The following is a 72,089-nucleotide window of genomic DNA, read 5'->3' as shown; positions in this document are numbered from 1 at the left end:
ATTGTACGTAAGTCCTTGAGTCTCACAGAAGCTTCTTAATTTGATATAATCCCATTTGTTTATCTTTGTTTCTGTTTGCTTGACCCATGGCTCTGAAACATTGAAGATATCTTTAGCTCTAGTGTTATGGAGTGTTTTATCTATTTTTCTTCAATACAACTAACAAATTCAGGATTAATATTGAGATCTTTAATTCATTTTGATTTGATTTTTGGTGCTAGAAAAAGGTCTAAATTTTTTAATATAACCAATCAATATCCCAACACTTACTGAAGAGCTTTTCCTTGATACTTTTTCCTCCTTTTTATTTATTTATTTATTTTTATCAAAGTGAATTACATATCTTTCATAGTAATATTTTAGGTACATATTAACATTGAAGCAGGGGAATTCCCACCACCGAAGTTGACCTCCCTCTCCCCCCCCCCCCCATTTACAGCATGCATCTGATACCTCCCTCCCTTACCCCCCCCCCCGGGCTGCTAGTATAAGTGATCCCCTCTGTATCTAGCTTGTTGTAGATTGGATATCAGTTCTGTTGTTGTTGGCTTTGAATTTGGTGATTATGTCTGATCATTTTTATGACTATTTAATGATCATACAGTTATTTGGACTTGGTACCCTCTGTTATTTCCTTCTCAATTTGAGGGCAGAGTAAGATGGTTCCAGTTATGTGGTACTGTTTGAAAAGAAAGAAAGAAAGAAAGAAAGAAAGAAAGAAAGAAAGAAAGAAAGAAAGAAAGAAAGAAAGAAAGAAAGAAAGAAAGAAAGAAAGAAAGAAAGAAAGAAAGAAAGAAAGAAAGAAAGAAAGAAAGAAAGAAAGAAAGAAAGAAAAGAAAGAAAGAAAGAAGGAAGGAAAGAAAGAAAGAAAGAAAGAAAGAAAGAAAGAAAGAAAGAAAGAAAGAAAGAAAGAAAGAAAGAAAGGAAAAGAAAGAAAGAAAGAGAAGAAAGAAAGAAAGAAAGAAAGAAAGAAAGAAAGAAAAGAAGGAAAGAAAGAGAAAGAAAGAAAGGAAGGAAGGAAGGAAGGAAGGAAGGAAGGAAGGAAGGAAGGAAGGAAGGAAGGAAGGAAGGACGGAAGGAAGGAAGGAAGGAAGGAAGGAAGGAAGGAAAGAAAAGAAGAAAGAAAGAAAGAAAGAAAGAAAGAAAGAAAGAAAGAAAGAAAGAAAGAAAGAAAGAAAGAAAGAAAGAAAGAAAGAAAGAAAGAAAGAAAGAAAGAAAGAAAGAAAGAAAGAAAGAAAGAAAGAAAGAAAGAAAGAAAGAAAGAAAGAAAGAAAGAAAGAAAGAAAGAAAGAAAGTCATGCACAAGCAAATGAACATGATATAGTTAGGATATGTATCCCTCACATTAAAAGGCCCCTCACTGCTGGCAGAAGGGAAGGAGGAATGAGAGTGGGCATGTAAAACACAGAAAATAAGAGCAGCCTGCTAGGAACTGACAGACTGGTCAACTCCATCCTGGGCTCCTAACAGCCACCTTTTTTTTTTTTTTTTTCAGTTTGTTTGTTTTTCAAGAGCATTCTGCACTCTTAGACTTGCACAAGGGGATCCACAGAGGCCAGGAACAGCACTACCCACTGCCCTGCTCCCACTCTCTGCATCTGCTCCAGCAGCCAAGCAGCCACTGGCAGTGTGAGCCTCAGGGTTGGCACAGTGGGCATAGCAGGGCACCACAGGCTGGCTGCCTTATCGCACCGGACAGAACAAACAACGTGAGGCCTGACACGGGCCCTCCCGTGGCCGCAGCAGGGCAGCCAGCTTTTTCTCCAGACCATCTTTGAGCTCAAGATCAGACACAGGGAAAGATTAAAACAAATATGAATTTAATCAAGGGATTCTGCTGTCCTGGGGTGGAAACAGGAGCCTGCTGACAGAGAGAGGCTGCAGCGCTAGGGAGCCAGAGTGGAATCAAAGCGGCTTGCTTACCACTAACTGCTCAGATGATCCATATCATAACAACAAAAAAGAAAAACAATTATTTATTCTTTTTGATGTTGCGGCTCAGCAGCAACTTGCTTTTTGAAGAGAGCAAGGTCAAAACCAAGTTATTGTTTTTGCCTGAAACTTTGACAGGGACTCCGAGTTCTTCCGCGTGACCTACTTAGATGAGATGAGGGGAAGTTGGAGATGTTCATTTCTTCGGGGCCATGGATTAGAGCAGCCTTTCTTCTCCTTTCTCCCTCCTCTCTGGCTGCTCTTTCTTCCCTGGGAGGAACAGAATGACACATGACACCCCACAGGCAGCACAGAGCCAGGCTCTGACCCTGTGTGGGGCTGGCAGCCCAGGTTACTCCTCCACTCACCAGGCAGCTGAGCCCAGGCTGGTGCAAACTGCAAAGGGATCCCGTGGGGACCTGCAAGAGGAGAGTTTATTTTGCACATGAGAGATATGATCAAAGAATGATTTTCACTTGGGGAGAACCACAGAGTGAAAGAGGCATTGGTTTCCCTGATGTAGCATTTCAGAGAAACCTGAAAGATTTGGGGTTGGGGTTGGGGTTGTCCAGGAGGGAGGAAAGAGTGTTGGGGACACCTTGCTAAAGTGTATATACAGATGACAGTACAGAAATTGGAGACACTTTTGGTTGGGCATGGGGAGAGGATCATGGGAAAAAGGAACTGGACGTGAAGGGACCAGTCTAGATTTTGTCTCCACAAGGATGGAGAGCTTCAGCACCTCCAAACCCGTACCCTTGCCACGGGAATGCAGGGAGGCAAAACTGAAGGTGAGGTGGTCGATACAAGCATGGAGCAGTGGAGAGAAGGAAGACCTTGGGGAGAAGCAGTAAAGCACACACTAGACCAGCATGGCCCTGGAGAGAGACTGGCTGGTGCCTTAACTATTTGAGATCCACAATAAGTGGAAGCTCATGAGCAGCAGGAAGGCATAGCATTGGGAAGCACAAGATACCTTCTAGCTTGGTCTCCAGATGCAAATATCTAGGGATTAGTAAATGGGGACCTGGAAATTAAGTTGGGATAGGAAGAACACAGATTCCACCATTCCTGTCTTCTCTTCAGCCTTTAGCTGGACCTCCCAGCCTTTGGCTTCTCCTGATCTTGGATTCATACCCCAGTGTTGAAATCCTGGTGATACTATGCCATGGGGTGAAGAGACATCCAAAACACCTCTGAAACTGCTTAACCCTGGTAGACAAGTCTAGGTCAGATGCCAATATGGGCTCTTACTGGGTCCCAGACTGGGTTCCTCCAAAGCAGCCCTGGTCCAGAAATAGAGAGAAAAGGATACAAGGCCAATACAGATGAGAAACGGGTGGAAATGCACTCCTGACTGAACAAGCTCCCACCAATCCCACAGCCTCCAGGGCTACTGAACCCAGTGACTTTCAGCCAAGTCTGACTGACTTTTCCAGCACTGATACCATGATCTAACGTGGCCAGTTCAACCACCAAAAGATATTTCCCATTTATACTCAGTCTTTACCCACATTTCCTGAGTCCCAAATTCCCAGCCCTTGGCACTTGCTCTATGTGGAGAGTCATAAAGGGTCTCTAGTTATATAAATGGCATGACCTTTGGATTATCCTCCAGGAAAATTGGCAGTGATCAGAGGGTTGGGACTTTTAGTCTTGTCCTGTCCTGTTCAATTGAAACGATGTGACACGTGCCTTGTAGTAAGTTCTTTCAATTATCAGTGTGACAAGATCCACTTTTCAAGTGAGTAAACTGAGATACTAGAGACTGAAGGACTTGCCATATGGTCATCCACTTAAGCCAGAATCAACCAATGAGCCACTAACACCCACCTCAATAGTCTCTTTTTCAGCTTAATTGCCAGAACTCTTATGCTTACTATGCTTCTTACCTCTCTACCTGACAATGTGTTGATGATAGAGCACCCATCATGACCAGTGTGTTCATGTGGCAGTCCCCTGTAAAGAAGTCTCTGTACAAATTCCAAGGAAGGGTTTGGATAGATGGTGAGTTGGTGAGCAAACAGGGATTTGGACTTGCCTGGAGCCTAGAGTTGGTCTTAAGCCAGGAAACTTCAGGGCTAGGGTCTCTTTGTATTTAGGCCAAGGTTATTTCTTTCCATGCCCCTCATATTTTGGTGGGCCTATGCAAACAACGTTTGCCACTCTAACACCGTTTTTACTGTGCTCCTTTGACTCTAATCCTTAAAAAAAAAAAAAACACTTAAAATTTGAGGTTAACTTAAGCTAATATGCATGTACATGGAAATGTAAAAAATACTATGCCTCTAATGTTTAAGGAGTTACATAAGTTTTATGGCTTTAGATTGCCTTGTGTGCTGTTAAGAAATATTATAATGTGTTACAATCTGGGGACTTGAGGGACAAAATAATTGCACATGGATTCTGTTTTATTTTATCTTAACTTTCTTTGGCTGAAAGTTCAAAGTTAAGGTATCAGCAAGGGGACTTCTTCTGAGAATTATGTTATGGGTGATTGTCCTTCCACTGTAACTTTACCTTGCCCTCTTTCTTTGCATCTTTGTTCTCATAATTAAAAATAAAAAAAATAAAAAAAAAAACAGGGATTTGGAAAGATGATGCCATGGAAAGGGCCTGGAAGTGGCTTGCCTTTTTCCCATTCTTCGCTCTGGCATCTTTTCTATGTAGCACTTCCTAAATTATAGCCTTTTATGACAAACCAGTAATCTAGTACTGTTTCTCTGTAAGCAACTCTAGAAAACTAATCTAAACTGGAGAGAGGATCCCAGGAACCTCTGATGTATATAACCAATCATAGCACTATCAGTAACAACCTGAGCTTGCAGTTGTCATATGTAATCTTAGGAAGGGGTCATGAGAAGCCACCACCTACAGCTGCTGGTCAGAAGCAAAAGCTGGAGCCTGGACTTGCAACTGCGTTGAAAGGAGATAGTGGTACCTGTGGAATCCACTGTTTTTTCTGGGTTAATAGTATTAGAACTGAGTTTATTAGGGAGAAACTCTACATGCTTCCAGGTAGGAATTGCTCCTAGAACCCACTCAAGTTCCTTTACCAGTTCCCTAGCTCCTGTGTCACCTGCAGATATCTGCTAAAATGGACTCAGAACAGCTTCAGATAATCTATGAATCTCAGTCTGCCTCCTTATGCTATTGCAGTAGTTTAAAATTAACTATGGCAGGGACCAGCGAGAGAGCACAGCGGTAGGGCATTTGCCTTGCAAGCGGCCAACCTAGGACTGAAGGTGGTTCGAATCCCGGCATCCCATATGGTCCCCCATGCCTGCCAGGAGTGATTTCTGAGCACAGAGACAGGAGTAACCCCTAAGTGCCACCAGGTGTAGCCCAAAAACAAACAAACAAAAAACTAACCATGGCAAGAATGGTTATATTACAAAAATAAGCAGCCATTAAAAATCAGAACTTTTGGGCCCGGAGAGATAGCACAGCGGCGTTTGCCTTGCAAGCAGCCGATCCAGGACCAAAGGTGGTTGGTTCGAATCCCGGTGTCCCATATGGTCCCCCGTGCCTGCCAGGAGCTATTTCTGAGCAGACAGCCAGGAGTAACCCCTGAGCACTGCCGAGTGTGACCCAAAAACCAAAAAAAAAAAAAAAAAAAAAAAAAACGGAACTTTTATTTCCTTTATTAGCATATATTGCTCTATTTTCTTCTTCCTTATCAGTGATTGTTATTCTCAAATATTTGCACTTACTCTCAAACCCTTATTCAAGTGTCTGCAATTGTGAAAACAAAAAATGAAGACAGTCTAAGGCCAAGCACAGACACCTAACTCACAGCTAAAACACTTTTCTATTATGTCCTTACTGCTGCCTCTTCTGCTGCCCCTCCTTACAGTTTCCATTCTCCCCACACTCCACCCTGTACATACCTGCCACAGTCACATCTATTCCTTTCCTCTAAACACTCTCAGTGGACATCTCTTATTTAAATATGCCTTAGTATGTATCACTGTCTGTAATTAACAGAACTCTGATTTCCTTTACAGAAGGTAGAGTTTGTTTATTGTGGAGAATATTTTGGGAGGACTCAGGGGCCTGTGCTCAGGGGCTAATTCTGGTTCTGTTGTCAGGTGACAATTTTGTCAGTATTCACAAAACTATATGTGGTGTTGGGGTCAGCAGGATTCAAGGCAAGTGCCTTACTCCTGTACTATCTCTGCCCCTAGGGAAAGTATAGTTTGTAGGGGGTGAAAGAAGGTTGGCAGTGCTCGGGGTTTACTCCTGGTTCTGTGTTCAGAGTTTCTCTTGGCAGGTCTTGGAGGACAAAATGCACTCGTTGCCTAGGATCAAACCCAATAAACCTCATGCAAAGCAAGCACCATAACTATTACACTATCTCTCCCATCCAAGAAGACATAGTTTTAATGGTCTCAGTTTATTTCCTCTCTCCACATCTAAATCCCTCAGCACTCAAGTTTACAGATTCTCTCACTAAGGAAACAAATATTTTGTTCTCATGCCTGGAATCTGGGCTTTAGTCAATAAAGGCAGCAGTGATATCGTTTCGGTGTTACATGGCCACCACTTTCTTGTTGTGGTTTTGATGTACTGTACATACTGAGAGAGACCTATAAGATAACCATACTGCGCCCAGAGAAGGAAAAGAACTAGTAGTGCTGACTATCCTAGCAAATTGTCTCAGACAAGCCCAGCCCAGAACACAGCCTCCAGCCAAAGTACAGATGTGTGATAGTCAACACATCCCATTGCAATTTGTGCTTGTGTGCTGTGATGATAAATGGAACTATCCTCATCCATTGTCAGTGCAATGCCTGTTAGCTGGCTGCCCCAGGTGGCTCTCGAGATGACATGTTCAATTAGTATACCCTGCATCCTGGCACCTCAGCCCTCACTACTTCACAAACAGAGACGTGATCCAAGTTGGGCTACTAAGATTCAGCCCTGGGACAGTCCTAGAATTCCATGGGAAAAGAAACTTTCTTCCCTCTAGGGTTACATTGGTAATACAAGATCAGCCAATTGATAAGAGAATTGATTCTCTTCCAACAACAACAACAACAACAAAAACCAAGCCATTTTTAAAAGTCTGAATTTTATAGCTTTTGCCAATTTCCTTGATATAAATATTTAACCATGGCCAATTTCTTGCTATCAATGATTTAACTACACTCCCCCAAATCCCTGAAAGTTTTATAGTTGGCTCAAGCATACCCTTAAAATGGAACTTATACCATGGAAAACAGAGCAAAGAGAGATGATATCTTGGTGATATCTTGGTGTTTTTTTGAGTCCCCTAGATATAACCAATTCTAAAATCCATTAATAATCCTAAACTTTACTCTTATGTGTCCAACAACTTCCTTTTTTTTCTTAAACCAATCTGATTTGGGTTTCTTTTATTAAAATTGCAAGAGATCTAAAATAAATAGACCTCCTTTATTCTTCCATGACTTGAGAAATAATAATAATAATAATCTAAAAATAATAACAACAGTAAATGAACTGTTTATTGTAAGTTTTTTAATTTAATATTTATGTTATTATTTACATGCAGGTGCCTTATTCTTTCAATAATCTTCAGTATCTTCAGTTCTTTCAGTAATTCTGAAATTCTCTCAGAATTTCAATTCTTTCAGTAATCTTCATATCAGTGTGATAAGATCCACTTTTCAAGTGATTAAACTGAGACACTAGAGATTGAAAGACTTGCGGTTAGGTCATCCACTTGAGCTAGAAAGGACCAATGAACAGCTAGGCTCTCACTATGGCTCTCTCTTCAGTGAACTGCCAGCACATGCTTATGTTTACAATGCTTCTTGTCTTTCTACTTGGAATGTCTGGTTCATCTTTCAAGCAACTCAGTGATTTTTATCAAGATCCTGAAGAGGAGAAAGTAGAAAAAAAGCCAAGACATAATACTGGTCTTTACAACAGAGATGAGGACCAGGAGGACCAGTCCATGGTAGCAAGTTTGTCACAAGGAGTGGGGGGAGTGCAGTTAGGGCAAAGAAGGGAGCATTATGACAATAATAGTTGGAAATTATCACTCTGGACAAGAATTGGGTTCTGAAAGGAGGTAAAGTGAGATACATGATAGCCCTTCCGTAACAATACTGCAAACCACCGTGTGTAAAAGTTAAAAAGGAAGAGAGAGAAGGAAAATGTCTGACACAGAGGCAGGTATGGAACAGAGGGAGGGGAATACTGGGAGGGTGGGAGGGAAATGGACATTGGTGGTTAGAGATGTGCACTGATGAAGGAATGGTTGTTGGGCCATGGCTGAAACTCAATTATGAATAACTTTTTTTTTTTTTAGTTTTTATCAGTCACACCCAGTGATGCTCAGGGGTTACTCCTGGCTATGCACTCAGAAATTACTCCTGGCTTGGGGGACCACATGGGTTGCCGGGAGATTGAACAGCAGTTCATCCTAGGCTAGCGTGCACAAGGTAAATGCCTTATGGCCTGCGCCACCACTCTAGCCCCATGAATAACTTTATAACTACATGTCTCATGGTAGTTCAATTAAGAAATTTATTTGATTTTTTAAAAGAAAAAAAGACTGGTCTACCCAATTCTTCGTTGTTGTTGTTGTTGTTGTTGTTGTTTAGAAAAGAAAATGGAACTTCTGGGGCTGGAGCACTAGCACAGGGGGTATCAAACCGACCCAGGTTTGATCTCCAGCATCTCATATAGTCCCCCAAGTGCAGAGCCAGGCATAATTACTGAGCACCACCAGGTGTGACTCAAAAACCTAAAAAAAAAATGGAGCTTCTGGTTTGTATAACTTCCCATGAAACTGTGATAATAAAACTAAAACATTGCATTGTTTTCTTTGATAAAATAAACACTGATGAGAAGTCAGTGAGAAATGAGCCATTGAGTAAAAGCACCTCCAGTCCAGGGTGGGTACCACTCTGGCCAACTCCTCCAAGATCACATGTTTCCTTTCTCCTAGCAATGGAGTCATGTTTGGCAATTACTGGCCATGCTGCACCTTTTCAAAAAAAATATATTACACCTTCTCCCATAGTGCCAGTACTAGAGTTATACCTCCAATCTCTTGGGTACTGAGTATATTTTACTCCTTTCCTTTCCTCAGATACACACACTGCTAGTTAATCATGTATGCCTTTCACTGCACCTACATCAGTCTCGGGATTCTTTTTTCCAATTTACAGGAACTTAACTCAGATTCCTTGTCTCAGGTGTCTGAACCATCCAGTGTGAGTTCTCATTCATGGATTCCACTGATTATAACAGGACTGAGTCTTCCATTCTACATTTACCATTCTCCTTTCTTCTCTATGACCTCATTCTGCCTCCCAGGAGTTCCTAGAGCTTCAGACTTACCTGCTGTCAGGCATAACTCTATTGAAGAGTTAAATCCCCTTTCTCTAATTCATCCTATAAAAATAGGATGCTTGGGCTAGAGAGATAGCGCAGTGGTAGGGCGTTTGCCTTGCAAGCGGACAACCCAGGACCAATGGTGGTTCGAATCCTGGCATCCCATATGGTCCCCTGTGCCTGCCAGAAGTGATTTCTGAGTGCAAAGTCAGGAGTAACCCCTGAGCTCTGCTGGGTGTGACCCCCCCACAAAGAAAAAACAAAAAATAGGATTCTTATTGGTCCTAATTTAGATTCTTGGCCCTTCTTGAGCCTGTGTGTGCACATATGTGATCAACTGGATACACAGCTTGGCTGATCTCATAATATGTGCTAGATCAGATATTGAGGTCACTCCCATCCACTCTATGGACTGAATTTGAGGGAAGAAACTGGTTTTCCAAAGGAAACTGAAGAATTTCTTGCCAAAAAAAAATAAAATAAAAACAACCTTTAGATTATGTTTTTTTTTGGCAAGAAATTCTTCAGTTTTTTTTGGCACTGGTGAAGGGGGTGCTCTTTAAATGACTGAAATCATACAACTACAATCATATTTGTAATCATGGCATTTAAATAAAGATAATTTAAAAAAATAAAAAATAAAATAAATAAAAACAACCATGCATGTTGCACATAAAAAGAAACTCATGTTATCTATCTTTGTTTCTGAAGACCATCTTTAAACTGCCACTATTTCTCATCTGATCTACCCATTTCAGTCCCACATCTTTTTTTTTCATATCTTTATGTAAGCACCATGGTTACAAACATGTTTATAGTTGTGTTTCAGTCATAAAAAGTACACCCTTCTTCACCAGTTTAACCTTCCCACCACCAATGCCCCCATCTCCATCCTTCCCCAGCCCCTGCCAATGTTCATTGAAGCTCTATTTACACTAGCCAGAATCTGGAAACAACCCAGATGCCTGACAACAGATGAATGGCTAAAGAAAATAGGGCACATAGACACAATGGAATACTATACAGCTGTCAGGAAAATTAAGTCATGATATTTTTCTATACATGGATGGACATGGAAACTTTTGTGCTAAGTAAAATGAGTCAGAGGAAGAGATACAGACACTGAATAGTCTCACTCGTCTGTGGGATTTAAGTAAATAAAAGGCAGACACAATAGAGATGAGGTTTGGAAGAACCAGTTCCACATTTTAACCATGCTCCATAGCCCAGAATCTTCTAACTTCTGTTGGATTACTGGATCCCTTCCTATTTAGTATTCATTCTCCACCATAAAGTGTGGTCTGGTTCTTGCTAATAAAAACTCAGGAGTATTCATTCTCTGGTTTTTCTCTACTAAGCTGCCTTCCTTCTTAGGAGTGGAAGGCTTGTATGTTGGAATTCCTGGTTTGAGTGTTGAAATTCCTGATCCCATTCTTAACCCCTTTCGCTGTGTGGGGTATTTCCTACATTGATGTTTGCTTCCAGATCCCTTTTCTCCATGTCCCAGTTTTGGAGCCTGAAGTTTCATTCACAGATGGCACCTGGAACAGGGGCTCAGTCAACAATTGGTGAGGTAATGTCATGGCTTATTAAGTAGAATTCACCAGAATTACCTGGGATTGTAAGCTTGTGTCTATTTGGTTCAAAGAGGTGACAATGGTTTGGTTTTTGGTTGAAGAATCCTGGCTTTTCCTCACGCAAATTATATTGATGATGGTTTTCCTTTAAAAAAGGGGGGGGTAAAAATATGTCTGTACTTCAATGACTTCTTATTGTCCATCCCATAAAAGTAAGGTTTCTTTACTTGAACTCAAGACTTTCCTGCCTGGGCCTTGAGAAATTTCTCCAGTTTATTCCATTATCACTTTTCCTTTCTTCACTCACCCAAAATTCTAACTAATCTGGCTATTCTTCTAACATGCCTGTGTCTTCTCTCCTCTGTGTCTTTAGTTCTTGCAGTACCTTCACCTAGAATGTTTGTATAGACCCCTTCGTTTTTCTAAGACCCTGAAATCAAACCTAGCTTGATGTGCTCCCTGACCCAGAACTCATTCTTCTAATGAGTCCTTTGAATTGTAATTCTCCAGTCCTGTTCCCTACTATCTACCCTTCATCACTGCTCCTCCTCATTATTGTTGTCATATAGCTTCTTTAACTGAGGTCAGGAGCTCCTGTTAATAAAAGTAGCATGAACACAAGAACAGACCTCCTAGGCAACTGCCTACCTTTGTCTTTTGAGAATAAGGGTTCTCACAATGAGAGGGACAACTCAGTCCTCTTTCAGTTCAAGGGTACTGGCTCATTGATATTATAAACAGAAAGGGAGTAGCTTGCTCTCCGTGATCTCTCTTTATCTCCTCTCTACATATCTTATTTCTGCTTTTCCTGACATAATAAATTCACTGCCTCCTACTGTGATATTCTTCAAGTTACTAGAGAAGATGTCTTCTAGGGGGCGGAGAGATAGCATGGAGGTAAGGCATTTGTCTTGCATGTAGAAGGTCGGTGGTTCGAGTCCCAGCATCCCATATGGTCCCCTGAGCCTGCCAGGAGCGATTTCTGAGCATAGAGCCAGGAGTAACTCCTGAGCGCTGCTGGGTGTGATCCAAAAACAAACAAACAAACAGAAAAAAAATAAATAAAAGATGTCTTCTAACGGTTCCAACTTATATCATCTTCAGAATTTGGGGGATAGGTTTACTACCTATTTCGTACTAACTACCATCTCTTTTGTGGGTAAAGGGACACACTTGGTGTTCAGGGCTTACTCCTGGCTCTGTGCTAAGGGATCACTCCTGGTTGGGCTCAGGGGAGTATATAAGGTATCAGGGATTGAGCCTCAGTTGACTGCAGGCAAGGCAAGTGTCCTACCCTCTGCCTCTCTAGCACCTAGAATCTTTATGAACAGTTCTGGCAGCAAAATTCTGGGAGGTCTTCTGGAGGAGCAGGGTTGTCTTCCCTATACCCCATGACCTATGGAAAATAACTATCTTATTAGCCACATAACCATAACAGACTCTATCCTACCTTTATAACTACATGAAATAGGTTCCCCCATCACTGACTTTAAAAGAAACTTGTTGCCAGAAGACAGAAAGAGAAAGAGGGGGGGAGAGAGAGAGAAAAAGAGAGAGAAAGAGAGAGAGATAACAGTCATTTAGCCCACCACTGCCAGCATACTCATACCTAAGGACTAGTTCACAAGGTGGGCTGTCAACCTAGTTTCTGGCAATGTCAAAGAGAAGCAAATGTGCCAACAATAATTCAACATTTGTTGAAGATTTTCCAGGTACTGTTCTAAGCATTCACAAATATGAACTCATTTATTCCTCACAACAACCCTGTACACTGAGTACAGTTAAAAGAAAAGTGATGCAAAAGAAAGGGTAAATCATCTGCCCAAGCTGTACCTATAAGAAGAAAAAGAGCCAGGGCTCAAAAGACTGGTGTTCATGCTTTGCATGCAAAAGGTAGAAAATAGGTCCCTAGCAATGCACAGACCCCCGAGCACTGCTGAATAATGCCCAAACAATCAAGAAGTTTCTGAGCACTGCCAGGTATGACCCAACCCCTTCAAATTAAAGGAACCAGAATTCAAGTCTCAGTCCAGTGCCAGTACTGAGACTCCACATGCATGAGACCTGTGGGTGAATAGGACAACTGTCCCACACAGACTGCACCCCTTCCTGCAACCAGACACCCAGAAGCCTGTCCCAGGCAAAGCATGACAAAACATCCCAGTCCTTGCTTCTTATACCTACTCTTCACCCCCAGCTGGGCTGTCCCCAGGGGTCCCTCACTGGAGAGGACAGCCACCCAGGTGGGACGTTTGTGGAATTAAGCAGGGTAGAAGTAGGAGGCTCTCAGGCACCATAAGGCCCTTTTGCTGGGCTCAGAGCACAGGAGAAACTGCTTCCTGTCTTTTTTGGGGGGGTGAGGGGCCCACACCCGGCGGCACTCAAGGGTTATTCCTGGTTCTGTGCTCAGGCAGTACATGGGGGACCATAGGAGATGCCAGGATTGAAACCACCGTTGGTCCTGGGTCTGCTGCTTGGAAGGCAAATGGCCTACTACTGTGCTTTCTCTGGCCCTCTCTCTCACTTCAACTCTCTGGCTCACAGAGTTTCTAGAGGTGACGTGAAGATGAGGCAGGAGTTAAACTCGACACACCCCCAGTAGGCCTAAGGCATGGCCCCTGGGAACAGGGCAGCATGGCGGCCCTTGACCCCACGCATCTAGTTTCTAGTAGTCGCTTAGGCAGGGCACAAGTACTGGAGGTGGTGTCAGGGATGTTACAACCCCATCCTCAGTTGTATGCCCGCGTTTTTCCTTCCCCTCAAAGACCTGTCAGCTCCACTCTGGTGGTCTTTCCAGGGCTGGTCTCAGGATGCCCTGGACTCTGGCTGGTTTTCACTGATAGCCTTACAGGGCCAATCAACACCCTCCCTCTCTACCTAACTACCTGTCCTCCCTGAACACCCCCAACCATGCAGTTTTCTGCCTCTGCCTACCTGCCCAAACTCAGCAGCACTAAATAGCCTTCCTACCAACTACATGAAGTGAGGTGGGTAAAGTGGACTGAGGGAGTCTGCCAGAGAGTGGTCTGGCCTTTTAGTTGTTAGGGAAAAGGTGGAATTTAAGGTAGTGCCCGGACCACCCCTTACACACACACACACACACACACACACACACACACACACACACACACACACACACACACACACACACACACACGCATGGGTACTAAGCGTAGCCAGCCCAGCTGTCTGCTCTTCCAGGCTGGAGCGGCACCAAGGCCTCACGTGATGGACCAAGGACACAGACCCTCGGCCTGCTGCAAACGTCGCCCCCCACCCCTTTCTCGAGAAGAAGGCGGGAGCCTTCGTCATTAATAGTGCTGGCGGCAAGGTAAAGCTGCCCGCCCGCTCCGGGCATCCGCACCCGTAATTATGCCAGCCAGGCTTTCATCCCTGCGCACGCGGAAAGTTTATTGTTGTATTTCGGCCTTTTCTCAGTCTCCTCTGCCTTTTATGCAAGGGGAAAGGGGCTGAGGGGTCAGAACGTCCTCCCCCAGCTCCTCTCCCTGCTCAGTCCTTTTAGAAAAACACCCAAAGCCATAATTTGTCTTAGAATTTCTTTTGAAACAGCTACAAGAAAGACTAACGGCTGCTCTTTTCCTCTGTTTCTGATTCCAGCCATCCCTTTATCTGGCTTTCATTAGAGCCTCGGCCGCGCCTCTTTTGTGGGAGAGACTTGAGGGAGCCGAGGCAGTTTCCCAGCCGCTGTGATGTTGCTAAAGATTAAAAAGGAGCTTTGAAGCCGCACCAGTTCTCTCTGCGCCCCCTCGGTCCAGGACCTCAGAAAGACCCAAGCCATCTGGCAAACCTGACATAGACAAAATAAAGTGATTGAAACAGTCTCTTCAAAGCCACAATGGCACATTTGTTGATTTGGGCGTTATCTTTCATGCGAAGGCCCTCAGAAGTGACCAGAACACCTAGGTAATCTCAGGCCGGCCCCACTTGCGTGGATGGAACCTTCCAGGCCAGAAACTCTCAAAAAGGGGCCCGGCTGCTCTGGGAGGGTGCAGGACCGCCTGAGGCCCTAGGAGAAAATGGATCCTGCATTAGACCCTGGCAACAGCTCTCTTGGGGTCTGCTCACCCAGCCCGGCCTGTGTCCTGCTAGGGAGGGGCAGGACACTCCAGACAATCAGGACAGGAGCTGAGGGCAGGCGGAGCAGAAGCAGGAGATGAAAGGGCGCTGTCTGATTAGAACCAACAGCCCGTTAGCCACAGGGGCAGCATCTGTATCAGAACCTGCTTCTCCCAGCTCCTGACTGGGCCTTGCAGGGCCAAGCTGGGACAGAGAGCTGGCTGCTGGGGCCCTGGGAGGGCTCCTTTGGCCCACTGAACCAGTATGAGTGAAACTCTTGGAAGAATAGAATCAAAGCCTGTGCCAATTTAGTTCTGTATGGAGGCCCTCTGAGACCCCTCATCTGGGGCCAGTTCCTCTTAGCACCCTCAGTCTGCCTTCAGCACAGGGGTAGGCCTATCTCTCTGGAGAACCTCTTCTGCCTCTCAACCTGGTCTTAGGTCAGGAGCTCCCCTAGCTGGCGAGGCACCTGAAAGTTAGAGCACCAGAGACAGGACACAGAGAGTTTCATGCCAGGAATTTCTGGAGTGGCAGCTTCTCCTGGGACCCCCATAACCCTTAGGGTACACACTGGGGCTGGAGAGTACCAGAGCAGCTCCATGTTGGGAGAACTAGGCTAGCATGAACATTCTGAAAAAGTGACGATGCAATAAGAGGGTGTCAAGAAGACAGGCTTTAGGCTCCTAGCTGACAACTGCAGAGTTTCATGGACTGCAGGTGAATCCCCAAGTTTGGTTTAAGGCTCCACTAGCCAAGTATGTATGGAAATAAGGTGCTTCGGATTGTGGGGTCTCTGATACTTCCTTCTGGATCTTTGAGTCTGTGATTACTGTGAAGCCCAATGCACTCAACTAAGATAGAGATATCAAGGCCAGGGTCAGGGGAAGAAAACAGTAGACTAGCACATGTTTTGAGTACAGGATGCCTGGGTTTGATCCCTGGCACCACATGGTTCCTCCGGCATTACCAGGAGTGACCCTTGAGTACCAATTCAGGAGCAATCCCTGCCAGGGTCGTCCAAAGACAAACACAATAATTTTAAAGTCAAATGTCCTTCTTCCTGGTTTTATAAAACTGGTGAATTCTATTCCTAATTCCTACCCAGGAAGGCACATGATGGTGGTATATAATCAAATATCAAACCTACCTGGCCTGTGTACAATCCTTGGCACCACATGTGGTCCCCCCAAGTACATTTATTGGTAACTTCTTTACAAAGAACTAGGAATATCCTCTGGCAACCACCAGGCATGGCCCAAGCATGGCCCACCCCTCTTCCCCAACAACAACAACAACAACAACAACAACAAAAACAATTATCAGGCACATAAAAAAGAATACCTGTAAGGGATGGCCACCTTCACAGTAGACCCCAAGAAACCACCACCCTTCTTTCTTTTTTGTTGTTGTTGTTTTGGTTTGGATTTTTTTGTTTTGGGACCACATCCAGTGACGCTCAGGGGTTACTCCTGGCTATGCACTCAAAAATTGCTCCTGGATTGAGGGACCATACGGAATGCAGGGAGGATCGATCCTCTGTCCATCCTAGGTTAGCGCATGCAAGGCAAATGCCCTACCACTTGCGCCATTGCTCCACGCCCCCCCCCCCCACCTTCTTTCTAAGCCATAGAGAGAGGCCATTAGTTACAGGCCCACAGGATAATTGACCTCCCTTCTTCCTGTGCCTCCCCCTACAATCTATATTCGCTCTTCTCCATGAATCAGCCTTCTTTGCCAGCATCAGAGGAAGCTTTACCCCTGTGTTCCCGACCACCTTTCCTTCCTCCTAGCCAGAATCCTGCTCTTGCGGTGAGGCTCCCACAGGTTTTTAGGTGCTCTCTGGGACTGTGTCCAAAATTGGCTTCCCCCTAACATAGATCCCAAAGGTGAGGGACCAGCTCCCAGGGAGGCCTGCCTCAGTAGAATCAGCCTGACCCTCAAAGGACTCACTTCCTCTACCAGGACCTCCCCCCACTCTATTCAAATGGTCTCTTCTCCCTCCAGCACAACTTTCTCCACTTCTCTGCTTTTTTTCAGGACATGGTGAGCACGGCCAGTTTGGGAGCTCTAAAATTCAATGGCAAAGACTATCCTCAAAGGAGGACTGATCTGGACAAAGGATTCCAGTTCAAAGGATTCCAACTCCCTTCTACTCCCCAATTTGATGTGACTGCTTAGACAGGTCACTTTCCCTTTCTGAGCCAAATTTTTTTACCTGAATAGCAAAGAGAATAAACTCACCTTGCTTCCTTAGTAAAGATTCTCGAGGGCAAGAGCCCTTTTCTTAGTAAAAGATCTTTTAGTAAAGATTCTCAAGGTAGAGCAGGTAGGCCTTTCCTTCCACCCCTCTTCTTCCCTCCTTCCCACCTTCCTCCCTCCTTCCTTCTTTCATCCTTTCCTTCATTCCTTCCTTCATCCTTTCTAATAACCTACTGGAGAACATCTTCCTTCATGCGACTATTGTACAGCAAATCCTCACTGAATTTGAGGTTCATTCTTCAATAGGGAACTCTGAGGGGTCCACACATCAAATGACAAACAATACATGAACCCATCCATCTCCAGCTTGCCTTGCTCACCATGTGTCTCCAGCACTCCCTCCTATGTACACTTTGCCCTCCCTTTCCAGGAGAACTGGTCACAGGAAGGTTTTCAGGGTCCAAGCCAAGCATCACTGACCCCCATCGGGAACAGTAGCCACTCCCCTCTGCCCAAAGCATCCTCAGCAGGCAGGACTTACAGAATGTTCCAGGAGAGAGATGTGAGAAGCCAATCAGTCCCATTGAGGAGAGACCTTTGCCTCATCCCTGAGCCTTCAAGGATAAACAAGGGCTAGAGTGTTAGTACAGTAGGGAGGGTGCTTACTTTATACACTGCCCATTGGGGTTTGATTCCTAGCACACCATACAGTCTCCAGAGCACTAACAGGAGTGACCCCTGAGTATCACCAGGTACTCTCCCCACTCCCCAAATAAAGATTATTTAAAAAGAAACAGACATCATTTCCTTCCAGGAGAACTTTACCATCTATCCGTAATCTGGGGTAAGAGAGCAGTTCTAGTCTCATAACAGAGATTAGAGTCACATTTTCTGATTCTAAATTTGATTGTGAAACATACTTTTCCCTCATTGTTAGATTCCCAGTCTGATAAAGGCTAACTTTGACTCAGCATATCATAGGTGGAGGGTGGCATTGTTTCTTTCTCCGAGGACTTTTCAGATGGGAGCCACAGCCTGTGCCGTGCCCAGGGGTGGCTCAAGAGGCAGATAAAAAAACAACATGGATGGGGAAAAATAGGACCCAGCTCAAATCCCTTTGAGAGCCCGCTGTGCGAGTTGCTGTCTATTTGTGAACCCAGAAGTGATTTTCCTGGCTCTACAGACGGACTGTCCTAATCCACTGGCCTGGACACAAATGACACAGAACCATACGCCTTGTGCAGCCCGCCAAGTCCCCTCGCCAGAGAAGCCAAGCCAGAGCTGGCCTGAGGCCCTGTCGCTGGCATCTCATTGCCAGCCTTGCCAGGGGAGGCTTTCTCACGATCAGGGACATCTGGGCTGGCCTGGCTCCCAGAGGCCACCGACATGAAAAGCAAGGGGCTTGGCGGAAACACCATCTGCACATCATAAAGCCGCTTGGTGGTTCCCAGAGGCTGCTTCCAGCTGCGGCGGGGCTGCCCAGAAAAGCAGAGAAAGGCATTGAGAGGCCGGAGGTGGAGAGGCATGAGGACAGAGCAGGATTCTCCCAGCTCTGGGAAACACACCTGCCCTGGAGAGGCCACCCGGGACGGGCCGCCCCTGGAGGGGATTTGCTGGGTGGGCATTGAAGCAGTGAACAGTCATACACCCACATGCCAGAGCTGGACTGCTCGGGTTAAACTCCTGCATCTCAGGGGAGAGGCTGGACCTCAGAAAGCCCCGATCTCAGACTTGTGACAGGTATGACAGTAGCACCTTCATATCACTGAGTCACCATAAGAATTAAAATACATGGTAGCCTCTAGAGACGCATGAGGGAGAGCTGTACACCTGCTATACAGCTGTAAAGTGTGATTAAGAAAGTCTTGCGTGTCCCCTTTCAAGATAAGTTCAGTCACTATTGGCTCTGTTTATTACTATCATATTAACACCATCAACCAGCCATTTTCCTAAGGCACCTATTACAGTGAAGCTAAGCAGATATTTCAATGACTGACATTTCTAAGGCTCCGCCCCCAGTCCAGGGCCACAGCTGATTGGATAACAGGAAGATTAGGCAAAAAAGAAATTATTTCTTGATAGCTAATAGAGCCTGTCAAGTGTGTGGGTTAAGGCGCACTCTGGGCATTGTAGGGGAGAGAAGGAGCTGGACACAGAGAAGAAGCAAAAGCCAGATAATATAGTATAGGATCATTGTCATTCACATGATGGATCCTGGTTTTGGCTTTGGCACTGCATAAGGTCTCCAAGCCCTTCTGGTGTGATCCCTGAGCATAGAGCCAGGAGTAAACCCTGATCACCACAGGTTGTGACCCATAAAACAAAACCTGGCAGTGGAGCCTCTAACTTGAATCATGCACACAACTATATCCCAGCCACATCATATGCCATTATACCCACACATGGTCCTTCTCCTTTTCCTTTCCAATTTCTGGCCCACATCTGAATAATTTCCAGAACCGTGAATCCCAATGGAAACTTATCTTGTTGAGTGGGCAACTTTGTTAAACTAAGAGGGAGAGATGAATTGTTCCAGACAACAGAATTAGGGTTTTTTAGTTCTGTCCCCTCCTTCTTCCCTTCCCTCTGTTATCACAATAGGTTTACGTTGTGGGGGTGAGGGTCACACACAGGCCTGACTATGGTGCTCACCAAAGGTTGCACATCATCCCAGATTCTTGCACCAAGGACTACAAATAGTTTGTACCCTAGCTGTCTTCCTCTCCTCATTCCAGTCCTGGCTCTGGCAATTCCCTGGTGGCACCCTCTTCCCGACTACTGCATTCAGAAACTGAGTGGACTCCAGAGTCTAGAGAGCCCTCAGCAGGGCCACAAGGACTGGCAGCTAAACATTCACTCAATGTGAGTGGAAATGCCAAAAGCCAGATATGTCTGATCTGGATACAGACACTATTGCTACACCCTTGGATTCCAAGGGTTCTGATTGGGTCATATGTTCATCCCTGGACCAATCATTAAGTCTCAGTGATGTGCTATTCTAATTCATCTATGGGAAAGAAGAAAGGCAGGGTGTTAAGGGGTATTAAAGAGTAGAGAGAAAGTTTTTGTTCTCTCTGTAGATCAAAGTGAATAAAAGTGAGCTGCAGTACCTTTCAGGAATATAAGGGGAATGAAAAATATACTATGGTTCCTCCACTCTATGTTGGCAACTTAAGAGGTTGTGCTTTGGTTCCTTAAAAGTCTTTCCAATCAGACATTTTAGCTGGTCATTTTAGCTGCCTTTATCTTTATAATCTATAAAGTATTTGTTGAGCACTGACCAGGGCCAGACATTGTGCCCAGCTCTGAGAGATTGATGAAAAATGTTCGTTCTGTTCTCTGGGAGATCATAAGCAAATGGAAGTAAATGACAAAAGATTACTGGCTCAACTGCCATCTCATCCAGTATCTGCTAACACATGCAATGATTGAAGAAGCCACCATGAGAAATGAAAAGTCACTAATAAAATTTGTGACACTTGTGGATTATATAATTCATTCCAATTTCAGAAATGTTAAAAGTAGAACAAAAGTTTGTCCTTGAATTGATGGATTAGTGATGTTTTAATAGATTTTTAAGGGTTTTTTATAGATATGAACCTATTAGAGACTCACTACATATTCACAGCTCTTTTGTTTTCCATGAAACTGCTCAGTAGGATCAAGTGACTCAACTACTCAAGTTAACTCAACCCCTACCTAGTCAAAGTGGAACTCAGACCCAGGTCTACCTCATAGTAGTCATGTGTTGAGTTAATTGGGTTCCATCCTATTCAGGATATGCTTACTACTCATTGGTTGAAAGCACCTTTGGAATAATGCCTTAGACCACCAGTTCTCCACCCCAGGCTGTGATCTTGCACTTCATAATAAAGACCCCAGGTCTCAAGGAAAAACCACTTGTGGTGTCTGTTTTTCCACGACTGAGATACCTGCTTCCTGAATTTGTTTTATCCCCTTCACCATGTGTGGATTATTTTCTGTGTCAGCATTTGCTTCCAGACCCATATCTCTCCAATGTCCTGGAATTGGGGCATGAGGTTTCCGCTTCAGTCATGCCACCACACTTGGTGAACTTCATGGACTTTTGGAAACTTCTTAAACTCCTGATTCTTCTTTTCAAAACACGCAGAATTTCCCCACATTGTTTCCTTCTTATTTAAAATCAACAACTAGAACCATTTTTTCTCTACCCCCACTGCACATACAGCCAAGCTTAGCAAATGCACACTCCCTGGAGCATAATTCCTTTACAGGTAAAGTAGTTTCCCTCTTTTCCCAATACCAAAGATAAGACTCAGGGTCTCATAGATGCACATGTTCGTCACCACCCTCTCACTCTCAACTCCCTACAAGTACCGGCCCAAAAGTCTACTTAAACACACCACACACACACACACACACACACACACACACACACACACACACACACACGAAGCAGGCCCTTGCCCTTCAGAACATCTTAAATGAGAAGTGTTTGATAACAGCTAATATAACCCTTTCCTCACATAGCTGCCTAACAGCCCAATTTGAGAAGCAGGGCTGGATTTGAGAGTGAACCTTCTATACAGTTTCTTAGAGGCTTGCTTTCAGCTTAGGGCTCTGCTGTTGGCATCTTAAAATTCTTTGTTTTGAACAAAGGACCTGCGTTTCACTTTTCTCAAAACGCTGCAAGTTTCTTAGCTAGTCCTGATGCTGTTTTTAAATGGGTTAAGGAATCAAATCTTATTCTTTATTCACCTTATACTTAGAGCTCCCATAGTCAGGCTCCCATAGTCCAGGTGATATGTGTGTGCTTTGCAGTACAAGAAGAGCTCCTCACGTGATCTGAGCAAAGTGCATACTCAAAGAAGAAAATCATGTGTGCTGTAGATCACTGCAGATACTCAATGAAGAAAATCGTATGTGCTGTAGATCATTGGCATGGAGAGACAGAGAGAAAGAGAGAGAGATGTCTTTCTTAATCTTGGGGGACAAATCACAGAAACCCAACTCAAAGAAGTCACAACCCAGATGGGTAATTTATGGACTCATTGGGTTGGGAAGCTGAAGAGGCTGACATCTCTCAAACTCAATGTCACCAGTCTTTCACTACCACTGATTTTCTTTTCAAGCAATGTGTCCTCTCAATTATGAAAAGCTCCTCGGAAAAACTCCACTTAAAAACATTGGAAAAGGGCCCGGAGAGATAGCACAGCGGCGTTTGCCTTGCAAGCAGCCGATCCAGGACCAAAGGTGGTTGGTTCGAATCCCGGTGTCCCATATGGTCCCCCGCGCCTGCCAGGAGCTATTTCTGAGCAGACAGCCAGGAGTAACCCCTGAGCGCCGCTGGGTGTGCCCAAAAACAAAAAACAAAAACAAACAAACAAACAAACAAAAACATTGGAAAAATATTTTTCCAGAGTTCTATCTAAGTTACGTTTCAGTCCCTGACCCACCTGCACCAACCAATCAATCACTAAGACAGCAGTTGTGGTATTCTCATTGGCCAGAGCCAAATCACATGACCACTCCTCAGCCAATCCCTGGTCCTGGCATTATCAATTTTCTCTTGATCACATGCCCAATCCTGAACCAATCTCTATCTCTGGTAATGAGGAAGGCTGAAGTAAGTTTGAAAAAAAAAAAAAATTAGAACTGGGTGCCCTTGGGAGTATAATTAAACCGTGAACACTTAAGTTCTTCTCTGGTTCCCTCTGGACCTTTCCCTTCCTTCTGGGAAGCTTGAGAATCCTGATGAGTAGGAAGGGGAACCCTAGGAACTTGAGTAAAAAAAAAAAAAAAATGTCTGGGAAATATCATAGACCAGGCAAGCAAAGACTAAGACTGGATCAGCAGGATCAATCAGGACAGCATGGACATAGGCCAGGCTGTCGTGCTGCATAATTACCACCAGAGGGCAGCCTTCCCTGGAATGATGGTAAACAGAAGACTGGAGGGCCGAGGTGACTTTCTGCCCCTACCTGCAGAGAGTAAAAGCCGCCAGCTGTCATTGAGTCCCACCCTGTCCTAAGCACACTGCATGCATCCACTCACTGAATCATAACCAGGAAGGCTAGTACATTGGTCATCCCATTTTATAAGAGCAAAATCAAGGCTTTGAAGAACCTAAGTAATGGGTTGAAGTTATGCATGTCATTAAACTCAGCCTTCTGGGCCAGGCACTGCATTTCCCTCCTTTGTGATCTTTCCCTTCCTTTTGCTGCTGTAGCAATCAGCAAGGGAGATAGGGTGCATACATATTTGGTTCTGGCACTTGCCAAACTTACACACTTTAGTGGTTGTGAGTACATGTGCTCAAAGGTTGTGGCACTCCTGGACATAATGCTCACGTTTTTTCATTGTGTTATTTGTCAGGGTTCACACACGTTAGTTTCCATGTCCCCACACATCTGGATATGGTGTGCAAAAGATCACACACTCTGTGGTAGTGCCAGGAGTCCTAAACAGCAGAGTCTCTGGAAGCCGCAGACACCTGTGGGCAGTGTGCTGCTTCACATTTGCAAGGCCGGTTCTTTTGTTACTCTGTGAGCTGGGCCCTGTGTCTAGTCTTATCTGAGACCTTAACACAAGTACATTTGGTAAGCAGGAACCAGGAGACACAGCACTGATCTAAGTCAGATTAAGGATAGATAGATGAGGAGCCATCTCTTTAATGGGCCATGTAAAGAAAGGCTTTCTGAAAGCAGAACTGGCAGGCAGGAAGGAGAAGCCATGTTCCAAACTGTTTCCTTTTGAATAAAGGCGAAATCTTCATTTCTTCTTTTTCTGCACCAAACCCAAAGAGATAGATGTCTTTCATCAATAATACTTTCCAGGGGCCAGAGAGATAGCACAAAGGTAAGCCATTTGCCTTGCATGCAGAAGGATAGTGGTTCAAATCCTGGCATCCCATATGGTTACCTGAGCCTGCCAGGAGCGATTTCTGAGTGTAGAACCAGGAAGAACCCCTGAGCACTGCCAGGTGTGACCCAAAAACCAAAATAATAATAATAATAATAATAATAATAATAATAATAATAATAAATACTTTCCAAAACACATACATGTGGGGGAAAACAATCCCAACAAGCACTCAGCAGTTTCTGAAGCAGGCAATTCTGTGACATGGCAATGTCACATGTGGCTAGTTTCCAGCCCTCTGGTGGTCTCCAACTGGCTGGACCTCACCCGGGCTCTCCCAGCAACAGTGCCAGCAGTCCCAAGTCAAACCCCGCTGTCCTGGGAGAAACCTGCCCACACAAAGGGGAGTCAGGAGGGAAGCAAAGATCTCCCTGGCTGCCTGTCCTGAACCACTGGAGCAGAGTTGCCCAGTAGGTGGCAGGACAAGGTCAACAGGAAGGAAGGAGAGAAAAACTGCAATCAATGGGTTAGTAGGAAGAAGCCTTTCTGCAGACACTGACTGATGACACATGTAGCAAGAGGCAAGAGTTCCATATCTGAAGAATATTTGTTACCTACCTTAGTTAATTTTCCATTGGCAGTGTCTAGGAGCCAGGCTTGAGTAGCACTGTAGCTCAAACTTTGCTCCTTTTAGAACAGTTACTAGTCCTTCCCACTGACCACTTTCACCGCTCAGGCCACCTTCACAGTGGCCTCCTCAAAGCAACTAGAGACATTGAGTTTAGAGAAGGTTTTTACCATCTTTTAACCAAATAGGTAATGACATATTATTTACTCAGAAATACACTTAACTTTGGGCTCTAAACTAAGCTAAGGCTGGCTCTGTGCTCAGGGTTTTTCCTACAGGTGCTTGGAATACATACATGGCATGTATTGGGAATAGACTCAGGGCTAAGTGCTTTAACCCCTGTACTATCTTGTGGTCCTCCACATTTTGTTAATGTTGATTTCATTAAATCCTCAGAGGCCTTCACATATCAGCACATAAAAGTTTTTGTTAATTAGAATCCTTCCATTACCACTGTAATGGATTTGCAGTCTATGGCATCCAGTGCAGGCAAGATTCAATACATGTTTTGAAAGATAAAATAGAAGCAAAAGAAAGTGAGACAGAAGGGGAAAATCAGAGAAGGAAGATGAGTGGTCAAGAAAAACGATAAAGGATTAAAGGAGGGATAAAATAATGGAACAAAGAGGGTAAAAGAAGAAAAAAGAAGGGTCAAAGTTATAGTACAGTAGGTAAGGCCTTTGCAAGTGGCCAACCCAGGCTAGATCCCCTGCATCCCATATGGTCAACTGAGCTCTGAGTGCTCAGTGATTCTTGAGTGATGCTGAACCCCTGAGCTTAGCCAGGTGTGGGCCAAAAACAAAAGGAAGGAAGGAAGGAAGGAAGGAAGGAAGGAAGGAAGGAAGGAAGGAAGGAAGGAAGGAAGGAAGGAAGGAAGGAAGGAAGGAAGGAAAGGAGGGAGGGAAGGAAGGAAGGAAGGAAGGAAGGAAGGAAGGAAGGAAGGAAGGAAGGAAGGAAGGAAGGAAGGAAGGAAGGGAGGGAGGGAGGGAGGGAGGGAGAGAAGGGAGGGAGGGAGGGAAAGAAGGAAGGAAGGAAGGAAGGAAGGAAGGAAGGAAGGAAGGAAGGAAGGAAGGAAGGAAGGAAGGAAGGGAGGGAGGGAGGGAGGAAGGGAGGAGGGAGGGAGGGAGGGGAGGGAGGGGAGGGAAGGAAAGGAAAGGAAAGGAAAGGAAAGGAAAGGAAAGGAAAGGAAAGGAAAGGAAAGGAAAGGAAAGGAAAGGAAAGGAAAGGAAAGGAAAGGAAAGAAGGAGGGAGTGCACAGTAGCAGGGAGAGTCAAGAGTAAAAGAAGGGGCCCGGAGAGATAGTACGGAGGGAGGGAGTTTGCCTCGCATGCAGAAGGACGGTGTTTCAAATCCGGACATCCCATATGGTCCCCCCCCCCCAGCCTGCCAGGAACAATGTCTGAGCTTAAAGCCAGGAGTAACCCCTGAGCGCTGCCGGGTGTGACCCCAAAAACCAAAAAAAATTAAAAAGAGTAAAAGAAAACTCCCGCCCTGTGGCTCCGCAGCGCACGGTCCGGCGCCAACTCCGCGTCGTTCGCGTCCCCCTGCAGTTCCACCTCCGGCCGCCGGGGGCCGCCAGCGGCCGGGGCCGCACACCGGGGGCGGCGCGACGGGCCCTCTTTCCCGCCCGCGCGCGCCCGCCCGCCGCTCGCCGTCGCCGCCGACCCGCCGCGGCTCTCGCGCCCGGGCTCGCCGCGAGCCGTTCTCGGGGGAGCCTCGCGCCGCCCGGCGCGCGCCGCCCCGCTGCCTCGCGGCGCGGGCTCTCGCGGGCCCCGCGGCCGCCCTCCGCTCGCCTGGCCCGGACCGGAAGCGGCGCCGCTCGGCCTGGGCCTGGCGCGGGGGGCGGGCTCCGGGGCCCGGGCGGACATGGGCAAGAAGCACAAGAAGCACAAGGCGGAGCGGCGCCTCTACGAGGGTGAGGGTGAGGGTGAGGGTGAGGCGGCGGGCGGGGCGGGGGGCGCTCGGGTCGCGGCCGGGGCGGGGCCGGGCCTGACGCCGCCCTCCCGCCCCTCCCGCCAGAGTACGCGGAGAAGCCCCTGAAGCTCGTCCTCAAGGTGGGCGGCGGCGAGGTGACGGAGCTCTCCACCGGCAGCTCGGGCCACGACTCCGGCCTCGTCGACGACAGGCACCGCGACCGGAAGCGCAAGAAGCGCAAGAAGGGCGACAAGCAGCCGCCCGCCGACGACAAGGGCCGCAAGCGGAGGCGCGTCAAGGTAGGGGGGAGGGAGGGAGGAGGGAGGAAGGAAGGAAGGAAAAAGAAGGAAGGAAGGAGGAAGGGAGGGGGAGGGAGGAAGGAAAAAGAAAGGGAGGAAGGGAAGGAAGGAAGGAAAAAGAAAGGAGGGAAGGAGGAAGGAAAAAGGAAGAAGGGAGGAAGGAGGGAGGGAAGGAAGGAAAAAGGAAGGAGAAGGGAGGAAGGAGGAAGGAAAAGAAAGGAGGGAGGGAGGAAGGAAAAAGAAGGAACGGAGGAAGGAGGGAGGGAGGAAAGGAGGAAAAAGAAGGAGGGAGGAGGGAGGGAGGAAAGAAAAAGAAGGAGGAAGGAAGGAAGGAAAAAGAAAGAAGGAGGAAGGGAGGAAGGAAAAAGAAAGGAGGGAGGAAGGAAGGAAGAAAAAGAAAGAAGGAAGGAGGGAGGGAGGAAGGAAGGAAGAAAAAGAAAGAAGGAGGAAGGAGGGAGAGAGGGAGGAAAGATGGAAGGAGGGAGGGAAGATGGAAGGGAGGGAGGGAGGAAGGACGGAAGGGGGCCCCGGGGTCGCCACCCCCTGGACTCACAACACACACACACTCCGCCCTCTGTGTCCCCAAGGGCCTGGGTTGAGGACATCCTAGGTGACTGATCCCCAAGGCCCCTACCTACACACACACACCACACATACCACCCTCTGTGTCCCTGAGGCCCCTACACACACACACACACCAGGGTCGCCACCCCCTACACTCACACACACTTCGCCACCCCCCTACACAGACACATTCTGCCCACTGTGACCCCGAAGGGCTGGGTTGAGGACATCCTATCCTAGATGGTTGAGCCCCGAAGCCCCTACCTACAAACACACACTCCCCACACATACCACTCTCTGTGTCCCCGAGGGGCTGGGTTGAGGACATCCTAGGTGGCTGAGCCCCAAGGCCCCTACATTCACACTCACAGAGCAGGGTCAACACTCCCTACACTCACACACACTTCAACACCCCCTACACACAAATAAACACACAGACCCCACTGTCCACCGTTTGTGTCCCCCAGGGGCTGGGTCGAGGACATTCTAGGTGACTGAGCATCCTAGGTATGGCTTTTCTGCTCCTGTGCAACCATGTGTGAGCCCATCAAAGAGAGGGAGAGGGAGAGAATTTGCTCAGAGATCCCACCCATGCCACAGCAAAAGCTTTTGGGGGGCCATGCTGGAGGGATTACATCCAGAGGTTACACCCAGCTTCTGTAGGTGTCACACCCAGCTCTGTACCCATGCCCAGAAATCAGATGGGGTGCCAGGGATCAAACCCAGATTGGCTGCATGCCAGGCAAGTGCCGGTACTACCCTCTGTCCTCTCTCCAGTCCCCCCAAAAGCCTTTTTTTTTTTTTAATAAACAGTTTGTGATGATTTGCAGCCTAAGCAAAATTATCTTAATCATCAGCTTTTTTCCCCAAGGATGATCACCTGCCTTCCTGGAATCATCCTGGGAAACTTGTACATGCCTCAGTTAGCCTGTTCCTTTTTTGTTTGTTTTTTGTTTTTGTTTTTCGGGCCACACCCGTTTGATGCTCAGGGGTTACTCCTGGCTAAGCACTCAGAAATTGCCCCTGGCTTGGCGGGACCATATGGGATGTCGAACTGCGGTCCTTCCTTGGCTAGCGCTTGCAAGGCAGACACCTTATCTCTAGCGCCACCTCGCTGGCCCCCAGTTAGCCAGTTCTTAAGTGACTTCACTGACCCTTACAGCATCTCGGAGATGGATTTCCAGAGGGCAGTTTTGTTATTTTCTTAAGGTTCCGTGTACAAGAGAAATTCCGGTTTGTAGGTAGGATGAAACAACAGTGGTGAATCATGAAATCTTTGGTTTCGCTGGAGTATTATTTTCTGCCCTCACTTTTTAAATTGTCTTTGGCAAGACTGTCAACATACAAAACTGTAGCTTCTCTTTCCTGTATAAAACTTGAAGTGCTCGGGGCTTACACCTCAGGTATCAGGCTTGATGGGGCTTTGGTGGCCACAGGAGGTGTTGAGGATAGAACCTGTGTTGTTGGCTGCAATACATCATTTGCTGCACGATCACTCTGGCTTCACACATTTTCTTTGGATATTTATCTCTGTTTCTGCTGGGGAAGGGGGCTGAGTCACACCGGCAGTGCTCAGGGGTTACTCCTGGCTCTGGCTCAAAAATCACTCCTGGCAGGCTCCGGGGACCATCTGGGATTCGGGGAGTCGAACCTGGGTCTGTCCTGGATTGGCTGCATGCAAGGTAAATACCCTATCACCATGCTATCACCTGGCCCCATCTCCATTTCTAAATATAGGCTTATTTAGTGATTTGTCTTCTAAATTTTTAGCTATTTTTAAACCATATTACTGTTATGAATAGTTTTTTGCTCCTGTAGCATTTCATACCTATAGGTGTGTTTCTCACCATTACCCATAATCAAATGTACAGTGTCCTCACCTTAACCACTCCCTTTCCTCTGGTAACTATCATATTTTTCATAGTGTGGGTTACTTTTGTTGTGTTTTGCTATCATTTCATGTTACAGAGATGAGAATTTAAATTGGTGCCCTCCATTTTCCTAGAATAGGTAATCACAGTAGTTGAGTAGATTAATATTTGGAACCCAGAGCGATAGCACAGTGGGTAGTGTGTTCACTCTGCATGCAGTTGACCTGGGTTTGATCCCCAGCATCCCATATGGTTCCCTGAACCTGGCGGAAGTAACTTCTGAGCTCAGAGCCAAGAGTAACCCCCTGAGCGCTACTGAGTGTAGCCCAAAAGACCAAAAAATAATTACATTTGGGGTATTTAATTGTTGTTCGTTGGAGACAAATATTCAAATGCACATCAGAGTTTGACCTGTTAATTGCTTCCATTTGTTTGGTAATTGCCTGTTAATTTTTCTGAAATAAATTTCTTAATCTATTTGAGTTCTATTTTTCACCTGGTTAGATATTTTGGGTGAAAGGCGTCATAGGTTGGGTCTAAGATGGCTGATGTGAAGCCACTATCCCTTCTGCTACAGTCCTACTAGTTCCCTAGACTTCCAGTGATGGATGACTCATTGCCTGCTTCCTTGATCCCAAATCTTGCACTTAATATGCTGTTCTAGTGGAAACTTAAACTTTAGGAACTACTTCAGAAAGCATCATCTACATTAGGTTTTGAGATTTCTTCCAAGTTTGAAAATCTTTTATCCTCATATACTCAGGAATTCAAGACTGAACATTTTGTCCTGTTGTTAGATATTAGATAATTGAAGCTTGTTATAATATCTCCTGGTTTCCAGATAGTCTCCAATATATCTTTTCTTCATTCTGATTCTTAGTCCTTTATACATTCCAAATGCAACATTTTTAGGTTTGTCCCCTTCCACCAAAATATTTCTTACCTTCAGTTCTGAATTGAACCAGATGGGTAATAGTAATAACTCTTGCTGTTTAGATAGCAAACTAATCTCTCTGTTTTTGTTTGTTTGTCTTTTGTTTTTTGGTTTTGGAGTCACTCCTGGCTATGTGCTCAGAAATCTCCTGGCTCAGAGAACCATATGGGACATTGAGGATCGAATCCAGGTTCATCCTGAGTCAGCCATGTTAAAGGCAAATGCCCTACCACTGTGCTATCTCTCCGGCCCCTAATCTACTCATTTTTGTAGCTTTTCTTTTCTCTAATATCTTTTTTTCTTGGGGGGGGGGGGGGGTTCGGCCACACTCATTTGATGCTCAGGGGTTACTCCTGGCTAAGTGCTCAGAAATTGCCCTTGGCTTGGGGGGACCAAATGGGACTCCGGGGGAATCTAACCGCAGTCCTTCCTTGGCTAGCGCTTGCAAGGCAGATACCTTACCTCTAGCGCCACCTCACTGGCCCCTCCTTTCTCTATCTTTTTTGTTCTTCAAGTAGCATTCTTAATTTCTGCTGTTGAATTTTATTTCATGTATTGTATTTTCACTTTCTACTACTCGGATATTTGCCAAGCATTCTTGGCCTGTTTTATTTCCCTGGGAATATTAATTGAAGTGTTTTTGCCATAATAATAATGATCTCTTTAGGCTTGTTTGCTTGGTTAATTTTAGGGGCCACACCTGGTTGTGTTTAGAACTTCTGGCTCTGCACTCAGGGATCACACCTGATGGTGTTAGGGAGCCAAACCTAGATCAGACAAGTATCCTGCCTGTACTACTGCTCTAGTCCATATAATGATCTCTTAGGTTGCCTACATTGTGTTTTGCACTCAGTTCTTCATGTAACTGTTTCATTTCCTCAATTTGTATTGAAAAGTATCTTTTATTTTTGTTTTTTGTTATGCTGGGATTTGAACCTAGGGCCACACATTTAAGTCATGCTCTCTACCTCTGAGCCATATCTCCAATGCTGAAAAGTATCTTTTAATTACCTCTTGAGCTTTTGTATGCATTTAAACATGGCAGATCGGGTTGTAGAGTATGGTAAGCTTTTGGATGAGACTAGTTAAGTATTTCATACCTAGAAAGAGTTATCAGCTGATGGACTTTAGAATCACTAAACAAAGAACTTGGTGATTTTGAACCCCCAAATATCTACCCTGCAGATACCTTTTCTGGTCCCTTTAATGTCTCCAGGGAAAATTCCTCCTCTCCTGGGAGGATATTACTGGCTAATTGTATTTCAGATTCAGCCAGGATGGAAGGGCCTTTCTTCCTTTGCTCTCTTTTCATTTCAGCATCTCTCCTAACTGGTATCCAGGGCTGGACTCTTACTGATGTTTTGTATCTCAAAAAAAAAGAATTTTTAATTTTCAGGTGCTCTTCTCATTGATACCCACCTCTCTCTGCAAGAAGTTTGTTTTTGTTTTGGGGAGGGGGTGTACATCACATCCCATGATGCTTAAGGCTTACTTTTAGCTCTGCATTCAGGAATTACTCCTGGTACTCAGGAGACAATATAGGATGCTGGGGATCGAACCCAGGTTAGCTTCAAGGGGAATGCCCTCCCTGCTATAGTATTACTCTGACTGTAGAAATATCTGCTTTCTCTGGTCAGCAAACTCCTTTATGGGTGTGTGTGTGGGGGGGGGGAATTGGTTGTTTTGTTTTGTTTTTGGATCACACCCAGCAGAGCTCAGGGATTACTCCTTGCTCTGCATTCAGAAATTACTCCTGGTAGCTCAGAGAATCATGTGGGATGCTGAGGATCTAACTCAAATAAGCCACGTGCAAGGCAAACACCTATTTTGCTATTACTCCAGTCCCAAACTCCTTTTTTGGGGATAGAGGGGTCACACCCAGCAGTACTCAGGGATTACTCCTGGCTCTGCGCTCAGAAGTTGCTCCTGGCAGGCTCAGGGGACCATATGGGATGCCGGGATTCAAACTGAGATCCGTCCTGTGTTGGCCGAGTGCAAGGCAAATGCCTTACCACTGTGTTATCACTCCAGCATCCCACACTCCTTTTTTTATACTGTCCATCTTCTAAATATGTTGATACCTTTAATTCACTATTGTCTCTTCTGTGCTCTTTGTTCCTACCATTCTCTCATTTAACTGGAAGATGAGGAAAGAACAGAACCCTTTTTAATTGTTAGTTCTGGGCATTAGCACCATACTGTAGTTTTCTAAAATATTCATTTATCTCATTCTCTTTTTTGACTACAATGAGGAACCATGTTCTAATTTTAAATGCTAAAGTATTATTGCAGCAAACCATCCTGTACACACTTCTTTATATGTCTTTATTATAGCACTTCATGAAGCCATTCTGAAGTCTCCTCTTTTGTTTTAGTTACTCTGCCCTTAACTTTGATATTTTTTGATATTTTTCAAAATATCATAAGACACCATTATATTTTAATGCCATTGCAAATATAGTATCATTTGAATATAACGCTTCAAAATAAAACAGGTAAGTAATTTTTGTTTTATAAGAGGTAAAGTGGAAACTAAAGGAAGTGAAGAAAATTTTCTCAAGGTTCCACTTCCCTGGGACTCAGGATTATAGACTGGAATTCTCTGTCTTTGGTATCTGTTTGAGTCATTCTTTCTAAGCCAGAACAGGTACAGGGGAAGAGTGGTAAGTATAGGCGGTGGCTTCACAGCAACTCTCCTCAAGAAATTCAGGCAGCAGCAGTTGCCTTTGTTCTCTTCTGGGGGAAAGGTAGCCACATGGACCTAGGAATGTCTCGGGCGGAGGTTCCCAACTTGTATTTAGCCTACTACCCATCCTTTCGGAAAAAAAATCAGGACCTCTAGAAATCTACTTTCTTTAAAAATAAACAGAAAATGCCCTTCAATTGTACACAATTCCATTACAGCTCCCTGGATTATTTCAGTCTCTCTGTCTCTCTGTCTCTCTGTCTCTCTCTCTCTGTCTCTCTCTCTCTCTCTCTCTGTCTCTCTCTCTCTCTCTCTCCTCTGTGTCTGTCTCTTTCTCCCTCTCTCTCCCTCTCCCTCTCCCTCTGCCTCTCCCTCTCCCTCACCCTCACCCTCTCCCTCACCCTCTCCCTCTCCCCTATCCTCTGTAACTAGGGCATGTATAGTTCAGAGGGACTGATGATTGTCATTCCATGAAGCAAGGAGGACAGGTGCAAGAAAGGCATAAAGATTCCCAGTTCCCTTTTAAAGCATTTCTTCAAAAAGCATGTAACAGCTTCTGCTACAGCTTTTTGTTGTTGTTGTTCTAAACTTCATTGTTTGCCCACCTCTAAGCTACCACCGAAACTGGGGAACGTCTTGAGGAAAGCAGATGTCAGCATTGCTGAAAATCTAAACATTTTATTTCAGAGAATTAAAAAATAGTTTAAGGGAAGCACACACATAAAACACAAGACTTAAAAGGTGTCTTAGTGAAGGAATCATCTTTTGACTAGTAAAGCTCAGGTTCTACTTTAAAATAACCGAACAAATAGGGGCTATATTTCTCCCTATAAAGCAAATATACTCAGCACCTACTAGAGCAGTTGTGTTAAATGTATTCACATTTGCTGTCAGTTTCCACAACTTTATACTCATTAAAAAAACTCACTGAGGGGCCGGAGAGATAGCATGGAGGTAAAGCGTTTGCCTTTCATGCAGGAGGTCATCGGTTCGAATCCCGGCGTCCCATATGGTCCCCCGTGCCTGCCAGGAGCAATTTCTGAGCCTGGAGCCAGGAATAACCCCTGAGCACTGCCTGGTGTGACCCAAAAACCAAAAAAAAAAAAAAAAAAAAAAAACTCACTGTATCTTTTCACCATAGTCCATCATTCTATTTTCTCTCAGCTTGATTCCTTATGCATATTTCAGATAAGTAGACTCATACAATATTTGTCTTTTTATGTCTTGTTTCTCATAGCTTTATATCCTCAAGAACACTAGGTACGAGGCTTCCTTACTGACTTTTCACTAAAATACTCAGATAACTGAACTTCTTTGTTAAAAATCATATTCGTGGGGTCAGAGCAAGTAGAGCGCTTGTCTTGCAAGCAGCCAGCCTAGGTTCGATCCCTGGCATCCCAAAAGGTCCCCCATGTCTGCCAGGAGTAATTTCTGAGCATAGAGCAAGAAGTAATTTTCAGGTTTGGCCTAAAAACAAAACTTCAAGTTTGTTTTCTAAGAAGAATAATCAAAATCCAATATCTTTGTTAACAGCTTTGCGAGTCAGCTTGAGGTTTAGAAATTAGATTAGTTCTATTGCTTACTAATGTTTTAGTCTTCAAAGCCACTTAAGAATGTTATAAATTAAGAGCATAAAGAATGTTATAAATTGGGCCAGAGAGATGGCATGGAGGTAAGGCGTTTGCCTTGCAATCAGAAGGTCGGTGGTTTGAATCCCAGCATCCCATATGGTCCCCTGAACCTGCCAGGAGCTATTCCTGAGCGTAGAGCCAGGAGTAACCCCTAAGCGCTGCTGGGTGTGACCCAAAATCCAAAAAAAAATAAAAAGAATGTTATAAATTGGGGCCGGAGAAATAGCGCAGTGGTAGGGTGTTTGCCTTGCAAGCAACTGACTCAGGACCAACAGTGGTTCAAATCCCGGCATCCCATATGGTCCCCTGTGCCTGCCAGGAGTGATTTCTGAGCACAGAGCCAGGAGTAACCCCTGAGTGCTGCCAGATGTGACCCAAAAATCAAAAAGAAAAAGAATGTTATAAATTAAGAGCATTAACATATTGGATGTTATTGTATGCAAATAAATACACTAGGATTAAGTAAATGTCTTTTTTTTTTTTTTTTGGTTTTTGGTTTTTGGGCCACACCTGGCAGTGCTCAGGGGTTACTCCTGGCTGTCTGCTCAGAAATAGCTCCTGGCAGGCACAGGGGACCATATGGGACACCGGGATTCGAACCAACTACCTTTGGTCCTGGATTGGCTGCTTGCAAGGCAAACGCCGCTGTGCTATCTCTCCGGGCCCACTAAATGTCTTAATAAAAGTTAAAAACTAGGGGCCAGAGGAGTAGTACAGTGGATAGATTGTTTGCCTTGCACTAAGCTGATCCAGGTACAATCTCCAATACCACATATGGCCTATAAGTTATCCAGGAATGATCCCTGAACACAGAATCAGGAATAAGCCCTGAACCGGTACCGCTCTTTATGGCCTAAAAACCAAAAGAAAAAAATTAAAAATTATTCAGATTTCCATAAATTCTAGTAAGCAGGTGTTTTATTAAGTCACTAAGCAGTTTTTTAGGAGAACACACACATAGTAAGTGTGTATAGTATTCTAAGTTTTTTATATTACTGTTTGTTTGTTTTGGGTTCACACCCAGCAGTGCTCAGGGGTTACTCCTGGCTCTATGCTCAGAAATCGCTCCTGGCAGGCTCGTGGGACCATGTGGGATGCCGGGATTTGTACCACCGTCCTTCTGCTTCCAAGGCAGATACCCTACCGTTGTACTTTCTCTCTGGCCCCTGTATTACTATTTTAATCATTATAAATCATTCTGTTGGTTAGTTACTGTTATACTAGTACTATTTCTGAGGTAAATTGATGTGAGAGCTAGTTTGTAAATAGAGGACAAATGAGTAGCAGAATGATAGGCAAAATTCTATCAAAAACAGTATTTTGAGGGGGTCGGAGAGATAGCATAGAGGTTGGACATTTGCCTTGCATGCAGAAGGATAGTGGTTCGAATCCTGGCATCCCATATGGTCCTCTGAGCGCTGCTGAGTGTAACCCAAAAACCCAAAAAAAAGAAAACAGTATTTTGAATTTTATATGATATTTGTAAAAATCCAGGATCTCAAGACTACTAATGTGCAGAAAATCCTTATCTTTCTAATTCTCCATTCTGTACTTATCCCTCTTGAAGCGGTCCTTTAAATCCCAGCTGTCTGATCTTGGGGAAGTAGAAGGACTCTGACTCAGAGGAGTGGTCATGTCTGATAGATAGCACAGCTGTTTGTTGATTATTTTACTAGATGCTGCCTGTGTGCCTGACTGTACTAGGCTCAGAGGATAAAGATAAAGTACCATCCTGACACTACAGGAGCAGAGTTGGACCAAAGAAGTAGATACAGAGAATAAATAAATGTAATTGGCTGGTAAATTCTAATGACTGGATTGTAAGCTCAGAGAGAACTGAAGCAAACAAAGCCAATTGATCTATGGAAGAAATAGACAAATGTGATATAACTTGTTTCAATCAATTCCAGTTAAATGGAAGCTTTGTTTCCAAATTCCCAATCTGGCAGTAACATGTTATAGTATCATTTAGTTTGGGATAGTTTCCAAGAGTATGTTTTATGTTATTTGTTAGCTCTTTTGAATTTTTGATTTTACTATACTGAACAAAGTAGTTACTAGAGTCCAGGTTAACTAGTTAGAAGTTACTGAATACCAAGATGTTTAAAAACAACTTGTTTCTTTTCGTACTTCCGCAAATTTTCTCTTTCATGAACTCATTTGACTTCTCCGTGGGCTCTTTTATGGTGCTAAACCTGCCCTCATGGACCCTTAAATAAAATCTGTAATTAAATATGTCTTAAATTAAGAAACCTGATGAAAATAAATGAATTGCTTGAGATAGTGCTAAGGATGAACGGTTGGAGATTAGTACAGATTTTACGACCACAATAAGCTCCCTGGCATGACATGGTCCCCAGCAAAACTAGGTATGGTCTTGGAAGTTCTTAAGCACCACCAAGTATGGCTCAGGTGGTCTCCAATACTGAACATGAATTAAACCACTGGCCCAGTTGGCCAAGAACTGCCAAAGGGGTGCCAGGAGCCCCTACACACTGTTTGGAAGGCCCCCCTATTTCTGCTTATTTGGGGGCTACACCCAGCTCGGCTCAGAGTTTACTCCTGGCTCTACTCAGGAGTCATTCATGATAGGTTTAGAGATTATATGGGATACCAAGGATCAAATGTGCAAGGCAAGCACCTTACTAACACTATACTTGCTCTCTGGCCCCAAAAATATTTTTCTAGATGTTATAGATGAATACTTTGTGAGCAAATCCTACCTAGAATTCTAGGTGACTCCTTAGAATCACACAGCCCATCCTGGGATCCTGGGGGAGGAATACTCACTCTGGGGACCTCCTTGTCCTTCCATCACCTCCTTAGAATCACCCCCGGTTTCCTTACTGTCAGACATTGTCCCCCCATTTTTTTTATTCCTTATGGGTACTGTTTTTTTTTAAGAGTATCATACATATCACTTTAATTCATTCAAGTTCCCAGTTATTGCTGATTGACTCCTTAGCCAGGTACATATACCAATAAAGCTTTTAGCTTTATATATCAGTAAGGAGATCTTTCCATATTCTTGGAGGATGAGGGTCACATCTGGCAGTGTTCAGGAGCTACTCCCAGCAGTGCTCAAAGTTCATTGAAAATTCTATCTTATATTTTCATTGCCATTACATTGTATAGATTCTTTTGTAGAAAGTTTTCAGTTCATGAACATGGTATATCTCTTTACTCAGGACTTTCACCGTGACCTTTTTTGTTTCATAAATTTTTTCCAAAAGCATTGGGCTTATTTAACTTGGCTATTTCTGAGTGTGTTAGTGTACTTTTGCGAGTATTTTTATTTTCTTTTTTTTTTTTTTTTTTTTTTTTTTGGTTTTTGGGCCACACCCGTTTGACGCTCAGGGGTTACTCCTGGCTATGTGCTCAGAAATCGCCTCTGGCTTGGGGGGACCATATGGGACGCCGGGGGATCGAACCACGGTCCTTCCTTGGCTAGCGCTTGCAAGGCAGACACCTTACCTCTAGCGCCACCTACCCGGCCCCGTATTTTTATTTTCTAATCAGTCATTTCTGGCATTTTTGTCTTTTATGTCATGTTACTCTCTCTTCTTCCAATAGATGGCACTAAAATGCACAAAGCATTCATTATTAAACTTTCTTTTCAGTAGTATTTATTTTCCCCCCCCTAAAATTGTTTTGAAGGTGTTGGTTCTAAAACATTTTTAAGCGATCCCCCTTTGTTTCATTTAGGAGGACAGAAAGAAGCGAGATCGTGACCGTGTGGAGAATGAGACAGAAAAAGACCTCCAATGTCAGGGACCTGTGAGATTAGACTTGCCTCCTGAGAAGCCTCTCACAAGCTCTTTAACCAAACAAGAAGGTTGGAATAACTTTGAATTAATTATCCTTAATAAGAAGGCTGAAGTTAACTGAAATATTTTGTTTTCTTATTTCTCTCACTATAAAAAAAGGTTTAAAATTAGCTTCAGTGGGCTGAAGAAATAGTATAGCGGGTAGGGCACTTGCCTTGCATCCACTTGAACAGTTTGATCCTCAGCACCCTGACCCCTGCCAGAAGTGATCCTTGTATAGAGCCAAGAATATGCCCTGAGCATCACTGGTGTGGTCCAAAACACAAACAAAATAATCTTTAAGCTTAAATTAATGTTCTCATACTTCAGCATATTTTTATAAATGAAATTTTTCATATATATGGGATATTTTAAAATAGAGATATCAAATAAGTCATAGAAAGCAATAAATAAAGCAAATACTCAGATTCTTTTTAAAATACTGCATTTCTTTTATTTTCCCCTTTAGAAGTAGAACAGACACCCCTTCAAGAAGCTTTAAATCAACTGATGAGACAATTGCAAAGGTAAATTATTTCAAATATTTTTTTAACAAAGACATTGAAATGAGAAATTATAAATCCAAAGGACCATTTTTTATTTTTGTTTTGTTGCTTACGTACAAATGTACAGTTATGGTAAATATTTTGCCTGGCAAGTGATTTAATCTAAGCAGCTGAGTTTTAGATGTTTTTGTTTGGTTTGCTAGCAGCTACGGAAGTGTTGACATAATACACATTTATTAATGGTTTATTAATTTATTAATAATATAATGGCGAGTTTCTCTTTAATGTCTGATGTGCTAAAGCTTAAAACCAAGAATAAACAATATAGTTTAGTTCTGCTAAAATACCTTTTGTGTATTTGTATAATGTGTGTGCTATGAAAATTCAGGCATTAAATCTGACAATAAACAAAATGCTGTGAATATTATTTCTGACCTTTTAACTATAAGAATTTGTTCTTAAATTTTCAGTATATTTATTAGACTATCTTATATTCTTAAAAGAGAAATTGACCAAGTACTTGTAGATATTAATTGTACTATCTCCCTAAAATTTAGTGTCTGAGTTTTCAACATAAAGACATGTATATTACTTACAGAGGATAAAGGATTTCTGGCTGTAGAACCTGCATTATAATAGTGGATTTCTTTTCTTCTTTTTTTTGGGGGGGTGGGGGGCACACCCAGTGACACTCGGGTTACTCCTGGCTATGCACTCAGAAATCGCTCCTGGCTTGGGGGACCATATGGGACGCTGGGGATTGAAACGCGGTCATGCAAGGCAAACACCCTACCACTTGAGCCACCTCTCTGGCCCCACATCTTTTTTTAAATTTTTTTTTGTTTGTTTATGAGTCAAACCCAGTTATGATCAGGGCTTATTACTAGTTCTAACCTCAAAAATCAGTGCTGGCTGTGCTCAGGGAACCTAATGTGGTCCTGGAGATTATACTGGGGTCAGCTGTGTGCAAGACAAGCCACAAGAACCTTAACCATTGTACTACTACTAACTTCAGAATACATCATAAATCACTTTTTAAGGTTGAACCTACTTTTTGAATTGAGTCCCTGTTCAGTTTTGCAGTTAAGATCAGAAGATAGGGGCCAGAAAGATAGTACAGTAGGTAGGGTACATTTGCCTTTCATGTAGTTGACCCTGATTCAATCCCCAGCACTATATAGTCCCCCAAGCCTGCCAGGGGTGATCCTGAACTTTGCCAAGTATAGTCCAAAAACAAACAAAGATCCTAAGTTAATAGTCTGTCTCGTTTTTTGGTGTTACAAAGTAGTTGAGAAAATTTCCCTTCAAGTCCTTAAACTGAAATAAATCATGTGTTACCATCCCATAGGAGTGAACATATTTATAATGCCTTCCATCTCAACTAAATTACATATAGTGTTTTATTTGCCTTTTAATTTGATAGCTTATAACATAAAACCAGATGTGGGTTAATGATATTACCTTACACCTACTTCTCATTGTTCAGAACATGTTAGGTTGTAGAATGTAGCCATGTTCTTTTGAGCAACCGAGTTGTGAATAATTGGTTAATTGTATAATCCCTGAGACTCAATGCTAATACTGCTGAATTTGTGTCACTTTTTTTTTTTTTCAAAACCAAGTCCAACTTCAAATGACTAATTTAGGGGTTGTAGATAATTTGCTCCAAAGAATTCCTCCAGCGATCATGAATATTATAATTCCCAAAACTTTAGGACCGCCTACATTTGAATGTCTTAAATTCCAGGCTAGATATTTTTGCTTGTTACATGCTTATCATTATTTTTCAGTCTCATTGTTTAAGCATCCTGCTGGGACAAACAGTAGATTCACATAGACCTGAGCTAAGTTTCCAGTTCTTATCTTTTATTAGATTTATGGCCTTGAATAAATGATTTGACTACCCTGAGCCTCTGTATCCTCATCTCTACCTGAGGGTATCACCACCTTGATGACTTACTTTTGTAAGTACAAAATGCTTCAAGTATCTATAATAGGGCAGAACATGTGAAAAATACAGTCGAAAGTGTTATTCTTACTTTCTAAGCATTTTTGTTGCTTTGATTATTTGGAGTCAAAAAACTTTGGTTTGCCAGAATTCTAGAGGGGAAAAAATAAGACAAATTATTTTAATCAGAGAACAGGGTTTGCTCCTGGCTCAGCAAGGAATCACTCCTCACTCTAGCCAGTGCTCAGAGGACTATATGTGATGTCGGGGATCAAACTGGGTCTCACAGACAAGGCCACCTTAGCCTCTATACTTTTGCTGACTCCCCTCCCCCTTTTTGGTTTTGATTTTTGATTCACACTTGCGTATATTGAGAGGCATGTATTGACTTTGCTAAGACCAGGTAGTTCTGGGTCTTCAACCCCCATTATTTATCTCATCCCCAAGACTGCATATTAAAAGAATTCTCTTGTCTTACACATACAACTAGCGTGTAAAAATCTGTTAACATTGTTATCAAATAGCTCTTATTCTCTAAAATCATCCTTCAGTTTTCTCTAAAAAGCTTGTTAGCACACCATAAATTTTCTTACATCAAAAAGGTTTCTCTTGTCTTCTGTCCCCAGACCAATAGATTTGTTTGTAAAAGAAGTAAAATTGGCCTTTTCATGTCTTCACAGAAAAGACCCAAGTGCTTTCTTTTCATTTCCTGTGACTGATTTTATTGCTCCCGGCTACTCCATGATCATTAAACACCCAATGGATTTTAGTACCATGAAAGAAAAGATCAAGAACAATGATTACCAGTCCATAGAAGAACTAAAGGTAATTGTAGATACTTACGTTCTGGTTGGAGAAAAAGACCGAGCTATAATAGAAACAAACATTCTTTATTGAAGCCTCAAACTCTTGGATCCTTTGTGTACAAAATCTTGGAAGAAATATGGATGTCTTATCTGGAATCTTCTTAAGCTATTTGTTTTGTAAAGAATTAAGTGTGTTTTAATACCTAAAATCTTTGTTTCTTTTCTGTCTCATGCTTTTGAGTTTAGTGAGAGAAAACAATGCATTGGTCCATCTACTACATTTTTAATTTGACATTTTTACATTGTATTTTTCAATATTAAAATGAAAAGGTATTTGGTTTTTTAGGTCAATACTGATATAATCAATATTTGGGTGGAAGTGAATTACATTATTTTTTTGTTGGTTTGTTTCTGTTTTGTTTGTTTGTTTGTTTGTACCCAACAGTCCTTAGCACTCTTTTCAGGGATTTTTTTGACATTTTTACATTGTATTTTTCAACATTAAAATGAAAAGGTATTTGGTTTTTTAGGTCAGTACTGATATAATCAATATTTGGGTGGAAAATTACATTATTTTTTTGTTGGTTTGTTTCTGTTTTGTTTGTTTGTTTGTTTGTGCCCAACAGTCCTTAGCACTCTTTTCAGGGATTTTTTTGACATTTTTACATTGTATTTTTCAACATTAAAATGAAAAGGTATTTGGTTTTATAGGTCAGTACTGATATAATCAATATTTGGGTGGAAAATTACATTATTTTTTTGTTGGTTTGTTTCTGTTTTGTTTGTTTGTTTGTTTGTACCCAACAGTCCTTAGCACTCTTTTCAGGGATTTTTTTGACATTTTTACATTGTATTTTTCTTTTTTTTTTTTTTTTTTTTTTTTTTGTGGTTTTTGGGTCACACCCGGCAGTGCTCAGGGGTTATTCCTGGCTCCAGGCTCAGAAATTGCTCCTGGCAGGCACGGGGGACCATGTGGGACGCCGGGATTCGAACCAATGACCTCCTGCATGAAAGGCAAACACCTTACCTCCATGCTATCTCTCCGGCCCCTACATTGTATTTTTCAACATTAAAATGAAAAGGTATTTGGTTTTTTAGGTCAGTACTGATATAATCAATATTTGGGTGGAAAATTACATTATTTTTTTGTTGGTTTGTTTCTGTTTTGTTTGTTTGTTTGTTTGTACCCAACAGTCCTTAGCACTCTGCTCAGGGATCATTACTCGAAGTGCTTGGGGAACCATATGTACTGGGGATTGAACCTCAATTAGCCTTGTGCAAGACAAGTGCCCTGCCTGCTGTACTATCTCTCCAGCCCCAAGACTAGTTTGGGGTTTTATTGTCCTAGTTAGCTGGTGATGCTCAGGGGCCATACCTAACTTTGTTCAGTGTACTATATGCAGTGCCAAGATTCAAACCAGGCCAGAGGTCACTGCCACATGATAGGAAAGCACTTTAATTCATTCTATCTCTCTAGCCCCTTATTTTCTTTCTTATTTTTGGGGGGTAGGAGGGGTCACACCTCCTGGCTCTATGCTCAGAATTACTCCTGGCAGGCTTGGGGGACCATATGGGATGGCAGGATTCGAATCACTGTCTTCTTCATACAAGGCTAATGCCCTACCTCCATGCTATCTCTCTGGCCTCCAGCCCCTTATTTTCTATTGGTAAATATCTTAAGATGTTGGCACTGTGTCCAGAAGTTTAACTATTTTTCCTACTTTGATAAAAAGTCTGGTTTTTGAACATATTTCCACTTAAGATGGAAACTGGACTAGGGTATATTCACAAAGTTCTGACATTTGTCTGAGCACAACATGTCCCCCAGAGTACTTCTGGAGATAGCACTAAACTTTCCCAACACAGCTATATAATGACTCTGGTTGTCCCAAAAACACTGCTGGGCGAAACCCTGGATGCTCTTGAGCACGACTGGGCTCAAACAGCATCACTCTCGCCCATTTGATTTACCAAGTCAGGTTTGCTGAGTATCCCTGGAAACAGTCCCCAGCTCCCTGAGCATTGATCTTGGGATCCAATACCCCCTCCCCCCAAAAAAGTAAGGAGATTAAAAACTTAAAAAGTTAAGAATCCTTAAGTCAGGGGTCTCAAACTCAATTTACCTGGGGGCCGCAGCAGTTAAAGTCGGGGTGATCCTTGAGTGCAAAGTCAGTAGTAAGCCTTGAACATTGGGAGGTGTGACCCAAACAACTAAAACAAAACAAAACAAAAAAAGATTCCTCTAGGTCAGGGCCACAAAATGTTGTACGGAGGGCCGCAAATGGCTCGAGGGCCGCAAGTTTGAGACCCCTGCCTTAAGTCATCAAGATTTTATCTGTAAGTAATAAAGTTCTGGGGTTTTGGTTTTGGGGTTTTTTTGTTTTGGTTTGGTTTGGTTTGGTTTTTGGGTCACACCCGGCAGCACTCAGGAGTTCCTCCTGGCTCTACGCTCAGAAATCGCTCTTGGCAGGCTCGGGGGACCGTATGGGATGCCAGGATTTAAACCATGGTCCTTCTGCATGCAAGGCAAATGTCCTACCTCCATGCTGTCTCTCAGCCTGTAAAGTTTTGTCCTTTTAAATTTATTTCCTATCAAAACCCCACCACAGTTTTTTTTTTTTTGGTCATATCTTTTATATTCTGATTAAACCTTGTGGCTATCACCTAGAACTAGACCTTGATTACATCACCTAGAAATAAGACCTTAAGTATAGGAAAATAAGACTAAACGTTATCTTTGTCTTTTTTTATCCAGATTGCTATCAGCTGAGAGATTAATAAAACTTTACTACCAAAATGCATATATAGATGATATTCCACTTTGAAAACTAAATTATATTCTCTTGTAACCGGAAATGGAAACTTTTCCTAACTTTCATCTGGTGAAAATTAGACTAGAAATCTAGCAGCATATTTCGACATATTTCTGACAGTATTGCTTAATGGAAAATTTTTTCACGATTCTTTGTGAACAGTTTTCCTCTGATCTTTCTGTTATGGTTACAGGAGAAAGTAAGTGTGCCACACCCACGTGATTTTTGAACAAGCAGTTATGAGTTATCATATGTGAATAAACAGTTTTTAAGTCTTTGGAATTTTTTACATTGCTACATTTTTTCCTAGCCCGAAGTAATATTTACTACCTAATTTACTCATAACGTGCCTTTTTTTCCAATTACATGGAAAGTATCCTCTCTGTGTGCGTTCAGGAACCAGAACCATTGATAAAATGGCATGAATGTTTTTTTTTGTTTTTGTTTTTTGTTTTTGTTTTTCTTTTTGGTTTTTGGTTCACACCCGGCAGCGCTCAGGGTTTACTCCTGGCACTCAGAAATTGCCCCCTGACAGGCTCGGGGGACCATATGGGATGCCGGGATTCAAACCACTGTCCTTCTGCATGCAAGGCAAACGCTTTACCTCCGTGCTATCTCTCTGGCCCCAGCATGAATGTTTTATATTGTATAACACACAGTTGAAGGAAGGATGCATATTTTTGTCTGGTTTTTTTAGATTCGGGACCTGGCAAAATCCTAACTGATAGAGACTTAGCCAAGAACTGAAAATTTATACACTCTTCCTCTTTCAATTTAATGCCAAATTTATTGTGACTTTTGAAGCAAACTTTACAAATTTTTTTTTTTGTTTGGTTTTGGACTACACTGGCAGCACTCAAGTCACTTCTGTCTCTGCTTGAAATCGTTCCTTGCAAGCTTGGGGAACCACATGGAATGCCAGGGATCAAACCCAGGTTGACCGAATGCAGGGCAAACATGCTGTGTTATCATTCCAGCCCCCACTTCTCACATTTTTTTTAACTCAAATCTACCTGTTTTTGTCTCATTTGTGTGTTGTAAGCGTTCATCATAATTACTAAAGAGTAGGGTATGGATTGCAGGTGGCAATTTCAAAGGACATTTTTGGAAGGCCATTTATTTTGCTTAGGTTTTTGTCATTTTAATTTAGTATAATTTTGATATGATCATTTGTGTATACAATGTTAAAAATACCCATAAAAGTATGCAATGGAATTGAATTCTCCAACACTTGTGCACACTTAGAAAAAATTTGTTTGTATTGGGCAGAACAGGCAAGTCCTGTGCTCACTCCTGGCATTGTTCAAAGAATCACTCCTGTTTGAGGGACTGTAGTATATGAAAAAGTTTCCATAAGATTATCCTTGGAATTGTTGTATATAAAAGTGTTTCTTTAGGATTGTTCTGTGACTATTGCCCCACCTAGCCCTTCCAGGTGGGGCGCTGTGGAGTTGGCAATAAATAGCTTGATGGACAGGGGAGAGGGGCTTCTGCGAAAGCTGCCGGCTGCAGGAGGATTCTCTGGCTCTCTTTGCCCAATCTTTTACACCCTATCCTTCTTGTCTGTGTGGATTATTATTTGCTGCGGATAAATATTACCAAGGTCTTCCCCCGAAAGGGGACAAGGGGATGGGAAGTAATTTCTCATTCTGGGAACTGTTCTTGGATTCACAAATACCCAGCAAAGTTAATATAATAATAATAATAATAATAATAATAATAATACCTTACAAGGGACCTTATGGCTTATGAGGTATTATTATTATTATAATAATAATAATACCTTACAAGGGACCTTATGGCTTATGAGGGATCTAATCCAGAGTGACCACATGCAAGGCAAAAGTCTTCCTGCTCAGACTTCACACTTAGAAATTTAAATCAGAACTACTTCTGATTACATAAACATTTTGTGGTTTAGTCCACATTGGCATACTTCGACAACATTCCATTCTGTAAATTATATTTAGTTTGTAATAATATCCAAGCATCCTCATAAAATTAGTATAAATATTTTAACCTTTATTCTAAGTTAAATTTTTGTTTGGGGGCCATACTTTTAAGTGTTTTGGGACTCTTCCTAGCTCTGTGCTTGCAAGTCACACCCAGTGGTGTTCAGGGGACCAAATATGCCAAGGATAGAACCCAGACCTCTTGAATAAAAAGCATGTATTTAGCTATTGAACTATCTCTTCAGCCCCATTCTCAGTTTATTTAAAATGATTGGCAGGAACTACTGTAATGAAAGAATAGTGTTCCCAGTTTTAGATGTATGTTCTTTGAGTTGAGTTTTTTTGTTGTTGTTTTGTTTTGTTTTGTTTTTTTCTGGTTTGTAGGCTACACCCGGCAGCACTCTGGGGTTACTCCTGGGTCTGCGCTCAGAAGTCACTCCTGGCAGGCTCAGGGGACCAGATGGGATGCCAGGGATCAAACCCAGGTCAGCCACATGCAAGACAATGCCCTCCCCGCTACTCTGGCCCCTAAATTTTTTTTTTTTAAGATTTCCTTCTTTAAGCAAAGTAATTAACTACATGAATTATCAGTTAAAATTACTAAATATAAGATAGTAGAGACTTATTTAATCTGCACTCAAATCTATATAGAAAGTTCATCTGGAATTTTGTATGCAGCTACTATACAGTGTTTAAGAATTTAAAGAATATAGTAGGAGAGGTTAACTTAACAGTATTTTATTAATAGGTCTTAAATAAATTGCTCTTGATAATGTTTACTAAATAGAAGGTTTTGTTTGCGTTTATTTTTTCTTTTTAATTGCATTTTATTGTAAAATATTTTCCCTTCATGTTTTCTCTACAGGATAACTTTAAACTAATGTGTACTAATGCTATGATTTACAACAAACCAGAGACCATTTATTATAAAGCTGCAAAGAAGCTGCTGCATTCAGGGATGAAAATTCTTAGCCAGGTAAAGAAACTCCTGTCATAAGTACTTATTATAAAATCTATACTCCTTTTTTTTCTGTTGTCATATATAGTAATCTGTACTGGTTTTATTTTTTAGGTGAATCTTAATAATGTAGAAATATTACATGAAAATTTTAATAATAGAGAAGAGAATTATAGTATGAAGATTCTCGTTTGAATTTGATATAAATAAATAAATAGTGGCCTTGCCAGTATTTATTTAGGGAGCCTTGAATTACCATTCTTCAGGAAGACTTCTTTTTTGTGAGAGCAAAATATCATTCTGAGTTCCAGGATAAAACTGATGAGATTTATTAGACCTTTTAGAAGGATAACTCTTTGCTTTTGAGGGCTAGAATCTACCATACTGAAAAAGCAGGGAAGTGTTTTCTAGTCAGAGGAAACAAGATTAGAGTGAACAGTAACATGGTACTGCCTCAAAGCCACCTGAGTCAGCCTCCCTTAAAGGACAAAAGCTGATTGTAATCAAATAGGCGTTGGAGATGGGAGGAATATGCACAGCCACATGTATGTCGTCATCATGCTTCTCAAGTAAGCTTGAGCATGGCAACTTTTACCCAAAACAGGAATATACTGTAGATAGTAGTAGAACACTATGATCTCAAGAGGACAGCTGAGGGAAGATCTTGAGGGCAGATTGAGAAGTTTCTATGCATCTGCTGGGGGAAAAAAAAAGAGTTTACCAGATAATCTTCCTCGTGGCTGGAACCACAGCAGAAAGCAGAAAGACTATGAGTTTTGGTTTTAGTTTCTTTCCACTGAATTGTGGACCTTAGGCATGATCTTTAATTTGTGAGTTCAGGACAATTGTTTGCATAAATGTGCTGATTTTAGATAAAATGAGAAAGAGATGATAAAAAATATATCAAAGCAATATAAATTTGGAAAAAAGATACTAGTGGATATAAGACATTCAAAGAAAGTGTAAAATCAAAATTAAAAGCATGACCTTAGAGTTGGGAGTTACAGGACAGAAATGAATCAATGCACATGGGAGTTTAGTTTTTTGGTGCTCAACTACCATAGATTTCTATTAATATCCTTACAGTGGTGCATACCACACGTCTCACATATGGATGTGATGTAATTAACATTGCAGCACTGGCATGCTGGTGTCTGGTTGGTTCTGAATTTGAATTGATGATGACACCCTTAATAATTAGATAGCAATTCCCACTCTTTCCTAAAAACTTCAGAAACTCTAATGTAAGTCTGTCTTGGTAAATTTTGATAAGAAGGAGGAAAATAAAATATTTGACCTACTTTTTATAGAAAGATCTGAATCCAGACTCAAGCCATATTACAGGTCTTAAAACATATAAATACTTGTTATTGTTGTATAAAAGATGTTAATGTCAAAGTACATCCAGTGAATAAAACTTTTAGTCATTCAACTTTTTAGGAGCAGATTAATTTGTAGGAATAACATCCAAAATAATTAGTCAACTTTAACATCCCTCTTTAATATGTAGTTAATATTAAAACTTCAAAAGTATTCCACTATTGAAATTTACAGAGGCAGAATGATTTGAAAGGACAAAAAAAAAAAAAAAGAAACTTTCTCATCTACTTTCCATTTTCTTTTTCTGCTGTCTTTTTCTCTGGATCTCTTCCTGTTGAGGAGCCCTACCCATCCTGTGTTATAACTTCCTGTTGACTCTCTCCACCCTAGATAGGGGAGAGCCTTACAACAGTGATTTTTTTTTTAATCTTTCTATTTAGCCTTCTGAGTTAACTCTTCCAATACCAGTGCTCTCAAGAAATGCCAGCATACCTTTCTTTTTTTTTTTTTTTTTTTTTTTTAGTTTTTGGGCCACACCCGGCAGTGCTCAGGGGTTACTTCTGGCTGTCTGCTCAGAAATAGCTCCTGGCAGGCACGGGGGACCATATGGGACACTGGGATTCGAACCAACCATCTTTGGTCCTGGATCGGCTGCTTGCAAGGCAAACGCCGCTGTGTTATCTCTCCGGGCCCTGCCAGCACACCTTTCTAGAAAGTGTTTTTTAAAACGTTTCATGTAAAGATTATAGAGCAGTCATATTTTTTCAGTTACACACAAATAGTGACTATTTATAAACATATTTTTGTAAGCTATGAACATAAATAAAATTTTTGGTCATCACATAAATACGTAATAAAAACTGGACTATATCTATGCAATAGTTGCTTTTGAATCAAAGTAGGCAAAAGTCCTGGCTGTACCGTTAAGATGCTATATAACTTTAGTAGGCCAGGCACTTCTCAGCCTTTTTCTTGTCACATAAAATGGGAGAATAATAGTATTTACCTCAGAATTATGCATGTGTAAGGGTCAGCACGTACTAAGTGTTAACTATTCTTCAATAGCAAAGAATTAAGGTTTTGTAGTTTATGTTACTGTGTATGTTACTATGTAATGGGGGATGAATACAGTATGCAGGTTTGGAAACATTACAGTTACAAAACCGAAAACATTTTCAAAGTAAATTAAATGGCTTTTGGCCATGTCTCTAATTCAGAACATTTTTTTCAGTTATTTTAATACTATGCATGTTATGTTGAAAAAACATAATCACTCTAATAGATATACATTGACAAGTATAGTTTATAAAAGAAAATTTGGAGTTGTTTTAGACCACACCCAGCTGTGCTATGGACTTTCTTCTGACTGTGCTCAGAGATTATCCTGGTGTGCTCAGGGACCAATTGGGGTACCAGAGATTGAACCCAGCTCAGCTATGTGAAAGGCAATCACCTATCCACTGTGCTATCACTCAGGCCCAACTTTATAAAATTTTAAAGTCAAATTTAAAAGTATACGAAAACTTTGTTACAATTTTTCTATTTAATCAGTATTTACTTAGATGTATTTATAACAGTTGAAACTTGGAAATAACCTAAATGTCTTATAAATTGATAGTTAAATCATAAGATATGATACTGTTAATACAGTAATAAATTTTGCTTGGGAAGTATACCTAGCACTACACAGTGATTATTCCTTGCTCTCTGTACTCAAAGGCCACTCAGAGAAGTCTCCAGGACATGGGTGCTGGGTTGACCACGTGCAAGGCAATTGCCCGGTACCCGCTGTCTGTCACTTAGGTCCCTATTAAAGACATTTAAAGAACGAAAGAAAATACTTGTAATATATTAATTCGGGGAATGCTTATTACCATATTCAATTTGGGGGGGGGGTTCGGTCACACCCAGTGGCGCTCAAGGGTTACTCCGGGCTCTGTGCTCAGAAGTCACTCCTGGCAGGCTCGGGACCATCTGGGATGCCTGGATTCAAACTGGGGTCTGTCCTGGGCTGGTCACATGCAAGGCAAACATTTTATAGCTGTGCTATCACTCTGGCCCATCTATATAATTCTTACTTTGAATAATGTTACGAAAATATTACGGTATTTTGAAATTATATTTGAAAACTAATATGAAAAATACTATAATGATAAACCTGTTGTCACACTCTACAGATTATAAATTTTTATTTCTTCCTTTTGTCTATCATAAAATACACTACTTTGATAGTTTCTAATCACTTTAGGAGAGAAGCTCATTAGGTATAGTAGGGTTAGGGGCCAAAGCGATAGTACAGCTGGTAGGGAGTATGCCTTGTATGCAGCAGACCCAGGTTTAACCAAGGCATTACTTATGATCCCCCAACCAACATCAGGAGGAATTCCTGAGGTCATAGCCAGGAGTAATCACTGCACCAAGGTATGAGGCTCAAAAACAGTAAAAAGGACTGTAGGATTCACTTTTGGAGTAGCTAATAATTGAATAAGAAAAGGTTGTTGGGGCCAGAGCGATAGCACAATGGTAGGGCATTTGCCTGCACACAGCTGACCCAGGATGGACCTCGGTTTGATCCCTGGCATCCTATATGGTCACCCTAGCCAGGAGTAATTTCTGAGCACATAGTCAGGAGTAACCCCTGAGCGTCACCGGGTGTGGTTCAAAAACCAAAAAAAAAAAAAGGAAAGAAAATGTTGTTAATATCTCAAGACTGGTGTTATGGCCTTAGCATTACTGAGCTGTCTTAATCATATTTAAGTCACCACTGGTCCTTCCCGCTTCTTAGGACCCATTATTCCGCTAAATTCCATACTGTTGCTATGCAACCCTACAAAGATGACACTTCCTGTTCTATCCAGTAATCACAGTTAATATGCAGAGTGATCACTAGAAACAGATCTGTCCAGGCATTTGTCCAGAAATATCAATTAACCACAACGAAATTTTCACAGCATATCAGTTCTGGGAAACTTAGCACATGCTTCACAAGACAGAAACTGAATTTCTTAGGTTAGGCGCTGGACCTCAAATTACAGCCTGAGGACCACATATTGTATTTGTTCCATTCCGTTTTGTTTCTTCAAAATAAGACAAATGCAATGTGCATAGGAATTTGTTCGTATTTTTGTTTTTACTATAGTCCAGTCTTCCAAAGGTCTGAGGGACAGTGAACTGGCCCCCTGTTTAAAGTTTGAGGACCCCTGGGTTTAGTAACATGCACTCAGAGGAAAATTGCTACCATCCTTAGCATGTCTTCGAAATATGTTATTTTCACTGAGACATGGCAAAGTTATCAGTGCTTATTGTAGGATACTATAGGATTACAGTACTTCTTATACTTTAAGCTTTAAGTATTGTTTCCTCCCCCTTCTAAAGTAGTGTTTTTAAAAAAAAAAATTTAATTCTATTACATATTTCAATTTTTTTGTTTTGGGGCCACACCCTGAACTGCTCACATTTACTCCTGGCTAGGTGTTCAGGGAACCAGAAGGGATTCCAGGGATAGAACCAGGCATGCAAGGCAAACTCCTTACTCACTGTTACCTCTCTGGCCCCTAGATATAAATTTTTTACATACTACTAAATCTTTAAAACAGTACTACACAGAATAGTCTTTTTTTTTTTTCTCTTCTGGTTAATGACAATACAAGTAGAAAACTTTGTGAGGGGAAGTGTGTTTTTTTAATATAGGATACATTTTTAGTTTTCTGTTTGTTTGTTTTTTAGGAGAGAATTCAGAGCCTGAAACAGAGCATTGACTTCATGGCAGACTTGCAGAAAAGTCGGAAGCAGAAAGATAGAACAGACACCTCTCAGAGTGGGGAGGACACCTGTGTCTGGCTGAGAGAAAGCGAAGACACTGGAGATCCTGATGCACTCACTTTCAAGAGTCCCAATAAGGAAAACAAAAAGTACAGACTCAATTTGGATTCCTATGGTTACGCTGTCTTTTTCACTTTAGTTAAGGGAGGGATAGTCTTTACAATTCAGAAAGCAATACTGAACAAAGTTTTGGGTCACACCTGAAGATGCTCAGAGGTTGCTCCTGGCTCTACTCTCAGGGTTCACTCCTGGGGTTGCTCAGGAAACCATGTGTGGTGCCAGGGATTGAAGCTGAGTCAGCAGCAAGGCAAAACCCTACCCGCTGTACTCATCCCCCCCACCCCCCCACCCCCCCGCTAAGGTAATTTTAATATCTAAAGAATTTTCTCTAGGGACTCATTTTCTTTTTTTTTATTAGCATTCACTATTGTTACATTGTATTGTACCCATAAAAATGGAATGTATGCTTAATTTATTTAATCATCATTTCTTTTTTTTTATTTAAACAACTTTATTACATACATGATTGTGTTTGGGTTTCAGTCACGTAAAGAACACCACCCATCACCAGTGCTACATTCCCATCACCAATGTCCCAAATCTCCCTCCTCCCCACCCAACCCCCGCCTGTACTCTAGAGAGGCTTTCTATTTCCCTCGTACATTCTCTTTATTAGGCTAGTTCAAAATGTAGTTATTTCTCTAACTAAATTCATCCCTGTTTGTGGTGAGCTTCATGAGGTGAGCTGTAACTTCCAGCTCTTTTCTCTTTTGTGTCTGAAAGTTATTATTGCAAGAATGTCTTTCATTTTTCTTAAAACCCATAGATGAGTGAGACCATTCTGCGTCTTTTCTCTCTCTCTGACTTATTTCACTCAGCATAATAGATTCCATGTACATCCATGTATAGGAAAATTTCATGACTTCATCTCTCCTGACGGCTGCATAATATTCATTGTGTATATGTACCACAGTTTCTTTAGCCATTCATCTGTTGAAAGGTATCTTGGCTGTTTCCAGAGTCTTGCTATGGTAAATAGTGCTGCAATGAATATAGTTGTTAGGAAGGGATTTTTGTATTGTATTTTTGTGTTCCTAGGGTATATTCCTAGGAGTGGTATAGCTGGATCGTATGGGAGCTCGATGTTCAGTTTTGGGAGGAATCTCCATATTGCTTTCCATAAAGGTTGAACTAGACAGCATTCCCACCAGTAGTGGATAAGAGTTCCTTTCTCTCGACATCCCTGCCAACACTGCTTGTTCTCATTCTTTGTGATGTGTGCCAATCTCTGGGGTGTGAGGTGGTACCTCATAGTTGTTTTGATTTGCATCTCCCTGATGATTAGTGATGTGGAGCATTTTTTCATGTGTCTTTTGGCCATTTGTATTTCTTCTTTGTCAAAGTGTCTGTCCATTTCTTCTCCCCATTTTTTGATGGGATTAGATTTTTTTTCTTGTAAAGTTCTGTCAGTGCCTTGTATATTTTGGAGATTAGCCCCTTGTCTAATGGATATTGGGTGAATAGTTTCTCCCACTCAGTGGGGGGCTCTTGTATCCTGGGCGCTATTTCCTTTGAGGTGCAGAAGCTTCTCAGTTTAATATATTCCCATCTGTTAATCTCTGCTTTCACTTGCTTGGAGAGTGCAGTTTCCTCTTTGAAGATGCCTTTAGTCTCAATGTCATGGAGTGTTTTACCTATGTGTTGTTCTATATATCTTATGGTTTCGGGTCTGATATTGAGGTTTTTCATCCATTTGGATTTAACCTTCGTACATAATGTTAGCTGGGGGTCTAAGTTCAATTTTTTGCAAGTGGCTATCCAGTTGTGCCAGCACCACTTGTTGAAGAGGCTCTCTTTGTTCCATTTAGGATTTCTTGCTCCTTTATCAAACATTAGGTGATTGTATGTCTGGGGAACATTCTCTGAGTATTCAAGCCTATTCCACTGATCTGAGGGCCTGTCTTTATTCCAATACCATGCTGTTTTGATAACTATTGCTTTGTAGTACGGTTTAAAGTTGGGGAAAGTAATTCCTCCCATATTCTTTTTCCCAATGATTGCTTTAGCTATTCTAGGGTGTTTATTGTTCCAAATGAATTTCAAAAGTGCCTGATCCACTTCTTTGAAGAATGTCATGGGTATCTTTAGAGGGATCGCATTAAATCTGTACAATGCTTTGGGGAGTATTGCCATTTTGATGATGTTAATCCTGCCAATCCATGAGCAGGATATGAGCTTCCATTTCCGCGTGTCCTCTCTTATTTCTTGGAGCAGTGTTTTATAGTTTTCTTTGTATAGGTCCTTCACATTTTTAGTTACGTTGATTCCAAGATATTTGAGTTTGTGTGGCACTATTGTGAATGGGGTTGTTTTCTTAATGTCCATTTCTTCCTTATTACTATTGTTGTATAGAAAGGCCATTAATTTTTGTGTGTTAATTTTGTAGCCTGCCACCCTGCTATATGAGTATTGTTTCTAGAAGCTTTTTCGTAGAGACTGTAGGGTTTTCTAGATAGAGTATCATGTCATCTGCAAACTGCGAGAGCTTGACTTCTTTCCTATCTGGATTCCCTTGATATCTTTTTCTTGCCTAATCGCTATAGCAAGTACTTGCAGTGCTATGTTGAATAGGTAGGGACTCATTTTCAATTAGTTTATTTAAACAAAACTAGTTTAAGACAGAAATATCTATTACCTCCAGCTACTTCCTAAATAGATATGTCTACCCACCCCTGAGATGGACATGTGTACGCACATACATGTACAGGGCCTTCTCTGCCTTACTACAAGGAAAGTGATCTGGGGACAAAGATTTCTTCTTTACTTACACTTATATGTTTAAAATTTAAGTGAAGGGACCAGAGAGATATACAGAGGGTAATGTGACTGATCCAGGTTCATTTCCCAGCACTCATATGTTCCCCAGTCCTGTCAGGAGTGGTCCTTGAAGAGTAAGCCCTGAGCACTTCTGAGTGTGGCCCAAAAGACAAAACTAAAGAAATGTGAATTACCCGGAGAGATAGCACAGCGGTGTTTGCCTTGCAAGCAGCCAATCCAAGACCAAAGGTGGTTGGTTCGAATCCCGGTGTCCCATATGGTCCCCCGTGCCTGCCAGGAGTAACCCCTGAGCACCTCTGGGTGTGCCCCCCCCAAAAAAAAAAGAAAAAAAGAAATGTGAATTAGAATTAAATTCTAAAAATGAATGTTAAAAACTGTTGTCTCTCTTCCAATATATATTTGAGGTAAAGCTTTTCTTTGTGTGTGACAATACTAAGAAAAGTCACGTAACATTGGACCCAGAAAGGGGGGAAACTAACGATTGTATTGGTTCTTTTATTAGGAAAGACAAAGATATGCTTGATGACAGATATAAAATCAGTAACTTAGAAAGAGAGCAGGAGCAGATTGATCGCATTGTAAAGGAATCTGGAGGAAAGCTGACCAGGAGACTTGTTAATAGTCAGGTGACTGAACCTTTCTTTCTTTTCATACCCACTTATGTGGACTGTCTGAACTATTCAGTTTTAAATTGCTCTATGTGTGTCGGTGGTAGTGATGGTGGCGGTGGTACTGTAAAATTAAGTGAAGGAAGGCAGCTTTTATTGAAACTTACTTAGAGGGGCCAGAACAATATCACAGTGGTAGGGTGTTTGCCTTGCACACGGCCAACACCAGGCTGACCCTGGTTCGGTTCCTGGCATCCCATATGGTCCCCGGAGCCTGCCAGGAGTGATTTCTGAGTGCAGAGCCAGGAGTAACCCTTGAGTGCCACCAGGTATGACCCCCCCCCCCCAATAAAAGGAAACTTACTTAGAGAGTATAAGGGGAGAAATGTGTGTTCAAGAGCGAACCCAGACTTATCCAGAGTAGAAATAAGCTAAGAAACATTTAGACAAGCGAGTGTTCAAGGGAAAACGCAGACTTGAAGAGCAAGCCTAAATTGCTAATATATTTTAATCTATGTCTGCCATGGAGCTCTTTGTATAATAAATCTACAGATGAAATGTTAATGTCATGCTTGTTTGTAAACTAGCACATTTTATTTTGGATTTGGGGACCACACACAGTATTATTCTGGGGTTCTTCCTGACTTAGTTGTAAGGGGTTGTTCCTCCCTGCATTTGGGGGACCAGGGCCTCCCATGTGCAGAGCATGTGCCAGCCCATTAAGCTCTCTCTAGTTTCATTGTAGTGAAGTAAACATGTTCTAAAAATCAGGAAATGAAGCACACATTTAGGCTTATTAACAAGATAACATTTATACTCTGGTTTTCTAAAAATTGTTTGATTTGGCACATTAGTTTGAAACCAAATTAACTAATCGCTGAGTGTGTGAAATCATATCCCTTCCTAGATCATCAGTTGTGCTTTTAAGAATAGAAATAGTTTGGGGTCAGAATGGTAGCACAAGTGGTAAGGCATTTATCTGCCTGTGCATGCTAGCCTAGGATGGACCGAGGCTTGATCCCCCAGGTCCCACATGGTTCCCCAAGCCAGGATCAATTTCTGAGTGCATAGCCAAAGAGTAACCCCTGAGCGTCAACAGGTGTGGCCGAAAAACTAAAAAAAGAAAAGAAAAGAAATTTTAGGGGCTGTTGAGGTGGCACTAGAGGTAAGGTGTCTGCCTTGCAAGCGCTAGCCAAGGAAGGACCGTAGTTCTATCCCCTGGCGTCCCATGTGGGCCCCCAAGCCAGGGGCAATTTCTTTTTTTTTTTTTTTTTTTGGTTTTTTTTTTGGGCCACACCCGTTTGATGCTCAGGGGTTACTCCTGGCTAAACGCTTAGAAATTGCCCCTGGCTTGGGGGGACCATATGGGACGCCTGGGATCAAACCGGTCTGTTCCTTGGCTAGCGCTTACAAGGCAGACACCTTATCTCTAGCGCCACCTTCCCAGCCCCTGGGGGCAATTTCTGAGCGCTTAGCCAGGAGTAGTAACCCCTGAGCATCAAACGGGTGTGGCCTAAACAATCAAGCAAACAAAAAATTTTAGGTTGCCTTAAGGATCTACATTGGCTTTTTAAAATTCTCTTAAATTTTGTATCTTTAGCTCATCAGCATTGTATAAATGGGGAAAGGTGTGAAAATAAAGCTTTATAAAGTGATCTGTGTGTATAGTACCATATATACCATTTGATTGCCTTGCTTTATTGCAGTGTGAGTTTGAAAGAAGAAAACCAGATGGGACAACAACATTGGGACTACTACATCCTGTGGATCCCATTATAGGAGGTAGGTTCACAGAATTGGACCTAATAACATAACCTAATGTTGCTTGAAGAGGAGGAACTTGTGTTCAAGGTTTTTTTTTTGTTTGTTTGTTTGTTTTTGGTTTTGGGGCCACACCCGGCGGTGCTCAGGGGTTACTCCTGGCTGTCTGCTCAGAAATAGCTCCTGGCAGGCACGGGGGACCATATGGGACACCGGGATTCGAACCAACCATCTTTGGTCTTGGATTGGCTGCTTGCAAGGCAAATGCCGCTGTGCTATCTCTCCGGGCCCTCAAGGTTGTTTTTTTTTTTTAAATATCTTTAAGCACCATAATGGCAAACATGTTTGTAGTTGGGTTTGTGTTCAAGTTTTAAGGCAGCTGTCATTGTAAGGAACTTGTCTAGATACCATGTTTCCTATTTATTGTTGACCTCACTTTCTTACTTTTTAGAAACTTGTCTCAATAATTGTTTACTATGGGCATTGTTTACTCATAGGAATAAGAATTGGAATTAGGTGTGTAGTAGTAAAAAAGCAAGAGGAAACGAGAAACGAGGATAATTGTGTAGAGAGCTGTTTGCTTTCTTTTATCTTTTTGGGATGGGCCACATGAGACAATGCCCAAAGACTAGTCCTGGCTCTTGGTTCAGTACTGACCACTGGTGATGCTTGGGGGAAGGGGTAAGAGTTGTCCATGTATAGTGCTGGGGGTCTAACCATGGTGGACCATAGAGAACTGTCAGCTTACTGCTATGAATCAGTACTACAAAGACAAAGGTCACCTGGGAGAGTATATAACAGGCAACTGTGTCCAGGGACTAGAGAGGCTTCCATAATAACATGCTTAGGTGATCCTAGAATGGTGAATAAGGAATGGGAGAATATGAGGGGTTTGGAGGGTTGGTTTTTTTGTTTTTTTTTACTTTTTTTAATTTGTTTTTGTTTTTTGGTTTTGATTTTTGAGCTATACCTGGCAGCACTCGGGTTACTCCTGGCGGTGCTGGGGGACTATATAGGATACCGAGGTGCAAACCCAGGTCAGCCGCATGCAAGGCAAACTTCCTACACACTGTGCTATTGCTCTGGCCCTAAGGGGAATAGTTCTGAAAGGAAATCATTTAATAGGGAATAGTTGATAAAGACTGTTAATGATCTTCTAACATTGCATTCCATTCTTGAAATGTCAAAGAAAAGCATTTATATAGGTGCGTGTAGTTAGAAAGGAATTAGTGCCATATTTTAACTTATGTGATATTTTCATAGTAGAATGTTTCATAGTTTGGGGTCTAAGAAAATGCCATTGTTGAGAACATTACTCTTCCAGTTAAATATAGTGACAGCGTGGTGATCAAAGAGACTTGATGTAGGTGGCACCTTAGATCTGACCCTTTGAAGAATCTGACCTCTACTCTTGGTCTGTTTTCCTGGTGTCCAGCTGCTGTAGCCATGATCCAGTTAACTGACTTGACTTCTCACCCTATTCTCATCTGCGGATGAACCTTGACCTAGTAGGTAGGAAATGCTCTGTTCACATAGATAGTGAAGTTTCATCTTCCTGGTGAAGGGACTAGTACCCATTAGAAATCAAGGCTTCCCATACAAAATTTCCAAGAACAGAAGACTCAGTTTAAAAGTCTAAAGTATCTCGGGCCCGGAGAGATAGCACAGCAGCATTTGCCTTGCAAGCAGCCGATCCAGGACCAAAGGTGGTTGGTTCGAATCCCGGTGTCCCATATGGTCCCCCGTGCCTGCCAGGAGCTATTTCTGAGCAGACAGCCAGGAGTAACCCCTGAGCACCGCCGGGTGTGGCCCAAAAACCAAAAAAAAAAAAGTCTAAAATATCTCACTTTGACTTTATTGCAGTGATGCCCTGTAATTCGGCCTCTATACTAAGGCAGTTGTGTCCTTTTATAAACCAGACCCTTGAGATAAAGCACCCTTTCCCTTGCTTTCACCTTGACATCATCCTTAGTTTTGCTTCTGTCACAGATTCCCAATATCATTGCTAGAGTTTAGTTTTAGATTAGAGATCATGCCACAGTAGGGGTTGCTCAAGACTCTAAACACTCCCCTTGCTGGGCCCGGAGAGATAGCACAGCGGCGTTTGCCTTGCAAGCAGCCGATCCAGGACCAAAGGTGGTTGGTTCGAATCCTGGTGTCCCATATGGTCCCCCGTGCCTGCCAGGAGCTATTTCTGAGCAGATAGCCAGGAGTAACCCCTGAGCACCACCAGGTGTGGCCAAAAAAAAAAAAAAAAAAAACCTCCCCGTGCTGTTTAGGGAGCCACATGTGTGTGGATCCTGAATTGAACTCAGATCAGTCCTGTGCAAGACAGAACCTTATCCACTGTACTATCTCTACAACCCTAAGATCACACCTTTAAAGACTTGTCCTCACACTACTAAAAGTGTGCCTCATGGTTCTATCTCAGATTTATTAGGAACTCATCTTTAACCCATGTATTTTCCTTACTTTGTCCTTTACTACTAGTAAACTAGTAAACTAGTACTACTAGTAAACTAGCATTTCTACTAGTTTATCTCCATCAATTTAACATTTAAAAAGTTCAGCTTTTGGGGGCCGGAGCAGTGGCTCAAGAGGTAAGGCATTTACCTTGCACGAGCTAACCAAAGTTCAGTCTCCCAACATCCCATATGGTCCCCCAAGCCAGGAGTGATTTCTGAGCGCATAGCCATGAGTAACCCCTGAGCCGGGTGTGGCCCCCCCCCAAAAAAAAAAAGTTCAACTTTTGGGCCAGAGCAATAGCATAGCAATAGGGCGTTTGCCTTGCATGCAACCAACACCGGACTGACCCCAGTTCAATTTGGTTTCTGACATCCCATATGGTGTCCCCCGAACCTGCCAGAAGCAACTTCTGAGCGCAGAGCCAGGAGTAACCCCTTGAGTACCACCGGGTATGCCCAAAACCAAAAAAATAAAATAAAATAAATAATAAAAATAAGTTAAAAGTTCAACTTTTAATTAAGTCAATTGTAATATGATTATAAAGAATTTTAGGAAGCACTAGAATAAAATGGAAATCAGGATTTGTCCTAGCTCTATTTCTGCCATTCTAAACTCAGATTCTCTTATATGAAAAGTGACCTTAGTAAGACCTTTCCAGTCTTCTTCACAGAGTAGGAGGCCAAATTCTATACAGAGCACTTGGGGCCATCACCCAGGTGCCACCTCAATGATCTTGGCTTTGTTTTCAGAGCCAGGCTATTGCCCTGTGAGACTAGGAATGACAACTGGAAGACTTCAGTCTGGAGTGAATACTTTGCAGGGTTTCAAAGAAGATAAGAGAAACAAAGTAACTCCAGGTAAGGCTCCACACAGTTGTCATGCTTTTTTCCCATTAATCTGTTTTAAGGAGTTAAAGTCAAAAAGTAACTTTATAAGAATCAGGGAAAATGTTTGTCTTAGATTTGTATGCCAGTCAATAAAGCAGTAAAGTTAAAGGGAATCATGTTTAATCACATTACTAATATAAAACAAATTATTGACTCATTTAAAAAATATTGTATTTGATCCTATCAACAGTATTATACTTAAATTACGGACCTTACAGTTCTTATGCTCCGCATTATGATTCCACATTTGCAAATATCAGCAAGGATGATTCTGATTTAATCTATTCAACATATGGAGAAGACTCTGATCTTCCAAGTGACTTCAGGTATGTCTCCAATTCTTTAATATTCTGAGTGCCACATGTTTCTAAGATATTTATGTGCATGTGTAATCTATAAGTGATAGTCTCTGAGGGAGAGGGCTGAGAACACACTCAGCAGTGCTTAAGGCTCAGTCCTGGCTCTGTGTTTAGGATCATTCTGGCAGTGCTCATAAAATTATATGTAGTGCTTAGGATCAAATCAGAGTTGGCTGTATGCAGAGCAAGAGCTTTAAACCCCTATCTCATCTCTCTAGTCCCTATAGAGAACAGTTGTAGAAAGTTGTCCAAATTATTAAAGATTTGTTCAATATTGTTTTAGTTAATATTCATGAAACAGATCTGTGGTTATCCTTAGCAGAAATTTGACCAGTGTGGGGTGCATAGGGCCAAAGAAAGTGCTACATTTGGCTGTGCTCAGAGGCTACCCCTGATTCTGCTTTGGAAACTCCCACATGAGATCAGTCACATGGAAACTAAGAGCCTTTTTTCCCTGTATCATTCCAATTCGAAGTGGAAATTATTTTGAAGAGACTATATATATCTTCCTCTGGTACTTTCTTTTTTTTTTTTTTTTTTTTTTTTTTTTTGGTTTTTGAGCGACACCCAGTGACGCTCAGGGGTTAATCCTGGCTATGCACTCAGAAATCGCTCCTGGCTGGGGGATCATATGGGACACCAGGGAATTGAACCGTGGTTAGTCCTAGACTAGCACGTGCAAGGCAGATGCCTTACCACTTGCGTCACTGCTCCGGCCCCATCCCTCTGATTATTTTCTATCCACTCCCTCTCTTCATTGTATTGCAGTGATGGGGTTGCTTGGTTGTAGTGTTAATGTATCTTTTTTTTTTTTTGGTTTTTTGGACCACACCCCTTTGATGCTCAGGGGTTACTCCTGGCTAAGCACTCAGAAATTGCCCCTGGCTTTGGGGGGACCATATGGGACGCCAGGGGATCGAACTGCAGTCCTTCCTTGGATAGCGCTTACAAGGCAGACACCTTACCTCTAGCGCCACCTCGCCAGCCCTGTGTTAATGTGTCTTTAGCTAAGATGCTTACAAGGAGTCCCATGCTTCAGTTGTGCTTGCCAGTAACCAGAAATTATACCCAGAATTATAACCAAAAATTGTGTAGCCCTGGAGGAAGTGAGAGTCCAGGAAACAAGGTACCAGATAGATAGTACCAGAAATCTAAATCATGGCCTTGGACTGGGGAGATAGCTCAGGAGTTAGGGATGCGCAAAGACCTGAGTTTGATCCCAGGTACTTACTACATGATATCCTGAGCACCTCTGGATTTAATCCTGGAAGCCGATAAGCAGGTATCAGGTGTGGCCCTGATGGCATGCAGCACCCCTAAATTTAGGAATCATTACTTTCCGGGGTCTGAGCATTGAATCACCGAGGCTAATTGACTTTAAGATCAACAGGATTGGCCTCTGGGTGCCTCCTGATCACTGCTTGGGAAGCCTCTCCCCCCAAATAAATTAAAAAATAATAAAAGTCTTCAAGCTTATAAGACACATGCTTTTGACCTTAAGCCAGTCCCTGGGCTCTTTTCCTGATAATGTTAGTTTCTGTGATATTCTTACAAAATTATTTTTTGGAAGATACTGTGCCCCAACACCACATATGGTTCCCTGAGCATCACCAGGAATGGTCTCTGAGCACAACCTGGTTGGCCCACACCCACAACCCACCAACCCCTCCAAAAAAAGTTACTTGTATATCTCAACTGATACTAAATAAAGTTCAGAAATCCGTGAATTCAAAATATTGTACTATTTTCCTAATAACGTTTTTGTGTTAGTTGTGTTACAAACTTAATCAGTTTAGGACTGTTTGGTACGTCTTTTTCAAGAGTGAGGACATGCCAAAGACTTATTCCTAAGCCAGCCCACCTGCAAATCTGCGTGACTCATCTGTTCCAATAGGCTTTTGTAGTTACTCAAATTCAGCATCTCTGAGGGAGTATCCTCTGTTTAGGATGCTGAACTTCTTGCATCCCGTCGCTATGAGAAATCATGGATATTATTAGGGTCCTGACTCAGGGTGGAGCACTGAGCTGGACATTGTTACTAATTAACTTTCTGTTTAAGAATTCAACCTATTAGATTAACTAGCCTATTTTTATGGCTAAATGGAATTATTCACTCCATATTCATAATGGTAGTAGCAGTGCTTTCCTAAGGCAGAGGTCCTTAAATTGTGAATTGACTGTGGTTTAAGAAAAGCTATTTGGAGGGTGGAGGGGAGGAAGAAAATGCTATTTATATCCTTTAGAATTCTTATCAGCCTGAACAGACTTTTCCTGAATTATTCATCTGTGCATCCCACAAGCAGGTATTATATGACCAAGTGTGTACCAGATGTTTGTCTAGGAGCTGGTCAGGGATTCTATAGAGATGAGTCCTGGCAGAGGCCCCTACCTTCCTGTCAGATGATAACAAGTATTGAGGAGAAAGGTCAAGAAGCAAAGGAATGGGCCAGAGCAATAACACAATTGCCTTCCACACAGCCAACTTGGTTTCATCCCCAGCATCACATATGGTTCACTGGGCCTGCAAGGAGTAATTTCTTAGTGCAGAGCCAGGAATAACCCCTGAGTGCCACCAGGTGTTGCCCAAAAACTGAAAAGGAAAGAAAGAACATTTCAGCCAGAGATGTAGTTATGCAAAGATGCTGAAGTGGGATCCTCCCTGGCACTTTGAAAAAACAGAAAGGGTAATAAATGGAAGTCAAGGTAACAGGTAAAAATGGTCATTGTCAAGTCTTGGAAGACTTGAGGTAGGAATTGTTGCCTGGCAGTTCAGGGGACCTGGGACCTGAGTTTGGGTGCAGAGGATCAAACCCAGATCAGCCACATGCAAAGTGCTTTACCCACTATACTACCGTATATCTCTCCAGCTCCTGGACTTGGTAGCTTTAATTCCAGAGATGGGATATTACTGGTGATGTTAGCTGATTAATAATCAGTCTGTCTGATGTTTTTCCTTTCCCTTCCCTTTTCTCTGTATTTAGTTGTAAGGCAATTCACATTGTGAGTTGTGGTGCACTGAATATCACATTCTATCAGGGATCCCAAACAAAGAATAATAAGCAGAACTGGTGGGATTGCACTTGGACTTAAGGGGCAGTGCCAGGAATTAAATTACTGTCTTCCCTGACCTTGAGTTTACAAGATAATCATAGTTGCCACTGAACTGTCCCCAAATCCTGGCTACTTTTATAGAGATTACTGCTGTGCAAAAAGTAAGTTGCACAGAAGCCAGGGCACAATAACCCTTAAAATGCATGAGAACTGCCATGAAAGTAGCCCTTAAAGTGCAAGATGGATCAGTAGTTGACCAAAATAAATGTTTTATCAACTGAAATAAGATGTGAGAGCCAAAATCAAAAGTGGCTCCAGGGTTTTTAGAGCCAGAAGAATGAAATTGCTATTTACTGGAAAGAGGAGGTTTTTTAGAAGAGCTTATTTAAAAGATCTGCAAGCTCAGTATTGGACATTTGAAGTTTATGGTACTCCTGAGATCTCCAATTAGAATAGTTCCTGATGTGAAAACCTCAGGGTAATAAGAACAAAGTAAAAAGGGACCAAGAGCTTCAGCCTATCCACACACCACTGATGCCATCTTTTTGTTTTGGTTTCTTTTCAGGTTTCCCAAAGTGCATTTATTTTCACTGTATTCTTTTTTTTTTTTTTTTTTTTTTTTTGGTTTTTGGGTCACACCCAGTGGTGCTCAGGGGTTACTCCTGGCTGTCTGCTCAGAAATAGCTCCTGGCAGGCACGGGGGACCATATGGGACACCGGGATTCGAACCAACCACCTTAGGTCCTGGATCGGCTGCTTGCAAGGCAAACCACCGCTGTGCTCTCTCTTCGGGCCCTTCACTGTATTCTTGATGATGTCTAATTCTCTCTTGATAAGTTTGTTACTGATTAATATGGAAGTGCAATATTATGCCTAGAAAAAATGTTTTACCTCATTATTTGCAAATTTAGGGCATTGAATGGAAGCAGTGGCTACAAATGAATTTTAGTTTAAGTCCTTAACTTATATAGGTGGTTTATAGGAAAGTGACTTCCAATAACTCTCTTTCAGCATTCATGAGTTTTTGGCCTCCTGCCCAGATTATCCATATGTTATGGCAGACAGTTTACTGGATGTTCTAACAAAAGGAGTGCACTCTAGAACCCTGCAGGAATTAGAGACGGTAAGAATGTTGCTAAAGAACTGACTCAAATGCATGAGATACTGGGTGTTTTGAAATCATGCAGTTCACCAGTATGACAGCTGAACTCCATTCCCCCAAGAGATGACCCCGCCTGGGTGGAGACAGGGTGGAGAACAATGAAGGGAAGTAAATGACTCCACTCCCAGATCTATGAGGCCCAGAGAATTGTTACTTTCTCTTATTCTTGGAAATGTTGGAGTCAAAAAAAATGGGGTTTGCAATTCAGCAGGTGCTGTGTCTCCTAACTAAAACGGGAAGTCTTGCTCACTAGCTTGAAACTGAGTTGACTTAAAGATCGGGAGTAGGTAAAAAAAAGTACAAGGTTGGGGCCCGGAGAGATAGCACAGTGGCGTTTGCCTTGCAAGCTGCCGATCCAGGACCAAAGGTGGTTGGTTCAAATCCCGGTGTCCCATATGGTCCCCCGTACCTGCCAGGAGCTATTTCTGAGCAGACACACCCTGAGCATTGCCGGGTGTGACCCAAAAACAAACAAAAAAAAAAAAGTACAAGGTTAGACCAGAGAGTAGGAGCATCTCTCCGCTCTCACCATCGCTGGGCACCAACCTGTCTTTGAGCACCACCAGCATAGAGTAGTCCAGCAGCTCCCAGCACTGAAAGCCCCAAATAGCACTGCATCCTCAGTACTTAGATTGAACCACCAGCCCTATTGACCAAGAGTAAGCAGGAAGCTCCCCTGGAGATTCCTCAGTATCACTTAGAGAAATGCCATCCCTCTAAACTCCCACCATCCCAAAGAGAGAAAACCCTCCTCAGTTCCCTGGTTTATTAACACTTGTTGATTATCTCCAGTTTATTTGGACATAGCTCATAAAATGGAGTAGAGCAGGTTTTGCGCCAAGATTAAAATGAGAAAATGTTGTCTTTAATGTAGAAGAGAAATTAATTTCAAAACCTTCCTGTCATTATAATTAGAGGAGTCCTATAAGTCTGGGGGATTGATAACTTAGGAGTGGCAGAGTTACTACGTTGCTTGTTTTCTGCCCTCACTGATCTGCCAGACAAACACTGAACCAATACCTACCACTAATTGAGGATTGCTGTGCATTAGCTCATGAATGTTTAATGCTACTCAAAAATCAGTTCCAGAATAGTTTTAGCATATACTTACTGTTAATCTAAATTATTTTTCTGGAGCTAAAATTAAGTATCTTTTAATTGATTGAGATGTATTTTGTATTTAAAGTTTTTTTTGGGGGGGTTGATTGTTTTTTGCCCTTTGAGCCAACATTCCTCTTTCCAAAATTAATCAAGGATATAGAATTTTATATATAAGAATACATTATAATTTTATTTTGAGGACACCCAGCAGTATTCAGGGCTTATTCCTGGCTCAGAGATCACTATAGGCAATACTGAATGGCTGTAGGTGGTGACAGGGATTGAAGCCAGGTTGATTGTGTACAAGGCGTATCTCTCCAGTCCTATTTATTTTAAGTGGGAATTGATTAAGTAAAATCACAATATTTTAATTGTTATTGATGTGTGCATTATCTCTGAAGGCTAAACAACTTTCAAATTTTCTATATTTGAATATTGTATAGTATCGCCCAGTATTGCCTCTGTTAATGCAAAATAGCCCCTAGAGTTCTTCCTGTCTTCTTGATTATCTATCATTAAAAACAGACTCACAGTTATTTAGGTATTACTAAATACCTTCTTGGATATATGCATAGGTTTTTGATCATAGAAATGGTACTTTTGAAGTCAACAAAATAGATATTCCTGGCTCGAAAGTTACTCTCAGCCAGAGACAGTACAGATGCTTTCATTGTAGGCAGCAGATGGCTATTTAGTCCTTAGCACCACCAAGAGTAACTCACATACCACCTGATACCTTCCTTACACACACACAGACACACACGCTTGCTCGAGACTCGGATGTGTTATTTATTTTTGGTTCTCCTTACAGACATCACTTGAAGATGAAGATCAGACTAGGACACTTGATACAGCAAAAGAAACAGAGGTAACTTTTTGTCTTTAAGAGACATTTTGGGGCCAGAGAGATAGCATGGGGGTAAGGCGTTTGACTTTCATGCAGAGGCTCGTTGGTTCAAATCCGGCATCCCAAATAGTCCTCTGTGCCTGCCAGGAGCGATTTCTGAGCCTGGAGCCAGGAGTAACCCTTGAGCACTGCCAGGTGTGACCCAAAAAACAAAAAAAAAGAGACATTTAGGAGCCAGAGAGATAGGGCAGGATTATGGCACTAGACTTCATGTGACTCTCCGGTTCTGTCCTTGGCATAGTCTGCATATGCCCTTGAGCACTAAAGAGTGACCCCCTAACCACTGCTGTGTATGAGGAGAGAGGGTGAAGGTGAAGGGAGAGATAAAGGAAAGAGAAGAGAGAGATAGGAAAATAAACTGAAAGGCCTCAATGATAGTTTCTTTAAAAAATAAATTATTGGGGGCTGGAATGATAACACAGTAGACCCAAGTTTGATCCCTTGCATCCCATATGATCCCCCAAGCCAGTCCGGAGTGATTTCTAAGCACTGCCAAGAATAACCCCTGCACACCATGGGATGTGGCCCAAAAACAAAAAAGAAATTGTTGGTTAGGGGCCAACGAGGTGGCGCTAGAGGTAAGGTGTCTGCCTTGCAAGCGCTAGCCAAGGAAGGACCACATGACCGTGGTTCGATCCCCCGGCATTCCATATGGTCCCCCCAAGCCATGGGCGATTCCTGAGCGCTTAGCCAGGAGTAACCAACCCCTCAAACAGGTGTGGCCCAAAAAAAAAAAATTATTGGTTGGAAATTATTGGTACATTATTAAGTATTAGTACATTATTAAGGTACTTGCAGCCGACCTGAGTTCCATTTCCGCATCACATTCCCGAGCACTGCCTAGAGTGATCCCTGAGTGCAGAATCAGGATTAAGCCGTGACCACCACCAAGTGTGTGGCTCAAAAACCAAAAAATAAATACAGAAAACATTTACTGAGATTATTAGACTTGGAGCAGAAGAAGATTTTGAAGAAATGAAATCAAGTAAAGGAAGATACAGATAGACAGTATTTACAAAGTCATGTTTTTAAGGACAGGAGTAAGGGCACAGGGATGAGTAGGTACTAAAGAAAAACAGAATCTTGAAAAATAGAAAAGAAAGCTGATAAGATCTTGGAGCACAGCTCATGAAGACCCTGCTGAGGTGGCAGGCCGAAGTCCATGCTGCTACTAAGGACACGGTTGGCTTTTCCCCACATGCAGAGGTCAGAAAATGGTGTCATCTGAGATTGGAGGGCAATAATGAAGTACAAATATAATTATTAGGGGCCCGGAGAGATAGCACAGTGGTGTTTGCCTTGCAAGCAGCCGATCCAGGACCAAAGGTGGTTGGTTCGAATCCCGGTGTCCCATATGGTCCCCCGTGCCTGCCAGGAGCTATTTCTGAGCAGACAGCCAGGAGTAACCCCTGAGCACCGCCGGGTGTGGCCCAAAAACCAAAAAAAATTAAATTAAATTAATATATATATATATATATATATATATATATATATATAATTATTAGCTCTCAATTACCAATTATCCCAGTTTATTACTAAAGAGTTTTGTGGAAGTTAGGGAAATTCGGAGCCTTGTGATTCCAAAAAATGTTTTACCCTTTTTAGGATTTCGTTTCTCCCATGCAATACTTACAAGTTTTTTGTTTGTTTGTTTTGAGACTTGACATGTAGGGGTGTGAGTCTGTAGACTAGTAATAGTAAAGTTCCTTTCAGCTTCAGAAGCAGGAAGTATTAAACAACATAGGCAGTGGCGAGGCTTTCCTACATTACTTGGGGCTTAGGATGGAACTCAGTGATAGAGGCCCTGCCTTGCATGTATGAGATCCTGGGTTTGTTGCTGACGCCACAAAAAGAAAAAGATATCTCATCAGAAACAATGATTTTTTGTAATATATAATTAAATAGACATGTAATTGAAAAGTGTACATTTGTGGTCACTTTTTGCCAGAATTTGGGACTGTCCTATTTTATGAAATGTTTTTCTTTGTTTATTTTGGGGAGCAGATCACACCTAGTACTTTATAAAGATGTTTACACTGGGATACTCACAGTTTAAAGCTCAGGTATCACTCTTAGTTGATACACAGGACTATATGGTACCAGCTGTTGAACCCCCTACCTCACACGTGCATAGTAAATGATCAACCACTCAACCATCTCCCAGCACAGGGAAATCATTCTATACTTACTTGGGGGTGGAAGGTTGGGCCTCAACCAGCAGTACTTAGTACTTACTCTTGACTCTGCTTAGTTTGTCAGTCCTGCTGATGCTCAGGTGTCTATGTGGTGCAAGGAATCCAACTGGAGTCAGCTACATGCAAGGCAAACACCTTGTTCCACCCCCGTACTATTTTTCCAGCCCCTGAGAATGTCATTTCCAAAGAGTATTCTAGGAAGATATTTTTTTATGGTCATCAAAATCATGACCCCAAAACTTAATTCAGAGGGTAGGTGGTTATCATCAAGTAAATTGTTTTACTATTTCTTATGCTAGACTATTGTTTTGTTGCAGGCTTAAATCTTTTTTTTAATCTTTTTCCTTTAAAGCAGATTACCGAAATAGAACCAGTGGGGCATGTAGACTCCAGTAATCAGGACCGGCTCACAGCACTAAAAGCAGTTACAAACTTTGGTGCTCCCATTGAAGTATTTGACTCTGAAGGCAAGTGGGGCAGAGGAGGGAGGGGCTGTTGGAAACACTGCATGGTACAGACAGCTGAAACTGTCACAGTACAGATTAATAGCTGTTTGCCAAAGGAAAGTCCTGCCTTGCTTGCTTTAGGGAAATAACAGGGCATTTTTATGGTGGTGATTCATTCTCTTTGAGATGACTACCCAATCAGTGAGCCCATACAATTATGCCCATGTCTTCAGTGTTTTGTTTTTCTGACCACACAGAAGCTGAAGTGTTCCAGAAGAAGCTTGATGAGACCACCAAATTGCTCAGGGAGCTCCAGGAAGCCCAAAATGAACGTCTGAGTGCCAGACCTCCTCCCAACATGATCTGTCTCCTGGGTCCTTCTTACAGGGAAATGCATCTTGGTATGTTGCTACTGGTTATGGGAGTGTGGGGACAGGGCTGTGGAGCATTGACACTGCACTGCAGTATTGCTGGACTGGGTGTCATAGACCCAGTTTGGGCTTTTGCACTTTTATGGCCTGGGTTTTTTTATCTAATTACTTAAATAGGATTCATAACCTAGAACTGTTTTTATTTTTCTTTCTAGCTGAACAAGTGACCAATAATCTTAAAGAGCTTGCACAGCAAGTGACCCCAGGTGATATCGTTAGCACATACGGAATTCGGAAAGCAATGGGAATTTCTGTCCCCTACTCCATTGTAGAAAGCAACTTGGTAGATTTAACAGAAGGTACGTGCCTGTTTGTCTGGGAGTGTAGAGGGCTGTTGTAAACCAGAGGGGTGCCAGGCTTCTTCCTTTAGGTGACATTTTAAAGACTTCATCTGTGTTTAACATAGTCTTTTATTTTTCCTATTTAAAGGAATCCCATCAGGGGAGGGGAGCAATAGCACAATAGTCTGAAGTTTTTCAGACCTAGCACATGGTTAACTGTGTTTGATCCCTGGCATTCCATCTGGTTCTTCAAGCACTGCCCAGAGGATTCTTGAGTGCCGAACTGGGAGTAAGCCCCAGACACCGTTGGGTGGGTGTGCATCAAAAACTAGCAGACAAAATTAAATCAATGGAGATTTCACATTTGCCTTCAAAAAAACATGGGTGATGACCTAATAACGTACCTTTGATCTCGAACATCGTAAAGATGGTCAGCAGCAGCCTTCCGGATGCTGACTGCAGTTTTGTTTCTGTTTTTGTTTTTGTTTTTCAGATTTTGAAGACCCTCAAAAAACTAGTGTGGCTGAATGTGGACCTGATGGGGTATAAAGCTGGCTGGGATTAGTTATAGACTATGTACATATTTTTTCATTCTTAATTTGGAAGTGCTTTTCAGAAGATATTAAATATTTATAAATTGTGTTTTTAATTAAACTTTGGAACAATTAATTTTAATGTTCCAGAGAATGGACTTCTATTAGGTAATAAAGCTGAATCTCAAGGAACTAGATTGTGGTATCAGCTAAATTTCCTTTTGACCTCGACCTGGACCTGATTCTGAGGATGAAGTGGTAAGACAAGAAGTGGTTTAGGGGGCCGGAGAGATAGCACAGCGGTGTTTGCCTTGCAAGCAGCCGACCCAGGACCTAAGGTGGTTGGTTCGAATCCCGGTGTCCCATATGGTCCCCCGCGCCTGCCAGGAGCTATTTCTGAGCAGACAGCCAGGAGTAACTCCTGAGCAACGCCGGGTGTGGCCCAAAAACAAAAACAAAAAAAACTAAAAACACACTAGGATCTCCTAGCACATCCCTTGGAACACCAGAGTCTGAGGTCTACTAGAAGATGAGGTGATGGTGTTTCCCCTGTCACCTGCCACTTCCATCCTGGCCCACACAAGCATGTTAGCATGTTTTTTGGGTTGGGTTGGTTTCACTCTAAAACATTATTTGAACAATGAAAGA

At 42.4% G+C, this 72,089-nt stretch overlaps 1 protein-coding gene across 2 annotated transcripts; it reads left to right on the top strand.

Moving 5' to 3' along the window:
- Nucleotides 1-26,364: 26,364 nt before the first annotated feature.
- BRD7 (bromodomain containing 7) lies at nucleotides 26,365-71,633 on the top strand. Of its 2 annotated transcripts, none has more exons than XM_049786109.1 (17): nucleotides 26,365-26,500; nucleotides 26,605-26,798; nucleotides 38,190-38,319; nucleotides 38,760-38,817; nucleotides 41,425-41,569; nucleotides 47,181-47,291; nucleotides 52,320-52,504; nucleotides 55,756-55,879; nucleotides 57,568-57,643; nucleotides 60,838-60,945; nucleotides 61,166-61,301; nucleotides 65,397-65,508; nucleotides 67,460-67,516; nucleotides 70,106-70,217; nucleotides 70,454-70,597; nucleotides 70,783-70,926; nucleotides 71,402-71,633. In XM_049786109.1, exons 1-17 carry the CDS (start codon nucleotides 26,452-26,454, stop codon nucleotides 71,455-71,457), a joined length of 1,941 nt encoding a protein of 646 aa, XP_049642066.1. In that variant the 5' UTR covers nucleotides 26,365-26,451; the 3' UTR covers nucleotides 71,458-71,633. The 2 variants fall into 2 exon arrangements, with proteins under 2 accessions (XP_049642066.1, XP_049642065.1); XM_049786108.1 differs by having other exon boundaries at nucleotides 70,103-70,217.
- The last annotated feature ends 456 nt before the right edge of the window (nucleotides 71,634-72,089 follow it).

This window comes from Suncus etruscus, chromosome 14 (assembly GCF_024139225.1).
Source record: "Suncus etruscus isolate mSunEtr1 chromosome 14, mSunEtr1.pri.cur, whole genome shotgun sequence".
In the NCBI taxonomy this organism is placed as follows: Eukaryota; Metazoa; Chordata; class Mammalia; order Eulipotyphla; family Soricidae; genus Suncus; species Suncus etruscus.
This window is presented reverse-complemented; position numbering and strand designations above follow the sequence as displayed.

Coding starts and splice junctions, on each gene's coding strand:
- BRD7 (XM_049786108.1), top strand. CDS start 26,452: ATGGGCAAGAAGCACAAGAAGCACAAGGCGGAGCGGCGCCTCTACGAG. Junction 38,320..38,759: donor CTCTTTAACCAAACAAGAAG/GTTGGAATAACT, acceptor TTTCCCCTTTAG/AAGTAGAACAGACACCCCTT. Junction 55,880..57,567: donor GGAGACTTGTTAATAGTCAG/GTGACTGAACCT, acceptor GCTTTATTGCAG/TGTGAGTTTGAAAGAAGAAA.